Source organism: Nelusetta ayraudi, unplaced genomic scaffold (assembly GCF_046127955.1).
Source record: "Nelusetta ayraudi isolate G7.1 ecotype Tasmania unplaced genomic scaffold, CSIRO-AGI_Nayr_v1 ptg000062l, whole genome shotgun sequence".
NCBI lineage: Eukaryota > Metazoa > Chordata > Actinopteri > Tetraodontiformes > Monacanthidae > Nelusetta > Nelusetta ayraudi.
The window spans coordinates 234,265-303,166 of NW_027466112.1; the positions used below are offsets into that span (position 1 = coordinate 234,265).

Genomic DNA, 68,902 nt, shown 5'->3' on the forward strand with positions numbered 1-68,902 from the left:
CGCTGGATGGCTGTGCTTAGCCAAACACTTTTCAACATAGAAAATTCAGCGAATCATTGTGTCTTATGTTGAGGTGGATTCCCCCTCCCCCCCCCCCATCTGCCCGAGACTCGTTCAGTTGGTCTCTCACGGCGGGAAGTGAAAAAAAAAAAACACAGAAGAAGTGAGATTCTTTTTTTTTGTTTTGTTTTGTTTCTTCTTTAAAACATTACAAGTATGTACAAAAATAACAACCGACAGCCGTCGTGTCACACACCAAGTCTCTCAAATGTACTTGTGTTGCTACATTTAAAAGAAAATACACAACTCTTCCTTTCGCGATCGACAACTTGAAGTCATCGGCACAAAAGTCAACACAAAAGACATCCGTCATTTTTATATTGTGCAGGAGAAAAGTCAGGTTTTAGGTGTAAAAAGTGCAATTCATTCATTCACATCCTAAAGCCTAATCCAAAGGTTGCTGCTTTTTTTTTTTCTTTTTTTTTTTAGCAAGACTTCCTTTTTTTCAATTGGTGAATGTTTTGCAAGGGACAAAGGCTGAGAGTCTGTACCACAGTGGCTGCAGCATTATAAAGTGTTTCCTTCGAGAAACTAGAATATTTAAAATGCAAGAAAAGTAGAGTTTTGCAAAGTCAGTGTGTACGAGCTCATTTAAGAGCGGAGGCCATTGTAGTGGATAGAAAGAGTGCAGCCTCCGAGTTCACCCAAGCCACTTTCACGCACACCATGCGCACAGCATCTCATTCACACAGGACCATTCTGTTGACTCGCGTCTTGCAGACTGAAGCCTGAGCCTCGTATCGATTCAGGACATCACCACCCTCACCCGGGAAGCGACATGTGACCTCGTGCTGCCCTTCGGTCCCTCAAAGAAACACACTGACCCGAACAACGGTTTGTGTTTCTGCACGAGGAGGTCCCAAAGGGCACAAAGAGGTACGACACACACACGCACGCCCGACACACACAAACACACACACACCAAAATAATTTCTTTAAGACTGATTGTTGAGCTTTTTATCCTTAAATACATTTCATCTGATCAGTGTTCAGTACCTCTTTAGGAACATGTGCTGTAAGAAAATTGCAAAATGATTGAGTGAGACTAAAATTCTTGTCAGAAACATGGGAGTGCGTTCGACAATCATCCACTTCATGACTGATCTCAAATGTCTTTTCTTCTCGAATGGAACTATTCTTAATTTTACCTCGGCAGCTAAAACAACCTGGTGTCGCCGCTTCAGCGGCCGAGTTTCGCCGTGTTAAAATTCCACAATTACGTCAGTGCTTGACTACATGTCAGTTAAAAACATTCCCTTTATGAACAATACCTACATACTTGAATACGCAGCATAACGCGAGCCGCTTGTCTCTTTTCCACTCATACCGCAAAGGTAGAAAAAGTAGTTTGCCGACTCCGTCGCTCGCTGAATGAGGAGTTTAGATTCGGATGCACCATGACTGTGTTCTCAAAGTGAGATTAAAAATGTGCCGCGACGTGCCAGAAAACCTCCATCCGTTTAACATTACGCCTCGAGGTCTGAGTCGGCTGCTCCACTTTTTTTGGTTTGCCAAAGTCTGGTTTAGTTGTGGCCATCTGCTTAAGGTGAGGACTGCTGATGGAATTACAAGAAGGAAAAAAAAAAAAAAACAGAAAACAAAAAAAACTAAAGGACAAAAAAAAACAAAAAAGGTTTCGAAGAGCTGCGTGAATTCGCGCTCCACGTGAGTTAAAGGTCGGGGAAGCGGCTGGGATCTTCTTTATAGTCATTGGGAATGGTGAAAATGGACTCATCGAACTCGTCGTAGCGAAACTCCTGAAATGTGACGGTGGCTGTGATTGTAGGAAAGACAGGGATGTCTGCGGAGAAATGAGGAAAATGACATTATAGATCGCTTTGCTTTCAAAAAACACTTTGTCGGCGTGCTTCTTTTGGACGACTTAAGCATGCTCACCGAGTTTGACCGGAAAGCCTGGCGGGAGCTTCATCTGTACAAACTCCCTGAGTTTATTAAAGTGCTTGAAGGGTGCAATCACCTCCAAAACATTCAACAACCTGAAAAAAAAAAAACACACGCACGCACGTACGTACGTATGCACACAATGAGACGAGCTGAGACTGAAGCCGAGCACAAACGATATCACGTCAACCACAGGACAACTCTGTATTTTAAAACACACTTTACTCCTCGGCCCTCCATCAGGAGAGGATTCCGTGTTGTTGAGTTATAAAATAAACAGAATATCCGTTAAACACAAATTCAAAGTTCGCAAGATCTCAAATAAAATCATTTTCACCCCTTCGTAATTTTTTGTGCCGTGGTTACATTCTACAGTGTGGGTGTGAAGGGAAGACGTGGTGCGCGACTCACGATTCAATGCCCAGAGGGAAGTCCTGACTCATGGCTATCGTGGCTTTAAAGTTTTTCTTGCTCTCTTTGCAGACCAGCTCGCGTCCCAGGTGAGGAGCTCTGACGGGAGGGAGACGACAAGCCGTCAGATTGTAATCATCAACAAATGTAATGCATCAACAAAAGCAACAGTTCCATCTAAGCCACTACATGCACATTCAATACGATTGCAGACAACAGAGAAAACTATAATTCCAAAAAAAACCCAACTTAATTGCGGTAATAATGACAAATAAGCTTTGTGTTTGGACACCTACTTTCCATTGTCAGCTGTGATGTATTCTTCCCAGGAAATAGTGTTTGGTGACGGAGGGGTGAGGGACGGCCTCCTCGCCGGCTACAGAGGGCAGAGAAAAGAACAGCTGTAAAACCAACAGGCTGAATTCAATAGCAGGAGAGCTCCAGGCTGAGGTGGGATGACGCACGTGTGGGAAAACCAACCGACCGAGGGTCTGAAGTGACACTGAGGGAGCACGAAACATAGTGAGGGGTCATTCAGTTCAGGGGAAGACACGTGTTTACTGGGACTCGGAGAGGACTTTGACTCGGTTCTTGAGTCTGGGTCCAGTGCTGCTTTTCACTCTGCAGCATATAGTTAGTCCCAGCAAACCATGAAATTCACATTACAGGCCACTAGGGGGCTCTAGTTACCGCCAAACCCACCACTCAACCGCTGAGCTTTGTACGTTCACAGCCTTGATAAAGAGTTTGTGAAAGCAAGAAATCTGAAAAATCTGCAAATATCAGAAAAGCAGCGGTGAACTGTTTGACCTTTACATTTATAAAGTTGAACGTTTGCTTTGTGGAGTGACGCGTTTGTATGTTGTTTCCTCACACAAGACAGACAGATTTCTTTTCAATCCAAACTGGTCAACACTTCCAGCGCAAATAAACTTCCTGCACCCGTGATTCATCAGCGGCAGTTTAATTCAGTCCGACGTCAATGCAATTAGTGGGTAAGTGAACCTGATCTGTATTTGATTGGACTGGGGTGACCTCGGTCCTCATTGTCCCACAGCGGACCTTCTCCCGAAAGCAAACGCAGTTCTACCCACGTTCCAGTCGAAAAATAAATACGGGATCCGGAGCGGCCGACCTCTCCTTTGTGAGCGGCGGCTCAACAAGGCAACTAGGGCAGAATAATGCGGCAAAAATGTTGTGGAGACGCCTCAGTGTGCCAAGAGTCAGTCAGTCAGGTGTTTGCAGTGCGTGTGAAAGCCCCAGACGAGACCTCGTCAGTTTTTCTTCGTTCCCACCGAAAGCTGCAGTCGCTGCTGCTGCTGCTGCTGCTGCTGCTGCTGGGGGTGTTTTTAGCATCTGCACATTGTGAAGCGTCGCTTCTCTCGCACTGTGTGTGTGTGTGTGTGTGTGTGTGTGTGTGTGTGTGTGTGTGTGTGTCCCGCCGTGGTGTTGTTGTGACGAGGACAGAGTACACTGATGGGCTGGTATGCCGCTGTCGGCCCCCCTCCATCATTCCACGGCATCAGAGGTTTTAGCCCTCATCCATGTGATCAGAGAGGTCAAGCCCTGTCTGAAGCCACCCGCCTGCACACCCACCCACTCCCACCGCCGCTCCATCGCTGGGGTAAACACGGTTATGTCACGGCAGCTGCACATTTTGCAGCATTCACACACTTGTGAGTCATTTTTTTCACCCCCCCACCCCCAGTGGGACGGAGGAAGAGGTCGCTTCCCAGGGACTTGGTTTAGAGACGCTCCCATCAGGCTTTATGGGGGTCAATAACTGATTGTGGTAACGGAAACAGGGATAATAAATAATAATCGAGCGAGAGTTATCAGTTATCAGTATGACCCACTGATACAAGCCGGCGTATTATTGACCGCACGTTTATTTATCAAATACTGACCTATGAGCAGCAATTAGCAGTTATTAACGGACGTCGCAGTGCAATACTACTGCCGCGCCCAGCAGCAAAAGTCCTCAAGGGCGCCTCCATAATCAGCCTGCACCAGTTTGATGTGAAGGCAGCCAAACCCAGTGACAAAATGACTGCTGGGGCCCCATCACCTGCCTTTGTTTGACACCAGCAGCTGATTGTGAATCGCCGATCGTCACGTGGCAATGATCAAGCGATCAGGGCGTCCCCCAAACTCAACGTCCCGCTTACTGCCACTTTAGGCGTACCACACACCACACAACCCCCCCCCCCCTTGCCCCCGACCCCATGTTCCCAAAGGGCACCAAAGCACAAAAGAGGATGCGGCGGCGGTGACGAGACAAACCCCCACGGCCGAGACAAACAAACAAAAAAAACACGGTTGTGTAGGTTGTGTCGTATTGAGCACTGTGCGTGTATTGTCTTTACTGTGTGCCTGGCTTTATGTTCAGTCTTTAGACAAGGGCTTACTAAGCAAAGTCTAGAACAGGGGTGGGCTAACTTTTTGACCGGTGGGGCCACAATGGGTTCTAAAATTTGACACATGGGGGTCGGAGCAGCAGCAGGTGGATGGCGGCTTTAGGTGAACCCACCTCATTGGAGGAAAAAAATATCACGGGGTATGTAGAGAAAGTGCTATGATGTCAATTGAAAATGAACATGAGCAAAGTTACAAAACAAAAATCAGTGTCTTAGAAGCCTTGTGGTATTTAGCTCTTCACTGAACCGACTGTTAAAACACTGGAAAAAAAAATTGATGAAATACATTTATTTTATGACTTACTTCTGATTACTATCATTTTTTCAAATCTGGAGGGGACGAATTAATAAGCTTAACGGGCCGCATATCGGCCCCCCGGACCGCAGTTTGCCCGTGCCTGGTCTAGAACATACTGCCGCGGGAGCGTCATCTTTGCGGCTACGCTGCGCGGTTGCGGCTCTTTACCACTAGGTGGCGGTGCTTGGACCAAAAAAAAAAAAAAAAAAAAAACAACAACCCGTGCAGCGTGAACGTGTAAGCAGGCGACAGTGGGGGAGGAGCAGGAGGGGTCGCTGGGGGGCGACTCTGGATCCCGTTTCAGGGCGGAAACACATAAAACATCAAAGGAGCGACAGCGAGGGAGTGTTGGCGGATGGGGGAGGGGAGGAGGGGGGGGGGGGGTGTTCACACAGGAATGTTTTTTTTTCCGATGGAGCATGCAGTCTGGCAGGAGCTCCATGCTGCTTCCGCAGCTAACAGGAAGTGAGGGCTTTGTTTTGTTTTGTTTTGTTTTGTTTTGTTTTGCTGTGAGACACGTGTCCTACCCCGAGATTCCAGCGGGACAGGACGGTTTCTGGACCGGCCGGGTGGTTCCGCTGCGGGACCAAGTAAACAGGATGTTTTATTGACCGTGGTGCTTTCGCGCAGAGTGACGACTCACATGCGTGTTTGTGTCTTTTTCTCGCTCCTCTGCAACACTGGCCAGTTCAGTCCGGCTGTCCAACCTCACTGATGCTCTCTTTCTTTTTTTTCTTTTTTTGCAGCTGTGCGTGACGTCACAAACCTTGCTGCAAGAATGTTTTGCACACAGCAGCAGTCTGTGCCTCTGGCGATGCAGAGGTGCCCTGAAAGAGCCCAGCCAACGAGAATGGGGGGGGGGGGGGGGGACAAAACCCGGATGATCGGCGTGTCCTGCGTGGCTTATTTGGAAAGGCCTAATTTGCCACATCCAACTCATATTTATGCGACAGGCCGGCTGTTACAAGGTCACCCAGAAAACATTGAAGAAATTAAAAAAAAAAAAAAAAAAACTACAGTAAAAATTGGATTCAGGTCAATCCAGGTGTCTACTTCTTGCCTGATAATGATCTCACCCTGTCGTCACCCCAAGGAGACAATTCTGGCTCTGACAGTTTCACTCCACCCCACCCCCACCCCCTTCTCTCCCACTGTCCCACGCACGGCTCACCTCAAAGTTCTGCTCGATGAGATTCCCCCCTTTGCTCAGGCTCTCCATGATGGCTTTGTTCCTCAGGATGTCCTCCTCGCTCAGGTGCTCCCGCCTCTTCCTGGACTCCAGCACCAGGCCGTTGACAGAGTAGAAGTCTGCCAGGAAGTTCCCCACGCGCTCCTGGAGGGAGAGCCCAGACGTCAGTGACTCGGGGATGTCGTTCTTTAATATTTGTAATAGGAGCGTATTTTGATATTTATTGCTTTCTTCCATTGCCAGCGGCCACTGCGTAGCGGCCAGGGGGGAGTCGGCACCCACAGTTGTGTTTGCATGCGCGTATTATTTGTGTATGTATCTGCAAACTGCTGAACTGAATGCACCCTTTAATCATTATCAATTCACACGGCAACAATCACATTTCAATAACAGCCTTCACCCCCATTAAATGTCACTATTTTTTATCTACTGCCCTCATCCTGCACCCCTCCCCTGTGGTTGACCACTCATTCTTCAATCTGCTATTTTGCCTTTCCTCCCTCGGGTGGGTGGTGGTGTCGCCGTCACAAACACGCAATCAAGCAACACACAACACAGAACACAGAAGACGGCAATGCTGTTCAGTGTGAAACACCAAAAGGCTGTCAAACAATGAAGTGTTAAGAACTGCAAGGAAAAGAAAAAAAAAAAAAACCCCTAAGTGAAAGGTGTTCACTTTGCAGTTTCAGGCTATGTATAGTGCATTCCAGGAGGCCTCTGCAGGACGACATTCAATCTGTGAGCACCTGTCGCACAGAGGTCACTTGAGATGCTATACGGATGACCATCTAAAACCTTCCACATGCTGAAATTCCACCGGCAGGTGAAATGTTGTGACCCCAACCTGGCACCGACCGTTTTGTCTTCTCTGAACAGCCATCCCGTCTGCGCCCTGGAGAAGGTGATGGACTTGGTGGAGAGCGTTGCCGAGTAAACGTCGCTACTCATCAGAATGTCCACCTCCTCCTCAGTCTCCATCTCCGACTCCTGGGTGTGAAAGCACACTTGGTGAGTGGCCGCTTGCTTGACGTGGTCGAGCTGACAATGGCGTTTGTTAAAACTGGCTGCACTTTAAAACCACTGATCCAACTCCCTGAAGAGCAAAACCACTGCAAACTATTTTGCTCCATGCGCATGAACCTTTCTTAAACCCTGGTTTAATTTTGAATTGAATTTCTACATTTGTAGGATTTAAATAAAAAATAAATATTGATAATTTACATAAAATTCTTCACGCAAAATTCAACATTTGTTGGTTCAACCTTTCTTGCCACTTGCACTCTGGTACTCTTGTTGGCCTAAAGTGCTACTAACAACTTTTTCTGAATTTCCACATTTGAAAACCTGTATTTGAGACAACCAAATGGCTGCAGGGTGTGTTTGTACATGTCGGACTGCAGGAAAACCACAGTGTCGACAGACCAAGTATTGTTTAGTGAGAATAAACAATAGCAGCTCCTCCAGCTGGTGGAGAGAAGCGGCTGGCAGTAAACCTGACTGTCATGATTAGCAGGAATGAATAAAAGGTAAACAGACTCAGGACGCAACCCTGAAATGTGCGACGCTTGCAACCAGAGACGCCACTTGCACTCGGTCGGCGTTGCTCTCACACACCTCGTGGTGTATCCGCTGGTACACCTTCTGCTCATTGTCCAGCACGACAAAGGACTCGGAGGGGATGGCGTTGCCGTTGAAGATGAAGCTGAGGTCGCCGCGCTGGCACTTCATGTCCGTGAAGTCGATCAGCGTGGTGTCCAATCTGTAAACACAGGAGGACGGTTTTAGCCGGGTGGGCAGGACGAGGACACGGCCAGCGGGAAGACGACACAGATCCTAGAAACCTTAGAGTTTGTGAAATTTATAAGGAAGCCCGACTGACAGCACATGTCATACTCAGGGCACTGTACACAGTAGGCTTCCTTAAATACTGGGCTTCCTTAGAAAATGGCTGCGCAAGATTGCAGCTAACTAGGAGCAAGACCCTGATTGCTCTATGTATGTTCTTTAATATATGAGAACTTAGTCTAAGGGTAGGGAAACCATATTACTTTCATTCTACTGCGAGTATATACTTTTCATAACATGTTTATGGGCAGTATGTTGAGCTTTTACCAATATAAAATCATAAATTAAGCCTCATTTCACACAATTTAATGTGACTAATCTTAATGCATTCCCAGGCAAAAAGAGTCAGACATGTAAGTGGGGTCTGTGTCACACATCCAGGGGCTGAAGCTTCAGAGACAAAGCTGATGGTAATTATCGCTATGGGAGACCAACTGTGTGGACAAGAATTCTTTTTTCTCCCACTGTCAAAGTGAGTAGCTCGGAATGGGATGTGAAGAACTGCTGCTACTGCTGCTGCTGCTGCTGCTGCTGCTGCTGCTGCTGCAGCTGAAGACCGGGCACAAAGCACAAGGTTGCGTGACTGGTCCGGCACACTGTGGCACCAGAATGTAAATGAGCCAGCGCGGCGGCAGCGGCGGCTTGTTCCTTCCATTCCCTGACAGTTTCACTGTGCAACATCGGGGTAATAGGACGGCATTCCGAATGCTGAATGAGGCGGCCCAGAGGTGTTGGAGGAAGCGGTGACAGGCTCCACATCACAGGGAGCTCAGTCAGGGACGGTACGCAAAAAAAAAAAAAAAAAGGGGTTCACACTCGGGATAATTTTAGCGTAGATGAGATCACACCACCGAAATAGAAAAGATGTGTTTGCATAGGAAGAAACCAGAGCCATCTAGTTTGTTCAGCACATAGCAAAGTGTCACAACTGAAATAAATCTGAGGATGTTGTGAGATGAATTACTTGGGCCCAACAAAAAAAAAAACGTAAGCTAATCTATTCAATTGCGTGCACAGGCAAACAGGACAGGATCTTTATAATTCATGATAGGCATTTGAAAACCACATCAAAGAAATCACAAAGCAGTTTAACGAGTATTTATCCTGAATGCATGGTTAGAACTATTTACTTTCCAATCATCCTGTGGATGATCAAACTACGAAAAAGGATTAGGGACAGAATAAAGAAAAAATATTATTATTTTGACTTACTTCACGTTGACATTAATTGCAAAATTTTGATTTGATTCACAAAATCTCGTGTTTTGTTTGTTTTTTTACGTCAACTTTGTTCTCGAAATTTGAAGAAGAAAAAAAAAAAATCGATCTTAAATTTTTTTCGCCTCTTGTTGCCCTAATCCTCTTCCGAATCAAACCCAGGTTACTCCAATGGGGAACATGTCTTCGCTATATGCTTGGCAATGAGTTAAAGGCATCACACACACACACACACACACACACACACACACACACACACACACACACACACACACACACACACACACACACACACACACACACACACACACACACACACACACACACAGTTCTGTAGCTCCTTCTGTGAGGCTTCAGTTCCGATTAAAAAAAAAACCCAGAGGTGAACGTGTGCACAGGCAGACGGGCACAGCCGCTCTGCTTGCTCACGCTGCCAGGCGCTGATTTCACACCCCAGTTAATCGAGCCAGGTGGAGGGGGAGACGGTGGGAGGTGGAGGGAAAGGTAAGATAGTCGCATGTGCCACGTCACAACTTTATCGTTGAGGAAACGTGAGGCAAAGCCTCAACAATAAAAGCAGTTTCCCCACATGAGCCTGCATTTCAGTTGGTTGCTGTTAACACCACTGAGGAAAAAAAGTTTTCGGGACACCCTCAAAGTTTTTACTCAATCTTAATGATTTCATTAAAATATTCTCTATTGAATTTGCCAGGGAGTTTCAAAGGGTTCGGTTGCATCAGAGAAATACAAACAAATGGAAATCCATTGTTTATTATTGTTAATGAGAGAAAATAAGAAAATTTGAAAACTTTTACTCTCGTAGTATGGATGTGTTGCAAGGGACGTCATCATCAGTGCACGTGCAGCGTGTGTGTAAATGTTGGTGAGTGCACTAAAATAAACTGCACTTTGAGACTTTACACCAGTTTCTGGCGCAATACAGTACATAAAAAAAAGTGCATTAGGTGTCTGAAAACTTTTTTTTTCCACCGCTGTGCATTAGGTGGCGTTCTTGCAGCGCAGCCACTGTTAAACTGCCTTTGTCCTCACACACAAAGAGGTCCAGCACTCGCCTGATGTTGAGTCCCTGCTTGAAGATCTTACACGCGTCTGAAGGCAGGATTCTGGAGAGCAAAGGCACTGTGTGAGAAGGTACGAGAAGAGACCTAAAATTAGAAAAGCTCACGTGATGATAATGAACAGAGAGCCCTGAGCGGCGTACACATCTGTAGACGTACAGTTTAATGTTTCCCAAAGGCCCGAGCAACCTGCGCGCAAACTCAAGAGCGATTCTATATACTGTGTCGAGAGGTGTGAACCCCCTGAACCCTGCACACTTCAGGACACACATTTAGCCCTCGGGTAGATTCCCAACGTGACCATCCATCAGCGTTTCCTTTGAAATGCCATTTAACACCGTGGCAGTTTGCACATACACACTGATGCGGAAGCTTTGCATTACTCCTCCTGCTACTCCTGTGGACGCGTTAGGTAAGCTTGTCAATATTTTACAGCGCGAGCGCGCTGAATTTATTTCACTGCTCCCACCAGTGACTGGAGACGTGCTAGCAGTCCAGCGCTAACAAACATACAAACCTTTATTCTGTACCATTTAGAAAAGGTGCAGCTCAACTCACCCCAGCTTTGGAAATCCCAGTGAAGCTCCAGGTAAAAGTCTCCCAGCTGTAAAGACGCAAAAAGAAAGACGTTAGGGAGAAGAACGGAGGGAAATTAAGCATTTATGAATGCAACAAATTCAAGGAATGGCACTCGGCTGACGCAAGTGAACCGCGACCAGCTTACTATCATGAACCCTCAACCTCAACGGCCACCGGTGGAACGGTTGTCATAACCCCCTGCCAGCCAAGGCTGGCATTTGATGATGATGTCAAACCGGTGGGAGGGATTGGCTGCGTCTCGGGGACGGTGACGCAGGGAAAGAACTCATTTCCGGAGGCGTCGCGGCCTCGTTGTGAAGCAGAACCTGCCGGCGCGTCACCCGACTGAGAGTCGGGGGGGGGGAAACTGTCTTCATGCAGGCTCAGAGACGAGGAATGTATAAACTCTGTGAATTAGAATGAGTGACGCGCCTTGCGTGTTGCGTGTACGCGACCGGAAATGAAGGCAGACGTAAAGCAGGTATCATCTGGACACGGGTCCAGCTGCAGCTGCAGGGCGAGACTGGGTGAGGAGAGTTTACCTCCTTCAGGGCTTTGAGCAGCTTGGGCCTCTTGTCCTCCACGCTCTCCCTGGACTGTTGCTTCAGCTTCCTCAGCAGCGCAGTGACTGGAAGACACAGAGCAGCACGGGAGAGTCAGAGAGAGGCTCCAGTCCCGCTCCCTACGCCTTGAACAATGCAAGCGGCAACTGACAGGCACAGGCAGACACAGTGGCAACATTTAGCCCCCTGTTTACAGTCTCCCACCAAAGTGTTGGGTTTTTGTTTGTTTTTTTAGTTTCCTGCTACACCCGAAGCTTTGCCGCCTCAGCTGTGGGCCACTACCAGGGAGAACTGTTAAGACAGGTATACGTACCCTTGGTGACGTCACAAGGGGCTGATTTTGCGCTGAGGCCCATATATTCTGATGGTAAATAAGAGCGGGCCTCTCTCACTTCTGAGAAGCTGACTGTCAGGCTGCAGTCACTTTGTTGTTAGAAAATACATTTAGGAAAATATCCGACATTGAAAACAGAGCTGAGACGTGGCGCTCTCGTGCTGGCAGACCTCCACCGAGCAGCAAAGCCAGATTCCACTCCATCACTCCGAGTTGGCAGCAGAAAGAAAGACTAGCCAACGTTCCTAACGTTTGGAAGGCTGCTCGGTGCCATAAGGAGCAGCAGGCTGATGAGTTCTGCCGTGCGAATACTGATGTACTTTTTATCCAGTGTGGATCTCACAGAATCCACACCCCGCTGAGAAAAATCAACACGTCTGGGCCGTCGGTGGAACTACCAGCAGAGCGAGTGAGACTGGCCGCCTACTGCTCGCGCCGCAGGAAGACGGAAGGAGGAAGGAGGCCTCCTCCAGCTCTGCTTACTATCATGAACCCTCAACCTCACCGCCCACCGGTGGAACGGTTGTCATAACCCCCCCCCCCCTCGACTGGACCTGGACGGCCACAGAAGGGCGCTGGCACCTGAGCAGCACACATCTCTCCTTTTAAAAGACAGAGTTCTGCACAGTCCATCCACCAGGGGACCAGATCGGACGCTTCCCCCCCCCCCCCCCGAAGAAACATGCCTCGCAGGCGCGAGACTGCGCGCTGATGAGCATTGTTATTAACCGACTTAATGACCTGGAAAGCCGGAAAAACTGTGAGGGGACCGTTTTAAATAGGTCAAATCAACAGGTATTCACATTTCCTGGCTGCAAGACATTTTTGTTTGTGTGTTTATTTCATGGACGCAAAGGAAAAGAGCCACACACCCTGTTGGAGCTCTTTGTAGTTTTTTAATACTCAATTATTATTATGGGTCTGATACTAAGAGGGTCTGATACTTATCTACTGCAGTGGGTTTTTTTTTTTTTTTTTTTTTAAACCTTTTGTGGGTCACAGCACATTTATTACATTGAAAAAGTCCCATGGTACACCATCAACCAACAATATTATTAAATGATGCGAAATAATAATGACAATTTAGTCTCTTAATGTATCTGTACTCACTCAGTGTGAAACCTGGGCCTGTTTATTAGAGGTAGAATGTTATATGTTTTTCGGACTAATTAAGTGAACTTGGATATTTTTTCAGGGCATACCTGACATTATCTCACGGTGCACTAGTGTGTCGCCGCGGCACAGTGGTTAAAAAAAAATAAAAGCCACTGGTCTACTACTGCTCCTCTGGAAAAGGACGGTGTCATAATTAAAGGAAAGGCAGGCAGGCAGGCAGGCAGGCAGGCGCACGCACGCACACGCCTCAAACATGACAACACGCAGCCCACTTGGCACAGGCACAAGGACAGGATGAAGGTGTCTTTGTGGCGCGGCCGCTTAATGAGTGGAGACAGGCTGTGGATGGCGCGTCTCCCGATCCTCGTCTCCTCTCAGCAGGAAGAAAAAAGAAAAAAACAGAAAAAGGAAAAAAAAAAAAAAAAAAAAAAAAGGGCCCAATCGGACCATCTGCCTGCAGGGCCACCCAGCTCGTGCAGGCCTGCCGAAAGCAAGCCTCCGCGCTGCTGCTAATTCGCCCACACAGACGCAGATTAAGACCCTTTCCTGACATTAATTAGGAGAGTGAGCTCGGTGACTTCTCCCACCGGTGGCCGTAATGGGAAGCGACAGGTTTCTGCGGATACGTTTGCGTCCAGCCAGAAGTTTTCGCAGCCGGAATTCGTGCGGCTGGCAGCCGTCCCGAAAATGTGGGAGAAGTCAATGAAAATCTTGATGAGTGTATGGTGCAACAGAGGCAGAGAGCTCAAATCTCATCACGGTTCAATATATTAACTTATTGCGGCGCCATCTGTCAGTATCGAGACCGCCGATGGCCAAACCATCTCGAGACAAATGATGCAGCGTGCAGAGCGACTGGTGTGTACTCAGACATGGCAAGCTGCTTTCAGACAGGATACAAATGAGGAAAGAGACCAGTGGTTAAACTTCGGTGAAGTCAATGGCATCAACGGGGAAAATGCGAGTGCACAAAAAAATATATATATATTTATCGAGTGGTTTTGTTGAGGTCATTGTCAGTTTCACCAAATGTCTTCTCAGCACCATTTGATGCTGAGAAGAAGAAAGGCACAACAATGCAGGAACCCTGCAGGCCGCCCTCTTCTTGACTGCAAAGTGACCCTGGCAGCCTTTCAGCCGGTTCCACACACCGACATTTATAGCCACACGAGTTAAAAGCTATGGAGGACTGAAATAACGCACTGAGAAAAAAAAAAAAATATGGAGAAAAAATACAAGTACAACATTTACTTCAGAGCCTCTTTGATTTAAAGGCCAGGTCTTAAAAGTCAACAAAATCTATTGTGAAATACAAATATTTCTCTGGGTTTTTTTTTACCGACGAAGATATGCAACCCGCACATGTTGACCGACATTCCAGGACACTTGTCCTGTGGGGGGAAAAAAGAAAAAAGAAAGTCCGACAAAGCCAGGTTTCCACTTCCCTCGCAGGCTGATGATGACTCAGCTCAACCTCTGTGCAGAGCTCTGCGAGCCTAAAGCCCGGCATGAGCTCAGCGTTTGCGCTGATGAATGTGAAGAGCGAAGGAGCGGTCGCACGTCGCACGTCGCCCCACCACCACCACCACCACCATCACGGCAAGGTTGACAATGGTGCGAGCAAGGACAAGGCCGACTGGGGCCGTTCTGCCGCGTGCGCACTCAGCCGTTTGCCGCCAACGCTGCAATAAAAATCACCACCTGTGCTTTGTCAATAAGAGCCGACCTGCAGCGCCGGTTTAGGCTCTGACCAATCAGCAGGCCCGGTGCGGTCGTAATTAATTGGAGTGACAGTGCAATCTCTTCCATAAAAAGTTTTACGACAAACTGTAAAGATGAACTTCTGAAAAAGGGGCAGAAGTTTTACGGGCTGAAGCAGGAGAAACGACCGACGTTGGTCTGAACCCGCTCCTCCGAGACGCTCCTAAAATGCGACATGATCATGAGGGCGCGAGGAACACGCAATGGCTTTTATTGCACTGCTTTTTATTGGCGGCATTCAAGTCGGCCGGAGCTTCTCCATATCCATATGGACCAAACAGAACTGCTGTGTCACCCAGCAGCGAGAGACGCCGCGGGCCCGCCGACGGTACAGAGCGGAGCTGATGCAGAGTTCATTAGAGGCTTTAGCCGATTCAGACACTTGTAAACAAGGTAAGGTAAGTGGCATTAGAGGGTTATTAAGAGGGTTGCAGTCAATGGAGAGACAACTAAAGCCGCTTCCTCGTCTGATTACCAAGCGGCTGCGCCAAGAGGCTGCGCTCACCTCCTTCATTCACCTAAAACGACACTTGACGAGATGGTCACGATCGTTAAACTTCATTTGAAACGTCGACCGCATCCATCACCATCATCAGCCATGGTGCGCTCAGCGTGGTCCCAGCTGGCCTCACAGGAGGTCTGCAGCCTGACGGAAGACCACAAGACACTTCTGATCTCGATGGACTTTTCAGCAGCTCAAAATATGAGCGGAACAATCAGCGTGCTTTAGTGCAGTGCAAGAGTGGAGAGCTATAGGAAGGGCTGAGTGTGTGGTAGAGGGGGGGGAAAAAAGGCTATCAGTAGGAAGCACAGCACTGTTATCTACTGGCGGAACAGACAGAATCTGACTGGGCTGTTTTTAAAAAGGAAAAAAAAAACAGTTCCTCAAATCACCCTCCAAGTTTGTTTTGTTTCACTATTGAAGGGCTCTTTTCTATTTTCAATCAGTTCATATTGAGTGTTAGCCAACAATTCAGCCTGACTGTAGTTTCGCAGCAATGCAGCATTTTTGTATTTCATATGTCAGAGCTCAGGAAGACGCGGGTATTGAAGATGGATGGATGGAGGTTGCTTGTTTTGGGCTTGTTTTTTTTGTTTTTTTCCGCTGTTGCCTTGAGCTCCTACATACGGAACAAACTGCATTCCATTATGAACAGCGGATCAGCTGTTTGGAGACTACACAGGAAATGAGAGAAATCAAACATAATAAATGTGTGTGACTGTGCGAGCCCGTGATCAACAGTAAGTTGTGTTGGTAAAAGTATATTTTAGAACCAGAGAGGCTTCAGAGGCTGAAGGGACGAGCCTGTGAAGGGAGAAACTTGTGATGAATTGGCTTTTCATTGCGACACAAAACACAGAGAGTCTTGAGGAATGTTCCTTGGTGCTCGGGGACAAAGGAGACGAGCTGGCGGCGTGGCCGCGCTCGGGAGGCAGCGGCGTGGAAGAATGCGCAAGAGCAAACAGTTGGTTTGCATCTGTGGATCGCAACTTCATCTCCATTTCCACACGAAAAAGCCCAAACCAAAGCCCTGCTCACACACAGGACACTGACAGCATAAGTTCAGGAAAACAAATTTTAACTCCTCTTATGACATATGACAAATAAATCTAGGAATCTTGAATCTTATTTCCACTGGCGTCTGTCTGTGTGTGTGTGTGTGTGTGTGTGTGTGTGTGTGTGTGTGTGTGTGTGTGTGTGTGTGTGTGTGTTGCCCGGTAGCCAGTCTGAGACGCTTACTCATCTGTCGGTCTCCGTAGCTAATGGCCTCGGCGAGGGGGCTCCATCCCTGAGCGTTCTTCACCTTCACCGGTGCATTGTGGGCCAGCAGCAAGTGAGCACATTCTGCAAACACACAGACACACACGGTCAGATTGGTGATGGAATTACGACAACGACAAGCAACAAAGAGCGAAGATAATAAGAGTGCAGCTAGGAAGTACACAGAGTGCGAGCAGTGCACGCTGTCGCATGAACAAACCTGAACGGCGAGGCAAGTTGGGCAGCTTTGATCAAGGTGAATTCTCACAGACAAAAATTGTAGACTGACCAGGAGTGGGGCCGACCGTTTCGACGGTGCACTTAGCTAAACTTGGCAAAAAAAATATAATCACAACGCATAATCATATTTAGAATAACTGGCAACGACATCCCAACATTACACGAGCACTTGGCAGTCGGGTTGTCTGCTGAAACATTGGAGAAATTAAATCAGCACAAAAACGCCTCTCAATCTCTAAAATAAATAAAAGTTGTCTAATGCAACCGCTGTGAACTTGAACCTTGGCTTCATGCAAAGCAAACGCAAAATCGACTCGGAGAAATTGGTCGGCAAACATTTAAGCTGATCCACCGGTCACGCGAGTAATTTCACAGCCTTTGATAACTCGTGTGCTACTGACATGTTACTCCTGCGGAAGACAAAGCCGCTTTGAAGTCTTTGGACCCAGGACCTCGCGGCGCTAGCCTAAAACCATTTTTTTGCGCAGCGCTGACACTCACACGCTCAGCAACATCACACTGTCATATGACTAGAAAATTAGGCCTAGGTCATAAACATGGTTCATATGTATAGATAATATACTGCCATGAGTGCACTGCGAACAAAGCTCCTCCAATCTATTCGCAGCCTTGGTGCTGGGATGGAGCGGCTGAGTGGATGAGAGGCTCACACTGGGGAAGCACAGGCGGCCAAACTGCTCGTGGATGCGCCCTCTGACGTAAGCCTCATCTCCCTGCAGGCCAGTGACCCATATATCGACATGCTAAACCCAATGATTGTGTAATATTAATGACAGTGTTTAGCCAGACATGCATTACATAATCACAGAGAGAGGGAGAGAGGGAGAGAGGGAGAGAGAGCTGGGCCGCTGCAACAGACCTGCGATCCTCTGGCACACTCTGCTGCTCCAGGTACAAGGAGGTGCCCTTAAGTGGCCAACCGGTCCCTTAAAATACAGAATCGTCCCGTATTTTGACAATGAAATGGTGCGTCTCGTTTTGACTCGATATGGGTCAGGATTTTTCTCGGATTTCTGAGTCGTCTTGAACCCAAATTTATTATGGACGCAAACTCACCTTCATTTCCATAGAGTTTGCGCTCAAACTAGGTGCAGGCAATACCAATGGACAACCCATTCACAACGACTGTGTACTGGCTTGCACAGCTTGCGTAACATCCAGCTCATTTCTAATGTCTATTGGTCACAAAGCAGTTCAAACTGTATGTGAACCATAAACTTTTTTGAAATCCGATCTTAAAATTATGATTATTTACCGCCACTGGCCTGTGATGGTTATGGCCCCCGAGCACTGCAGAAGGCGTAATTTATTTTTTCTGAATGAAATTGGCAACACTAGGTGCCCTCCAGAACCCGGCAATACTTGAGTGTTTTTCACGTGCTTCTGTGAGAACGCACGACATAGAAAATCGTTTCAAGCACGTGCTTACAAGGGGATGAGTGATCTGAAGGGTGGAGCTGTCATAGTGGAGCGTCAACACTCTGACCAAATACACTTTCGCTCTGAGGCACCATTTCCTGCGATACCGCTGCTGGACTCTGCTTTTCAGATCGCGAAATGCGGCAAAAACCAAAGTGCGCGGTTAACCCGACTTCTTCCACTTGTGCAGCCCCCAAAATAGCTCACTTGTCGCTCTGCGCACTCCGGAAGTGACAAACTCTACGTCCATCTAGCTTCTTTTTTATTATTATTATTTATTTTTAAATCAATGAATAGCGAACGCACGCAAAAGATGGTGAAGACGACGCACACGGAAAAAAAAAAAAGAAAAAGTGCCCGCAGCAGAGCGATAACAACAGGAATATGTACGGCGGCAAATTCCACCGCTAGCTAGCATGCTAATGGCACTGCGTCTGCGAGTCACCGACATTGTGTTCGCGGAGCGTGCGAGTTGTGCATCCTTTGCCCAAGAGTTGTAAACTTTTTTTTTTTTTTTTTTACAATAGCAACACGCTCCTAAAAAAAGTAACGAGTCAATATAAAAACATTTAATTTCTTGCATTTACTACTTAAATGTGCAATTTTGGACACGCTAACAGTCAATAACAGGACACAAAGATGCTGTGACATGTCAGAGACGGTCATACAATATTTCATAGACGCACAATGTCTATGAACACGGGACGAGTCCTGGTGCACACAAAGCTCAAACTGAGAACGGACGAGGGCGGCGCAGAACAAAGACATTTGACTGCGAACGCGTTGCAAACTAACGCTTTGCTGGCCGCAGTAACTTCCGATAGAGCTTGTTGAGAGCGACTGCATGTCATTAAAACCTCCAACAGCACAGCGCTCTCTGATCACGGCTCAGAACTGGCTTTTGTCCCTCATTTCCCGAGAGAAGGAGGGGGAAAATGAAGGAAAAGCAAACTTGTAATTGGGTGCTTGGTCTAATTACTCCGGTTTTAAGATTGGTCCAAACGACTGGCCTTGTACTTAATGTATTCAGACAATCTGACAAAGCGTGAAAGTCAGGCTTGGTAGGAACACAACAAACTGCCAGTCTGGCAAGCCGTCACCAAGGACTCACACGGCTGCTCAGTTAAGATCTCAACTTATTTGCAGAATCTCGTCATTCTATCTCGAGAGCAAATATGTCAAGACGACTATTGCATCTCATCTGTATTGTGGCCTCTGTATCAGCTGCATTTGCCTCACAGTGCGGACCACAGCGTTTAAACTGACATCACCTTTGGACTATTTTACACAGGGCGTCGATTTTATATGGACAGCAAATATGTAACAAACTCCTAAACAGTAACTTTTACAAGGATCTCCTTTTGTCACTTCAGCGTAAAGTCGCCTTTCATCTTTGATTAAACAAATGAGCGATATAATGAAAAACATCTTTTGGTATATCATAAATACACTCTGTATTGATTTGAACACTATGCACTGTTGTCAGTGTATGTGTGACAGGGACAGTGTATAAAAAGCATCTGCAGGCAGTCACATGTTAAGGGCCAACAACAGTGGGACCAAGCAGCTCTCCTTTAATCACTTCTCCCATGAGGGTCGTTAATATCAGAAGGGAACGTCTCGCATCAAAGTAATTGCATTGTTGGGGCGGTGTTCTCTGTCTGGTTCTTGTGCACATACATTCATTTCCCCAGGCAAGTGTACTTGGGCACAGAAAAAAAGATCCCCTTTCACACTCTCTCTCACACACACACACACACACACACACACACACACACACACACACACACACACACACACACACACACACACACACACACACACACACACACACACACACACACACACACACACACACACACACACACACACCCCTGTCCATCCTGCCAGAGCAACCACACCCAAACTATGATCTAATGCCGAAGGCCTGTAGCCTGTCTGGCCTGAGCATCCCTGGAGGACAGGCTAGCAGTGCAGGGGGAAAGTCGGGCGGCACTCATTAGCAAAAAATAAATAAATAAATAAAATCAATTCTGCAGTGTCCTGTCAGCCACTGTACTTCAGCACGCTGCCGTGTGGATTACTGACAGCGAGCAGCAGGGTCTTGGCTGCGGCCTCGTGAATTGAACTTGCAAATGCTGAACGCAGCGGGGACCAACGCTGCGGTGACACGGCGCAGCGCAAACAACAACGCGCGGCACGAGTCACCAGATACTTGCACAGCTCTCCGGGAGCATGCCGCATGCGAGTTGGTATTAATATTTCAATAGCATGTGCCGGTATCTCCTTGTGAAATTAAAATCGAAGAGTCTCCCCACAAAGGGGGCGGTGCATGAATGATTCATGTACGTGCTTTTAGTTCTGTCGATCCATTTCAGCCACAGGAAGGAAAAAAAAAAAATCATGCGAAGGCTGTCCGAAGCACCGACTTGAAGTCTATCATCAGACATCAAAATGAAAGTAAAGGGAGGCGCACTGGGCGAAATGTTGCAGGGGCCTGAAAATGAAATCTCTCATCTCAGCAAATTATGATCTCTGCCAGCTTGAACACATTAGTCTTTAAGCCAGCAGTGATACATAGGTTCATCAGAGCAAGAGGCTTTAGATAGAGAATATCCATCTAATCCCCACTGATAAAAATGTTCAGACATTCTCTTTGTGCCCATTAGCTTAAAGGAACAGAAGCTGTTTTCTCTCTTGTCCATTTCTTTCCTCCCTTCAAAATGCAGAGCCCATAAACACAACCGCCTCTTTCATGTGTGAGCATCTTGCCTACTGGGATGTGTTGGGTGATCTGTGACAAATGTAAGCTGGTGCTTAGCTCAGCTAGAGTACAATAAAGTAAAGCAAAAAAAAAAAAAAAAAAAAAACACACGCACAATAAAAAACACAACGTACTGTAGTTATGGATCCAGAGACACACAGAGACCGAAATAAACTGTGCGGACTCGCTGAGGTAAATATGACTCACCTTTGTGCCCCATCATGACAGCAAGATGCAGCGGCGTGTTTCCTGCAGAGAGCAAAAAAAACAGAATTTATCAGCCGCCCCTGATAATAAACAAAGGATCAGGGTCTGCGAGGGCACTGCGCTTTGTAAACAGCTGTGTTCAGGAAGATTGGAGCGTCGACTGCACGCTGGGAGGAAGAACGTGCTGAATTCCAAAAGACAATGGTACGATGTCGTTTGTATTGCTCCTCTTGTGTCAATGAATTTATAAGCTCATCTTTGATTCCACAAACCTCACCAAAATAGGCAACGCTTTAATATTAACGCAACATCGTCCACACACTGCCACCCTGGGAAGATTTATCAACCAATTCAACATTCTGTCATAAAACTGGGTGTAACTGGTAGAAGTTCCAAGGCTGTTGTGTCACAATATAAATGGGGGGTGGGGTGGGGGGAGGGATAAACGGGGTAAAGGGGTAAACGGCTGCGTGAGTCAGCCTATCGACCAACACTGACTGAACACAAGGCCACATTGCCCTCTTGCACACAGCCCATTCTGAAGAGTTGAAAATACACTTTGTTCAGTGGACAGCATTTCTTTCTGTTTAATAAATGCACAAATACTAAAAGGGTGAGGTAAAATAAAGTAAGAGAATGTGTGTGTTTAAATCCCCATAGTTGTATCATTGTAGTCTAAACGCTCGGGGGGGAAGCCAACTTTTAACTGGGAATTTTATTTTTAGCAGTGAATAAAATTCAACATCTTTTTCTTTGGGTTGATCAGAGCATTCAAACTACAGTATGTTAAAACACACACACACACACACACACACACACACACACACACACACACACACACACACACACACACACACACACACACACACACAGAAGGTTTAACAAACTTGCAAAATTATTGGACTAGACGATCTTCAGGTGAAGTTAGTCTGTGTTCAGTGAAACACACAAGAAATAAACAGCTTCAAGCTCCAATCGACCAGACGAGGGAGAATGCCCCCTCTGGCACCTGGCTGTTCTGCGACATGGCAGAGCTTTGATGTACAGACAAACCACATTCCGGTAACTTAGCACAAGCGCACGCCATTCTTATTGTCATTCCTCAGCATGTGATCTGGAGCGCAGCACTGTTTCCCTGAAATTAAGGTTGTAAAAGTGAAGAGACAGGGCCCAATAGCTGGTTTGAAGTCGGCTTGGAAATGCCTTGGTTTTACAGCTCGCAATACTTTCCATCACGGCTGCAGCATGAACAGGAAGACCAGGAAGACCATAACACAGCACTATTAATATTTAATTATTTACTATTTTAACTTAACATTCACGTTCACAAGGAATGTTCTAGATATAGGCTTGGGCAAACTATGGCCCGAGGGCCATATGCTGCCCATTAAGCTTTCCGATCCGGCCCTCCAAACTTGTCGAAATTATATGAATAGAAAGTGTTTTAAGAGGCATTTCAATAAAAAGCTAAATACTGTGGGTCTTCAAAGACATTTTGTTGTAACACTCGTGTTTACTTTCAATAGTCATTAAAGCACATGTGTTCTACATATCCTCTGATATATATATATATATATTTTTTTTTTTTTCCTTCAATAAGGTGGGGTCAACAAAATACTCCATCCATCAGATCCTGCTCTGGCCCCGCTGTCAAATCTTTAGAACCCATTGTGGCCCACCAGTCAAAAAGTTGGCCCACTCCTGTTCGAGATGTTGTTTTACCAATAAAAACAGATCGCGCTCAATGGAAATATTTGATGCCAACCGGGCCATTTCAACGACAGCACATTTTAGAGACCTGAACACATGAGTTTTACACATGAAAGACCATGAGAAGTCCCTGGCCCTTAGTAGAAGGTCCAGTGGAGATGTGTGATGACAGTGCTCCAGGCCTGGGTAAGGGAGGAGCCTCAACTTCAGGGTCTGCTGCTGCTGCCAACCAACTGATGGCCTATTAGCAAACTATTAACCTGTGCTGGATCTTCACATTAATCTTATCGTCAGCGTGAAAACCCCCCAATGAGAAGCGGCTGCTCGACTCACCGTGGACATCTTTCTGGGCGATATTTTGCGTCCGTATGAGCGAAGACAGGCGTCGGACGTCTCCCTTGAACACGCACTCGTGTACCGGAAAGTCCAGCCCGGTTCGGACGATGGGATTCCTGTTGTTGTCATCGATCACTTCCGCCGTCGTCGTCGTCGTCGTGCTCGTGGCCGTGGTCGTCGCGGGCGCGGTGTTGCTGTTGGCGTTCACCTGCGACTGCTGCTGCGTCGACGGGGACTTGATTAGCCTGTGGTTGCTGAAGATCTTACTCGCCCGGCTCTTGTTCGCCTTGGGGACCGCGAACGTCCCGGTAGCCGCCTCCTCGTCCGGCTCCAGTAAATCCTCGTCCTGTCTCGGCCGGTGGTCCTTCCGCAGGGAGCGTATCTTCTCTCCGGTCATTTTCTAGCGCGTTGACGGAAGCAGGGGAGAGGCTGCCGTCGCCGACGATGACCCTCCGGGCGAACTGAGGCGGTTCGCCAGTTGGAAGTCTTCACACCAACACCGTGAACTGCACAACATGAAAACACTTTGTCCGCTAGTCGCGCCGAAACGACTGTTTGTTTGTTTTGTTTTTTTCTACAACGAATGACTAGAAGCTCACCCCTGTGTAATTATAACAATGAGGAAAACACACCTTGCCGTGTCCCGTCGTCAAAAAAAAAGTGTCGTTTGTTGCCGTCCAGCGTAAGCGGCTCCACTTGACTCGTACGGTAGATTCAGTCGATGTCTTCCGCCCAGAGATATCGCGAGAGTTTGGCAGGGTTATTATCGGTCGCCCGATTTCCACAACGCACACGACGGAATCTATTTACTGTTTTTTTTTTTTTTTTTTTTTTTTTTTTTAATTAAATTAGTGCTTTTGAAGCCCCATAGTTTCCCAGCGAGCATATTAACGTCGTTTACTCATTACAAAAGATTGTTTTATTCAAAGTATGAAGCATTGGTTAACTGTAGCTCAAATTCCACCACACTGAAAAGAAGCACTTGTAATTGGTTACTTTTTGTTCGCGACTTTCTTTTCGATCAGTTTTGTCAACTTTATCAACTTTTATTGTAAGAATGTCTCTGACTTTACTGTTAAACATCCGTACACCCATCTGCCTAATCGAATTCATCTTGGCTCATCAAACGTTGGATGTAGTTTTGAATCAAAATCTGAGCGGCCGGCTGTTACCAATGACAATGTAGCTTTTGCTCACAAGAAAAATTCAGAAAATGAAAAAGGAAAGGAGCAAACAAAAAAACAAAAGCAACCAAAAATGTTTAGTTGTGGCGAAGCGGTGTTATGAATGAATGCAGACAGCGCTCGTTCTCCCCCTGTAGGCTGAGAGTGGGAAAACACCTCAACGTTTCATTTATGAGATCGACTTTAAAAAAAAAAAAAAACAAAAGAAGAAGAAGAAGAAAAGAAAATAAAAGAAACTGCCGCTTGTAGTGAATGATTCAACTGATACAAATGCCGTGATTAAAAGTGACTATTGCCACTCAAAAAAGTACATTACAACTGCACGCTGTAAGCTGCTCCAACGGAATACTTCTGTCCTGCTGGGCTTCCCCCATTGGGCCGCCGACACGAAGTCTGACGCAATACAGGACACGCCATTCAAAACACACTATGGACGCAAACAGCGTAGGCAGCGCGGCCCTCCGGCTCCGCCAATCAGCGCCGCCTGTCGCTTGTTGACGGCCGACCATTGGCTCACGTGGCCGAGCGCAACGCGCACCTCGCGTTAAATGGCCTTTTCATCGCGCCGCGCCTCGGTAACAGACGGAGGAACGGCGCATACACACACACACGCGCACACCCGGTCTGTTGTTCACGGTTCGCGGCAGGGACAAAAACAAAACAAAAAAAAAAAAAACCCGCAGTGTCATGGAGCGGAACCACACAAAAAACGGGGTGGCCGACGTGTTCGACGGCTTCAGCACGGCGTTCAAGTCGTTCGCCACTGACGCCATCCACGTCGGCCAGGAGCCGGAGCAGTGGAAGTCCATGGCCGTGGTGCCGCCGATATCCCTCTCCACCACGTTCAAGCAGACCGGCCCGGGACAGCATGCCGTAAGTAAAGCCCGAGCCCGAGCCCGAGCCGCGGTCGTTTAAGGCAGTAAAGGGGGGAGGGGGAGGGGGGGTTAAGGGGGATCGAGATGGCTTTACACGTGCGGGAAGCGAACCAGCAGGCAGTGGCATTGTAACTCAATGAGCACGTTGTTGATTATCATCATCATCATCATCGTTATCATTATTATTATTATTATTATTATTATCATTATTATTATTATTATTATAATGTCCTTGATTGGTCTGCTTCCGGAGCCACATAGGACAAAGCAACAACATGCATTCACCAGAGGCTAAAGGCCACAGCGAACGGGTGTATCACAGTTAATAACACAATCACATGTGATAACCCGTGGGCAGATATGAAAGATGGCAACTAACTGTACTCGTGCTGTTAGAAAACACCCCGAGCAGTATGTCAATGTCCGTGTTACTGCTAAACACACACGATGCCAACCAAACATCTTCTTCTTCTTGTGTGTGTGTGTGTGTGTGTGTGTGTGTGTGTGTGTGTGTGTGTGTGTACACACGCTTGTAGACAGAAGTGTTGCCGGTGTCGTCAAACGCTGCATGTACGTCTATATAGATGTGTGCGTAAAACTCAGGGGAAATTCCAGTTTGACTGCTCGAAGTTACAGCTGTGAGTTCAGCTCAGGAAGCAGCAGCTTCAGACATGTGTTAAGAGCCAGCTTACCCCCCTCCCCCTGTCTCATTATGCTCCCTGTGGTTACACTGCTACCAGCCTTACCTTATCTGCCCGTCAGCGTCCCTCAGAAGTCAATGATTATGTTCCTAGGTTTGTCATGAAGTGGTTGGAGAGAGATCAGAAGTCTGGCCCTGCTATGCCTTTTCTGTTACTCTCTCTTACACCCAGGCGGGACCAGCAAAGCTCTTTTTTTTTTTTTCCTTTTTACCTTTTTACCTTTGCTTAAAAGGTTTCATTTTAAGGCGCACAGTACAATTGCACAGTCTCCTAAAGTACCAAATTCCAAAGGTGAAAATCGAGACGACGGAGAAAACATTCAAGTTCAACGACACTTCCCGCAGCTGTTGCACCATAAAGTTGAACTTTTGCCATGAAAATGTGAATGTGTGGCTTCACCACCGCCTGCTTACATCCACCAAACGGCACATGGTTCGGTTCACAGAGACGCTCTTGTGCAAACATTCCGTTCAAGGCCACTTGAAGAACAACAAGCCACACAGAGACATTCTCCAATGTTGCTCAATGCGATAAAGCTCTTGTATTTTTTTTTTTTTTTTTTTTTTTTTGTACTTCAGTTTAGAAGATGTTTCATTATAAAATAATGTCCATGTGTAAAGCAAGAACATTCAGTCAGATATTTCAATCGTCAGTTCATTTTATCCCACTGTCTTGGTGCCAAACGTGTTCATTCACCGGTTTCCTCAGGTCCCTCTTCTTTACATAATGATAAAGAAGATGTTTGGCCACCTGTTAGCCACTTAAACAAGCATTTGGATTCAGCAAACACTGACTCATAAAAGTCATATCAGTATCTTGCTTGACGGACTGTCACGCAGCTAACGGGCAAATCATGATTGAACTGTTTATTACTGTTTAATTATCATTTTCCAGGGCTTTGAATACAGCCGCAGTGGAAACCCGACAAGGAACTGTCTGGAGAAAGCCGTCGCTGCTCTGGATGGAGCAAAGTACAGTACGTTTGGACGAGGCGGGGGGGGGAGCTGCAGCGGAAATGTTGTTCTGAGGCTGGATGTGCATCAACTGCAGCGTTTCTCTCTCTGCCCTCGACCGTCCGCCTGCAGGTCTCGCCCTGGCGTCGGGTCTGGCCGCCACGGTGACCATCACTCACATGCTGAAGGCGGGTGACGGGATTGTCTGCATGGACGATGTGTACGGAGGTGAGGCAGCCCCCTCTGACTGGGTAAATGAAGAAGATTCAAACCACAAGCTTTGATTTTTTTTTTTTTTTTCCTGCTTCTTCTCAAATTGCAAGGCACAAACCGCTACTTCCAAAGAATTGCCGCCGAGGTCGGCCTGGATGTGTCTCTCGCCGACTGCACAAAGCCGGAGAAGTTGAAGTCCGCCCTGAAGCCCAACACCAAGGTGAGTCGAGCGAGGTTAAGCAACAATTGGCACCTGCCAATCGACTTGGCAGTTTCCTCTCTACGCCTGCTGTTGGCTCAGCCCGAGCAGAGAGGTGACTGGGTTAAACGAGGCCAAATGGTCGTTGCCACGGGATTACGCAATGAAGGCAGCGGGCAAACGGTTGCAGATGTTTGCCCGTTCTTTCGCAGCGAATGAATGGCTCATAACCGTGGTGGTCTGACGAAGGAGGGAGAAGAAAAAGGCTATTTTTAAAAAGTCACAAGACTTTTCCCAGCAGATTTAAATGGTCGAGTTCAGCTCAGCAAAATGATTTCCACAAAAGTAGGTAAAAAAAAGGAAAGGTAAAAAAAAAAAAAATCTTGCAAGTCTTCCAATGCATTTTGCCCCGAGCTTAAACAAGTAATAGGAAGACGCCAAAGTCTGGGTGTCACATGAGATGGATAGTTAGTATGTAGACCAGCTGTTGGCTGGGAACTTGTCCCCCACCCACCTCCCCCAATGCTACGCTAACGTGACGCTGGTGTCCGCCTGTGCAGCTGGTGTGGATCGAGACTCCCACGAATCCCACCATGAAGGTCGTGGACATCAAGGCCTGCTCGGACATTTGCCACGATCACGACAAAAACATCGTGGTGGTCGTCGACAACACCTTCATGTCGGCATACTTCCAGGTAAGAATTGTCCTAGCGTGCGCTTCCCGCCCGTGACCTGGAACCCACTTGCTTTTCCTGAACACTTTTTTTTTTCTCTTTTGTAACTCAGCGCCCTCTGGCTTTAGGAGCGGATGTATGCATGTATTCTGCCACCAAATACATGAACGGTATGTTGTGCGTGTTTTTTTTTGTTGTTGTTTTTTTATCCCACTTCACATGGTTACATTTCATCAGAGTTCCACAGGAGGGGGAGGAACGTACAGGACCGTGTCTTTTGAGTTCAACCTACAGAAGTATGATTTTATCACCAATATCAAAATGCTAATCTGCAACTTTTGTTGCGGCGAGACTCTGATGAGGCTTCAAACATGAATGAGATCTAGCTGTCGGATGTCCCTCCTTTCATCTTTGTCATAAGATCGCACATTAAAATGACCACATTTAAATTTTTATTCCCAACGCAAGATTTTTTTTATTTTATTTTTTAATTCCTTTAGGGTTTTGAGGGTTCTAAAACTGGAAATGGTGTTTTTAACGTTCACAATTTGATTTATTTAAACATCTAAAACTCCACTGCTGTCATTTAAATGTGGCAGGTCACAGCGACGTCGTCATGGGACTGATCTCCGTGAATCGGGACGATCTGCACGACAGGCTGAGGTTTCTTCAAAACGGTGAGCGAGGAGTACAAGAAATCCCCAAAGCTGTGCTTGCTAAGCAAATAAGAAAACATAATGGTTGACATAGAGGTGGCAGCTCAGTCAGAATGAAAAAATAAATAAATAAATAAATAAAGGCCAATTCATCCTGTCAAGCAGTAGTTTCAACCTCTTCTGTCAGGCCCCTGTTTGTTAAACTGCTGTTTTTTTTCAACGTGACCCACATTCACGCACACAACTGACCAAAATGGGCTCCTGGGGTCAAAGTTCAGGACCAGTTTAAACCTCATTAGCAGGTGTTAATTTCATTGTGTTGTGAAATCTATTGTGTCCCTTTTGTTGTGCTCTTTTTCTTCTTTTCTTCCCTCCCTGCCCCCGAACTCATACGAGCGTCTCTTCACTCAGCACTCGGCGGCGTGCCATCTCCCTTTGACTGCTACCTGTGCAACCGCGGACTGAAGACGTTGCACCTGCGGATGGAGCAACATTTCAAAAATGCCATGGCTGCTGCCAAGTATCTGGAGGCGGATCCCAGAGTGGAGCGTGTCATTTTCCCAGGTGACTGTACAACTGATGTCTGTCATTATTCCGCCCGCACAAAAATAATGACACAATCACACAAGGTGCAGCCAGGTAAAGGGGCCAGAAAACGCCACGGCCTTTACAGCAGTGTGAACCCGGCACACCTTCTTTGTTATTAGTGGCCTGTAACAAATGAACGATCACTCTCCCGATATGTTTTTTTTTTTTTTTTTTTTTTTCATTGTTTATCGCTACACGTTTGCAATCGCCATACGCGTAAGGAGTTAACGGTTGACGGGTGCACATGTTCTTTTCACTTCCCGTTTCTGTGTTAATGTTGTTGACACTGTCGTTCAAGTCGAAACATGTCTATTAGCAAGGCTAGCTCAACGAATGAGGCGAATCTTAACGTTAGCCATGATAGAGGTGGCTTCACGTGGTTCATGCACGTCTCACTTGCCCTCACTTGATGTCAAACGAACAATCTAATTCTGTGCAGTGCACTATAGGAGTATGTAGCATTAGACTTATTTATTTTGTTTATGAAAATACTGATGTGGATTTTTAAAGCTGCACCTTGAATCTTTGTAGTGGTTAGCTCCACGTTCCACACTGTTTGGTTCCCATACTACACCAATTCAAAAGTTTTTCTCTCTCTTTTTTTTCCCTTCACATTATTACAAAGTAACATTGGCTCAGTGATTTTTCTAACTATATGATTAACTCTCTACGTGCAGTGATTTCTAACGCAGAGAACTAAAAATGTTAGCCTGGCGTCCCTGCGTGCCAACGCCCTTGTTTTCCTTCTCCGCACAGGCCTGCCCTCTCACCCCCAGCACGAGCTCATGAAGAGACAGTGCACCGGGTGTCCAGGAATGATCACCTTCTACATCAAGGGCAACCTGGAGCACGCCTCCGCCTTCCTCAGTAATCTCAAAGTATGCACGTGGCGCATTTTAAAAGATCTGCGCACATCAAAAACATGTGGGCGTGGGTTGTCGACTTGTTTTTGACGTGCCCACATTGTCGACATGCACGCTCCACTGTGTCTGACTTGTGATGTGTCTCCCTGTAGCTTTTCGCAGTTGCTGAGAGCCTCGGCGGCTATGAAAGTTTAGCAGAGCACCCGTAAGTATTGTGACAGCCAGCACAACACGTTGCAGAAAATGTCATTTTGAATTTTTAACCGATAAAACTACAAAACTCATACTTTTACTTTTTTTTTTTTACCTCAGTAACTACTAAAACTACATCTAGCTGAAACGGCCACAAGGGGGCAGTAGAGTTCTAAATTCTGTATCATATTGACGCTTATGTAGAAGATTGTGTTGCATAAGATCTGCCGTGTTCTTTCATATTTAGGGCAATCATGACTCATGCGTCCGTGCCGGAGAAGGAAAGGAAGGTCCTGGGAATCAGCGACACTCTGATCAGACTGTCTGTGGGCCTTGAGGATGAGGCAGACATCATTGAAGACCTGTACCAAGCGCTGAATGCTGCGGTGAATCACTGATTAGTTATTTTCTAATTTTCTGACACTGTTGCCGATAAAACTGTTTACCGTCCTGACACTTTGCAGAGACACTACCAATACCTAATTTGACCAATGACCAATGATCGTCCGTCATTGTCAATAAAGTGAATGGAAAACATCTTTAGCGTCACCATCAGTGATAGAAAACATTGAGTTAGGGAGCTCTATGGGAATATTACAGCACCTTCAAACTCTTCTGTCCCCAATGCCAACCTACCCGCTCACCACGGCCTCTTCCCAGAGTTCAGATAATGCATCTAAATCCCTCTGCTGCCCATTTGTAACAGATGGAAATTAAATGGGGAAGGAAAAGCCGATGAAGCTTTTAATTGGACCGCATGTCAGTTAATTGTTCCTTCAAGTGTCCGCAGGTTACGGTTGGTGTATAGTCGGCTACTTACTTTTAACTTCAAAGTGTTTCATTGAATTTCATTTTCCAAAATCAGCATCCTGGTCACATGATCGTGTTTGTGTTCTATAGTTTTCTGAATTTGGACTGAAGGTGCCTTGATGTCTTATTTTAACATTTCCTTGTTTGTCCTGTTTTCACAGCATCCGAAGATCAAGTGAAACTTATCCTGGGATGTGTTTTCGGCTGAAGTCGAATCGGTTGAGACCAGGAGAAAGACGAGAGAACCTGGAACCTCGTCTGCTGATCAGCACATGGGGCCTTCGTGCAACGTGCACACAGCAGAGATTCAGCTATCAGGGAAAAACGACACATTGATCTTTTGCAGGGTTTTCTTTGTTTTACGTATCTACAGTATGTGCATTTGTTTTAATTAATTTCTGTTCAGAAAGCATTTTTAAACGCTTTCTGAACTTGTTTAAGTCAAGGGAAAACACATGGACGTAATCTTTACAGGTAATCTTGTTGCAAAACATGGTCTTGGAGTTCTGATGCACGAATATGAGATTTATACTTCAGAATGAAATTGAAAATTTTTCTTTGATTTGATTAATTCAAAGTGGCAAATATGACTGGAAAATCCCTCTGATGAAAACATTTAACTCGACAAGTGCTTCCTTCTGCTGTCAAAATAAATAAATAAATCAAACCTGTCAAAAAGCAAAGTAGGCCTGTGGTTACAGATGGACAATAAAACAAATTCCACTTTTTTTGTCTAGACCTTGTATTGTATTGTTTTTTTTTTTTTTTTTACTTCCAGCATGAAGCTACAACTCAGGAAAGAGTGAATAAAGGACCTTTGTGTAAGCGTAGTAACATCTAATGGTGGGATGGCAAAAAGCAAGGAAAGATTGTATTTTTTGATGTCCCGCTTCATCTCACATCTAGTCTTATACCAGCTGTGATGTCAAGACAAAAACCACAAAGCCCTTGACAGAGAACTGTTGTCTGGTCTACTGTAGAAGCAGGGCAAGACCGTCTATTTCCCAGTGTAAAGACAAATTCCTATTAATGGCACATTAAAGTAATCATTACTTTTTAGTTACTTTTTCAAAAATAAAAACCTATCAACAGTTGCATTCTATGCAAATTCATCTCAATATTCAATAGTCCTCATACTGGGCTTTAAATAAAAACAAACTATTACAATGTTTTGATCAGCAAAACAAGAATAGTTATCATAAACCAGAATGATATAAAAAAAATAGATTCAACATTTAGTCACAATGGTGATTAACAAATGCTAATATAACTAAGATTAGTATACTTAATTGAACTAAATCCTGTTGATCTACAGGCGGCCACTATTTGACACTGCGTGCAAGTGCACAGCGAGCAAATAAATGGCATAACTCTTCGACGAGATGTTTAAAATCAGTCGGGTTTTTTTTGTTTGTTTGTTTTTTTTTTTTTTTTTCATTTTTCCGCCTCTTTCCATCCGGGTTTTTATTTTCGATGAGCTGAGGCTGCCCTCTAGCGGCGCGTACATGTACTGCACCCACTATTTCCCTGTCGAATAACAAGCGACGCAGGAACGTTAAACCTCGATCGGACGTGGACGGGAAGTTAATGACGCCGGAATATCGCAGGAAACGTCAAAGCCAGCCTTCGCCTTGAGGCTCATTGTGCATCAACTGAAGGGATCCAACCAAACGCGGTAGCTCAATTCTTCGGGATTGTACCCGGACGTGAGGGATCTGTGGCGCAGGATGCGGTCCCGGCTGTCCGACCGTCATCACAAGGTAAAAAAAAAAAAAAAAAACGCATCCAGATTTTGTGCCTTCGGACGGCGAGCAAGTGAGTCAAACGAGCTTTCTGTTCCCCCCCCCCTGCTTCCCTGCAGCTGACACGTAAAACCTGTCGCGTGAAAAGCGGAACAACTGGCGTTGAGCGCGAACGGCTGTGAGGATGATGATGAAGATGATGATGATGATGCTGGTGCTGGTGCTGGTGCTCGTGGTGAAGACGCCGCTGCTGAGGCTGTGGAGATGAGTGGTATTAATAGGAGGGCTTGAGTGTCAAGGCTTTCACTGACGAGACCGGGGGGCTGTCGGGTGGAGAGTCGGCGGACCGGGCCACTGGGGGGCGAGGGGGGTCTTTCTGATTCAGACTCGGACTTTGTCGGTTGAGAAAAAGCCACCGGTCAGCCGGCAGAAGACATGGATGTACTGGCGGTCCTGAATCTGGGCGAATTCGCCCAGATCTTCTCCAAGATGGGAATGTTTCCTGTGTTTGATCTCGCCTATTACATCGTGTCCATCCTCTACCTGAAGTATGAGCCAGGTGAGAAAAAAACAACAACAACACAACGACGCACAAGCTAACTATAACAACCCTTGTGCCTGGCTTGAAGTTTGAGCCGAGTGCTTTCCCACTTTGGGAGTTTTTGTCATTAAAGCAAATATTTGTTATGGGTGACAGGTCCACACCTTGACTTGCTAATGACTAAACCCGTTTTATTTATATCAGTAGAAACATTTGAATAAAATAAATAAATAAAAATAAATAAAAATGTTTATTTAAAAATGAATTTTGCATATTTGAACTGAGACAGGTTTTTGTTTGCTAGATTTGCATTCGTTATAAAAAAAAAAAAAAAAAATCGCCACGAGGGCTTTCTCAGAGTTTTACTCCCTCTCCATATAAAGCAAAAACCTGACCTGTTACATAAAATCCAGCAAGAGCTGCTCGGCTGCTGCTGGGGAACGTTAAAGCCTGACCTCATTCAGAGCGGATTAATCCTCTCAGTTTTACAAACGTTTGCAATATTTTTCCGGGATTTCAACTCCATTGAGTTGTAGGGAACGGACGAGGGTGAAACCTGAGAGAAGGTCTGTGCATACCAGCCCCTCGGGCAATAAATAGAGGACCCAGAAATAGAAGGTGTATGAAGGTCTGTGAGGGTCCTTTGCTGCACAAGTCATTTATTTACAACAAAAGTTTAGCATAAATTTAGTCTAAGGTTTTTTGTTGGGTTTTTTTGTTTTTTTTACTCAACAATATGGTCCTGTGTTTCACTGTGCCTATGTCAGTTGAAGTCTCTTTATGGGCGGGATCTTTACAAAGTTTAAAATGAGATTTATTTTGTCACAGCCCAGACTATGACTGTAAGCTGAAGCCCCCAGGCCACATGTTTCCATTGTGAGGTTGGGTCTACAGTGCACGATCGCTGAGCGCATGAATGATTCCAGGCAGTCGGCGGCGGTGGTGGCGGTGGACAAGTGCAGGGGTCAAAGGTTAAGGCGGACCTGACAGTTGCAAGGCAGGAGGAGAACATATTTATAGCGGCGCATTTCTGTGGATCGGGTTGCCCTCACTCACCCACCCACCCACCCAGCTGTCTCTCTGTTCAACGCAAGCACGTCTCATCGCAGGAGTTGGAAGCGCTTCAATCTCCGCTCCGTGAAATTTTACAACGGTCAAAGAGTTGTGCTTTTTTTTTACATTGAATGTAAATGAATGAACGAATCTCAACTTTAACCTTACGCCCTGAGGCCCTTTGAACAAGCTTCCAACAAAAGCAAAGTCAGGGGAGTGTGTAAGAAAAGACATGAGTCAGGCTACTTGAAATGGATTGAAGAGGAAGACATGGGTCTGAGGATGACTGGTGGGGTAAAAAAAACCCAACAACAACAACAACAAAAACAAACAAACCCAGAGACGCGAGACGATCAGAACAAAACTAAGCGAGACTAAACACAAAAAAATGACTTGATTCATGATTAATTTGTTGCAGCTTCTGAATAACTCCAAGGCTTAATTGGGAGCATGATAAACGGTCTGCTGCTAAGACTCGCGATAAAAAGGATGTCCTATCAGGGTGTGGGGCGACAGAGTGGGCCGGGCGTGGACACAGGCACAGCACAAGGGTCCCACTGATAAAGGCTGCGGAGAGTCGCCACTGACTGTTACACGGTGTCTGAACACACAGGGTTTATGCATATGAACCTTTAGCTTGCTTTAAGCGATTCAAAACAAATGGGCAAACTACGGCCCGGGGGCCATATGCGGCCCGTTAAGCTTTTAAATCTGGCCCACCGAAACTTAAAGAAATGATATTAATAGGAAGTAAGTCATGAAATAGCTGTATTCCATCCATTTTTTTCAGTGTTTTAAGAGTCATTTTTAATAAAGAGCTAAATACCGCGGGGCTTCAAAGACACTGGTTGCGTTGTAACGCTTTTGTTCATTTTCAGTTGACGTTAAAACACACGTTTTCTACGTATCCCATGACATATTGTTTTCCTCCTATGTACACTCCATCCATCTAGTCCTGCGCCGGTAAAATTTTAGAACCCATCGTGGCCCAACAGTCAAAAGAGTTTGCCCACCCCTGCACTAGAGGGTTTGATGTGTCAACAGTTATGAAACACGTGCTGAAATCAGAGGAAGTGGCGTAAAATCAGCAGTAGTTTTCCCACCACACAGCCCTCTGATTCCCTCTGAATGTCTCGGCTATTGATGAACGGTGATTCAGTGGCTTTGCTGAATGAATGGCTTCCGTTCAGTTTCATAGACGCTCACCATCAATGTGTGTTGTGACGATGATTTCCATTCTGCACTCCCCGTGGCTCCTCCCCTGGCTCCTCCCCCACTGTGCCTCGTAGGCTCTGTGGAGGTCTCTCGCCGCAGCCCCGTGGCCTCGTGGCTCTGCGCCATGCTCTACTGCTTTGGGAGCTACATCTTGGCAGACGTCATGCTGGGAGGCTGCCCCATCGACTATTTCCAACACAACAGCCACATCCTGCTGGCCTCAGCTGTATGGTGAGAGAAGAGATGGGATGAGACGTGAACACTACGTCTGCCGCCGTAGATGCATGTACCTTTTCATTAAAGTAGTGAAACTTTCAAAGGTGTACGAGGGTTCACGTCAGTTCCACGTCAATAGCTAGCCAGATTATATGCCAAAGATATCATTATGCAGCAGTGTAGTGTACAGTACTGTCGTACTGACTTCAGTTTCTTAAAGATATTTTCTTTTTGCTTTGTTACAGACATGAAAGGAAGGGGAAAAAAATGTCATTAAACTGTGCTTCGAGTACCCTTTCTTACCACTAGACAGTGCAAAAAACATAAAAAGGGCTCTTTAAAAAAAAAGCATACGTTGAATAAAAACGACAACAACAACAATTGTTGTCCATGCGGCCAAATCAATATGGCAGCCTTGAATAAGTGATAAGTGATAAGTAAAGTTTTTTAAAATGTTAAGAAACACTACTAAGGGTACACATGGTGCACTTCAGTAGGATCGACATGGATTTCAGTGTCATTCATAATTGTTTCTCGCAGGCAAAAATAATAGAGAAACAAGAGTGAAAGTCTAGAAATCCTAATGTTTTGCGCTTCCCTTCACAGGTACCTGATCTTTTACTGCCCCCTCAACCTCTTCTACAAGTGTGTGGCCTTCCTGCCGGTCAAGCTGGTGCTGGTCGCCCTGAAGGAGGTGGTCCGCACGCGCAAGATCGCTGCCGGCGTTCACCACGCTCACCACGCCTACCACCACGGCTTCTTCATCATGATCATCATGGGATACGTCAAAGGTGCGCAGAGGGTTGTGGAGGCGTCCAGCGAGGTCCGGCGTCCCGACTCAGCGTTTGTCATGAGACACTGCCACAGCTGATCTCATCACCTGCTCGCTTCAAGTCGCTGAAGTGAGGCGAAACTAGACCTGGCGTTGCAGTGTGTGCGTTTGACGGAACTCAACACAGGTCAAGGGTGTAAAGTAGTTTCGAAAAAGTAAAAAAAAGAAAAAAAAGAAAAAAAGAAAAAAAGAAGCTCTTCCTGGACATCAAAACCGTTATAGTTTATAGCTTTTAACTTGCAACGTCCACCACTGCGGGATGATTTTACGCTGACAGAAGAACAACTGTGCAGCAGGGCGGCCGTGCAGGCAGCAGTGCTGGGACCGAGCCAACAGCTGAATTCAGTGGACAGAGATTTTTTGTCCTCATTTTTTTTTTTTCTCTCTCTTCTTCCGCTGTCTATTTATATCTTCCCAGGATCTGGAGTAGCTCTTATGTCCAACTTTGAGCAGCTGCTGCGGGGCATCTGGAGGCCCGACACCAACGAGATCCTCAACATGTCTTTGTAAGTCTTAGCGCAACGCCGCTGATGTTGAAGCGTTCTCCTCTGTTCAGCCTGAGGGGCCTGGAGGTGGATCGCACCCACAGTTAACAGACAAAATAGCCCCTCGCTTCACAGTCTGGACCCAGAACACCACGACATGACGTTTGGCATTTATATGAACATGACATTTCCTTGAAACACTAAGTACTTCATGAATTCACCGGTTGTGTCCGATTTGAATCTCTTATCTGATCATTCCATCCCCCTTGTGAGTCACGTGTTGCGTGTTCTCTGCCTCCTGCAGCCCTACCAAAGCCAGCCTGTACGGCGCCATCCTCTTCACTCTGCAGGAGGCCCAGTGGCTGCCCGTGGCCAAGAGCACCCTCATCCTCGCCTTCACTCTCTTCATGGCCACCAGCAAGGTGCGACACACACGGGTTGCATTAAATCACCGTCACTTTTACAGCGATCAGAATTACGTCACTGACAAGAAACCGCCTGCAGAGGGCTCACTGAGTTGAGTGAGCCAGGAACGAGAGCAGTGATTTGACTGACGGGGAGTTCACGGAACCCTAACTAGTATCATTGGCAAAACGCGTTGAGCCTTAAGTGTGTAATATTTGGAGATTTATTGAGAAGAATCAGCGACATCAAGTGGTTGCATTTTAGATTGCGCCGCCCTTTCACTTAATACTCTCACTTAATAGTTTCCCTCTCCTGAGCGTTCCTGTGAACTACGGTGGCCTGTGCACCCAAACCTGGATACCTCGTCCACCCTCTTCTTCGTTGGTTTATTTTAAGGATGCAACTTTTCACCTTAGATACGAAACGAGCTGTCAAGTGGGCTGGATTGTCCACACCTGCTTCTTTAGAAATATGACGGTGCAAGATGGCAGCTAACTGGACTTGCTCTATGTATGTTCTTACATACTTATAATAACCGTTGTAAGGGGAGGAAAATCAAATGACTTTTATTGTACTGTGAGTGTGCGCTTTTGTTTATGTATTTATGGGTTAGGGTTTTGGGCCAAATCTTACACACTGGACCTCAATGCTCGAGTCATAATGTATTCCCAGGAAAAAGGCTATTTGTGTTGAATGAAAGAGGTTGCATTTCAAACAATCTTTCCAGCTATTATCATTTGTACTGTTTCAAAGTTGCCAAAATCCCACTTACCGCCTCGAGGGAACACATTTGACGACTCCTCCTCTTCCTCCGCTCAGGTTGTGATGACAGCCAGACACTCCCACGGCTCGCCCTTCGCCCTCATCGAATCCTGGGTCTGCTACGTGCTTTTTGGCTCCGCCCTCGCTGGATCGGAGGAAGACCACCACCACCCTCCCGCCGTCCCAGCTACGCCTGTCAAAACCAAGGAGGAGCTGGGCGAAGGCGCTCGCAGGAGGAAGGTGAAGAAAGCTGAGTAGTGCCGTCACTCGGCTCCAGCAAATCGGCGTCCGACTCTCCACCATGACGGGGTTTCCCTCATTCCTGTTCCAGGGAAAGAGGGCTTTTTCACGTTGTTATCAAAAGAAACCCTTTCTATCAGAGGTGCTTTCTGTATTTTTCCACAGGACAATAAGGACTCTGTGTGTATACAGACCAAAAAAAACAAACAAACATAGCAAATATTTTATCAACCCAACCTGGAAATTCAACTATTTGTTTTTCGCTCGTGGGCGTCTGTGTTCAACACTGTGCGACGACACAGTAAAATCCACACAGGTCATCTCTTGTCGTGCTATCGGATGTCAGAGGGTTTTTTTTTTTTTCAGTCAACAAAACCTTATTTATGTTAAGAAAGAACCAGAAGAAATAAAGTATTAGACAAGACAACCTCTCTGCTTTTTACAGTGAGAAGGAAACAAAGTTGACGACTTTAAATAAAAGCAGGAGAAACATTGTGTTTGCTGTGCTTTCTTTTGAGTTGCTGTTCATGGAGGTGCAAATAAATGAGTTATACAGTTTAGGTTGCATGTTTGAACATACTCACTGCCGTAAAGCACCATCCATCCATCGGTATATCCATTGATCCTGTGACGCCACAAGAAATTCCTGGGGAGAAAACGGCATCTGTTTCAAGTCATTGTTTTCTTTAATGAATCAAATAAACAATAATGAAACACAGAACAATAGAACATACATCGATTTTAAGTTTAGGGGACATACAGTATGCTGTATACGTCAGAGCTTTCATTTCTACACGTTTCTGCTAAGCAGCCTTGCTGCAGAAATATTTCTTTATAAAAAAAAAAAAATCCCAGGAAGGGAACTAAACAAAAGCAAACTGTGTTTCAGAAAAAGAAGTGAAGGGTGGTCTCCACTTTGGGGAGGTTCCTAGGCAGGTGAGGCCTTTGCTTCACTGCAGTCTTCTCTGACCGTCTGTGATGTAAGTGAGTGGCTGTTTCGGAGGTTCCAGAAGTGCTCCCTGGGTCAGCCTGAGGTCTCATCCTGACTTCCCCTTGTTGTACAGGCAATAAAGTATCGCTGATGAACTTTGCAGGAGGTTGTTACAGCCGACCTTTCACCTCAACATTCTTCAGAGCAGCAGAGAGGACTGCCGAGGTTTTTGTGTCACTGCTGGAGCTCAAAGGCCTCTTCAGCCTCATCCGTGTGCGGCCCAACAGTATAGTGATCCGCTTTGTTGAGATTAGTTTTAAACTTTAAAGTGATATTTAACTCATATCACAGCAGTAATACTATAAAAAAAAAAATGGCTGAATGTTGTATGAGGACATATTTAGGAACAAAGGGAACATTATTATATTTTAAAATTATAAAAAAAAAAAAAAAATGTTATTAAGTGACTGTATTTTGTACAGCTGCGTAACAGATGGATACAATTTTAATTGAAGGGAGATAATTTGTGCAATATTTTTATAAGAGCTCCTTAGTTTTGAGATCATTTACAATAATGTCCCCTCAATTATTTCAATGTGGAGAATTTTCTTTTTGAGTGAAACCAGCACAACAGAGAGGAGACTGTGTTTATTTTTCCAGACGAGGCCCGCTGTGAGACTTCCACGCTCCTTTGGGCAAGGCAGCGAGCGGGCAGGAAGCGGCGAGACATATCAAAGTGATGTGGATCGGAGACCTCAGAACCTGTCAGGAATGCAACAAACATCTGCTCATCTCATCACACGCACGCACACAGAGACTGAAATGTAGTGATCTAAGAAGGTGAATCCAAAAATGTGCTTGTGTTGTAAAGCAACGATTGCATTTTTTTTATGCTCTTGTGCGCCTCAGTCTGGCAACAGATGTGTCTGAAGAGAGTCACGATGAAGTTGTAACACTGACTTTTTTTTCATTCAACCAACAGAAACACGATTTAAAGCAATGTTGTTTCGAGTTAAATATCAATGAACACAATTATTTGGTAAAAGTTATATGAAGTTGCAAGGAAAACAAGTGGCACCGTCCTCACTGCTCACTAGAATCATCTAAATATATAAACAACAAGAAAAGCTACCCAGAGTCTGGTGAATGAATCAGGGGCATTTTGTGTTTCCAAATGGACCCTGTGGCCACGGACACCGAGCCTGTGCGAATATAAGGCACAGGAGCTTCAGTTGGGGAGGGGGATTTTAGAGGTCCACAAACAAAAAGCGGGGGGTTGGGGGGGGTGGGGTGTTGCGGGTGGGATAAAAGAGCCCTGGAAGCAGGACGGTTGCAGGAGTGCTGCTGGGGTTTGAGTCGCAAGCAGAGGACAGGCAGGAGACAAAGTCACCGGAGCAGCGAATTCAAATGCAGTCAAATTCAGCCATGCTGTGGCTTGTGGTGCTGACCTGTGTGCTCTACAGAGGACATGTTGCAGCTGGACAGAGAGGTGAGAAAAATCATCAGTTCATTTCTTCACCGCCAGATGCCTTAGGTTTTGTTTTGTGACTTAAAAAAAAGAATGATCCGAAGAAAATGAAATGAAAATGAAAAATATTTGCACGAGGATTGCCAATGAAAAGAAAAAAAAAATACCAAAATGAGTTGGTTAATTTACTTTGATATAATCACAGTGACCTGTGCAAAAAAACTATCAAAGAAGCAAAATGCCTTGTTCTCAAACATCTTAAAATCAAGGACTGTTAATAAATGGTTATCAATTTTGAGTATTCTTGATTAATACCTTATACAACTGCATTGTTTTGGTTTTTATAAAGATTATAAAGATAAATTATCCATGGGGCTCAGTCCCCCGAAAAAAGAAGAATCACTCGCTTTCTTATGGTGGCTCCCCCGACCAAAAAAAACCTCAGAACAAAACCAAAAAAACACAAACAGTTCAACAATTTGCCCTCCAACGGCCGCGTGGCTGATTTATTTCCAGCATCTCTTCATTGTGCGGTGGAATCTCCTCGGTAAACAGAGAGGCTGCTAATGAGAACACCACGTTTGCTGCGCTTCCTGCTCTGGAGAGTTCTGCCCTCCTGCAGCTCTGCAGGGTGCAACGGGAGGTGGTGAAGAGGGCCACTGGGCCTCTTGGGGTCACTCACTCGGAGCAACACACCTGGGAACCACCAGGGTAGCAAGCTTTGCGAAAGCGACGCAATTGGAAAGTGTCAGATCAACAGTTTTGCCAAAGTCACGTGCAAAGATTTTCATTTCTACATGCAACCTGCCCCAACCTACCGAGGTCCTGCTCACTTCTGATTTCATACTCTTCAGCTATTTTTTCTCTATGTGGGTCAGTTTAGTGTTTTATTTTTCCATCGCTGACACGTTTAAGAGTTGAATGTTTGTTTGTGAACTGAACCCCAAAACAGAAGGCTGGTTCTGGCATCTCAGAAGTTACGCAGTGCTCCGTTAAAGGAAGTTACAATGTATGATGACACCACCCACAGAGTGGAGTTCCTGTGGGCTTTTTTTTTCTTCTTTTTTTCTTTTCTTATAAAGCATCTTCCATGGAATCCACCATTCCATATCTGGAAAATTACTTCTGCTCCTGCAATAGCAACATCTCTAAAGCGGGGGTGGGGGGGTATCTGAGGGAGTCCTGCTGCGGTGGCTGAGGAAGCCCAGCCATTGGACGGGGCTGTGGATCGTGGTTGTAAGCGAAGCGAGGTCAGGCCCAGTTACTGTGTGTGCTGGGTTCTGAGATTGTCTTTGGCAGAAATGTAAAGCCAACGCGAGTCAACGAGGGGAAAAGACGTTGGAAAAAATGACTCGCGTACATGGAGCAACAACAACACAAATACACACCGCACTCATGCTCGCATGCAGGCACATGCGCGCGCGCACACACACACACACACACACACATATTCTCATGAAAGCTTCTGATGAGATAAAAGCGTCTTCTAATGGAATGTGTAAATGTATTTTTTGTGACACGCTGTGCTTCTGTAAACCAGTGGAGATGTTTGAAGACTTCAACACATCTTTTCTCTTGGCAGATGGAGAAATTATCAATCAGATTAAAATGACAAACCTGGCCCTGGCAGACATCAAGGAGCTGCTAAAACAGCAGGTGAGCATCATTTTTGGTGGCCGTCATCGAGAGAAGATGAATCTACTTTTAAAAGCGCAAGAGTGAAGTGAGTTGTCTTTCGACCGATGGTGTTTTGCAGATAAAGGAGATCGAGTTCTTGAAGAACACCGTGATGGAGTGTGAAGCCTGTGGTGAGTGTGACGGCCGTGGCAGATGGACACTCACCCCGCCTGGAGAAAGTTGACGGGTTGATTCCCTCTGTCTTCAGGTATGGGGGGGATCGAGCTCCGCCCCTCCTGCGTGCCCAACCCCTGCCACCCGGGGGTGGAGTGTTTGGAGACGCCTCAGGGAGTGCAGTGTGGTCCGTGTCCTGAGGGCATGCAGGGCAACGGTAGCCACTGCACGGATGTGGACGAGGTGAACAAAGACAAAGAGTATTGACGACAAAAGAAGAAGAGTAGTTCCCGTGCAAAAATATATAGCGTACAAACTGCGGCAATAACATTTCATTTAGATGACCACCGACCATCTCCATCAAGTCTGACTATTCTTTTCTGTGCACAGTGCTCTGTGAAGCCGTGCCACATGGGTGTACGCTGCGTCAACACTTCCCCGGGCTTCCGCTGCGGGTCCTGTCCTGCCGGGTTCAGTGGACCTCAAGTCCAGGGCATTGGCATCGCCTACGCTACTGCCAACAAGCAGGTCAGTCCCAGTGAACACACTGCGACTGCCTCCGTTACTTTCCATTTCTGTCTTTCCTTTACATGTACTGTTACTTTTTATGTGAACTTACATTTAAAGGCCAGTCTACGACAGTTTCTCAGTGTTATGAATGTAGGTCTGTCTTACCTTATTAGTGCTCATTGCAAACAAAGATGGTGTTAATTCCTGTTTTATGATGTCCCAGTTAATTTCACATCTTTTTAAATGATGGAACGTCCCAAAAAACAAAACAAAACAAAAGAAAATCGAGGAACCTGAGCAGATCCACATTTATCGCTTTAAATTCCATTATGCACTGGGCCCTTGCATGTCTTTGGTGTAGGTAGTAGGCGTGATGAAGGGAATTCTATTGAATTAAAATGAGTTAAAGCTTCTTTTTTTTTTTTTTTTTAAATAAAGCATCCTTAAAAGAACTCAAGAATGAATAACTTTATAAAGATTATTTGGAAAATTGATCCTATCTTTTGTCTCTTCTGTCAAGGTGTGCAAAGATATTGATGAATGCGAGGGCATCAACAACGGCGGCTGCGTGGCCAACTCTGTCTGCATGAACACCCCTGTGAGTATAAAGACTTTTCTAACTAAAAAAAAAGAGACCCATGAATAACGTAAGTCATGCTCAGACAGGAAATTGTCTCCCACAAAAACGCCGTCACTTTATGGATTTTACCTTAAGCCTTGTGATATACACACCCTGGGGGCTGTGGAAGTTTAAAAGTTATAGGGGCAATAAGAGATTTTCGTTACTGTTAGATATAAGGAACTAAAACTTTGGTACAACAAGATCTAATGATGGATGGAGTCAACAAAACAACAAAAATCACTGCCACTTTTGTGGCAACTGTTTGGAGCATTGCCAGTGTGAAAACCATGATGTGTTGTCCTTGGTCCTACTGTGACGCCAGGGCTCCTTCAGATGCGGTCCCTGCAAGACGGGCTACGTTGGGGATCAGCGGCGTGGCTGCAAGCCGGAGAGAGCCTGTGGGAACGGTCAGCCCAACCCCTGCCATGCCAGCGCAGAGTGCATCGTCCACCGAGAGGGCAAAATAGAGTGTCAGGTGACCAAAATTCCCCCAGAGAGCAAAAATGTATTAGTTACCAGTGCAGCTGTGGACCGTTTGGCTAGGTTCCTAAAGCAGCTATTCCAGCTTTGTGTTGTGTGCAGTTTAGAAAATGTAGTTCATCACACCACTTGAGCTCGGGGTTATCCTAACCCTGCACCAACTCTTCTTTGCTTATCTCACTGACATACAACACGGCCTTTGAATATGTATGTAGAACACATGTACGTCTCCACATCCTGGCAGTGTGGAGTTGGGTGGGCTGGCAACGGCTACCTCTGTGGGCCAGACATTGACATTGATGGTTTCCCCGATGACAAACTGGAGTGTCCCGAGAAGAACTGCAACAAGGTAAGTCCTGATTCTCCTCATTATAAAGCTCTTGACACGACACACGACAACATTTGCTACACATAATCCTAGAATTGACTTAGCCATCTGAATGCAGTGCCCCAGTCACAGTTTACTTCCCGGAGCAGTTCTTGTTTCACAGCACACTACAAGTGAATAGTAGACACCAATCCTTGGTGACGGTGTGTTCGGAACTCATAGGATCACAATTCTGTTTGTGTTTTACTCCCCAGGATAACTGTCTCACCGTGCCGAACTCTGGCCAAGAAGATGCCGATGGCGATGGAATCGGTGATGCCTGTGATGACGACGCAGATGGAGACGGAATCCTCAACATGCAGGTTTGTGCAAAACACATTGCCACACACACGCACATTTCCTTGGCTTGTGTAGCGCTTTACACTGAAATCAATATACAACAGGACAACTGCGTGCTGGTGCCCAACGTGGACCAGAGGAACATCGATGAGGACGACTTTGGCGACGCTTGCGACAACTGCCGGGGCGTCAAAAACAACGACCAGAAAGACACGGACGTGGACAAGTTTGGAGATGAGTGTGATGAAGACATTGATGGGGATGGTTGGTATTAACTTGGTCCTTGTAGGCGAGTCTTGCCACTACGGCGGCCATCTTGGGGGCATCAATGAAATGCCCAATGGGACCAGAGCCCAATCTGAATGAGTGGGGGAACATTTATACCTGAGAATTGTGTATGAAACATAAACATGAGTGATCGGCAGTGTAGTCAAGATACAAATTGGGTCATGGGTGGTACGATCTTTTTCGACAGGCAGTCGGAATGTAGAAGTACCTTCTATATTGTATCTGTCTTCTTTTGCACAACACTTCGTAACAGAGTGGCTGTGGCGCAGTTCTCCACATGCAATGCCTGAGGAAAGAATGATAAAAAATTAACTTTCTAGATAATATTCAGAAGAGGCATTATCCACTGACGCATGCATATGCTTTAGGAATACTCAATCCCAAGGACAACTGCAAGAGAGTTCCCAATGCGGACCAGATAGATCGCGATGGTGACGGTGTCGGAGACGCCTGTGACAGCTGTCCTTACATTCCAAACCCCGAGCAGGTCAGCCACTGTTTTGTTGTTCAGCCATATTTCAAAATCTGTCAGTTTTATGACGGTGAACACTCATCTTTCTCAGACTGATATGGACAATGACTTGATTGGGGACCCTTGCGACACCAACAAAGACAGGTACAAACTTCAATGGAGACCTCAGCGCACCCTTTTGTCTTCATAGTGGTGTAAGATGATTGTACTTTGTATGGACTGATGTTTGCACCAGTGACTGTCTCTCTTGTCCAGTGATGGTGATGGTCACCAGGACTCACGGGACAACTGTCCAGCTGTGATCAATAGTTCCCAGTTGGACACTGATAAGGATGGCAAAGGTGATGAGTGCGATGATGATGATGACAACGACGGCATCCCGGACCTGCTGCCTCCTGGTCCTGATAACTGCCGTCTGATCCCCAACCCTCTGCAGGAGGACTCCAATGGTGGGTGTTCTTCTTAATTTTCTATGATTTAGTGGCTGTGATGACAGTGGATTTCTTATTATTATTCTTAAGGTGACGGAGTGGGGAATGTCTGTGAGAAGGACTTCGACAACGACACCATTGTCGACACCATCGATGTTTGTCCAGAAAACGCCGAAGTCACGCTCACCGACTTCAGGGAGTACCAGACTGTGGTTTTAGATCCGGAGGGAGATGCCCAGATTGATCCCAACTGGGTGGTGCTGAACCAGGTGGGGCGATTTGTTTTGTCTCTGTGTCTAAAGTGTTGACCATCTTGTTAATTTAAAACTTTTTTGATTTTTTTTTTATCTTCTTTATCAAGGGAAAAGAGATTGTCCAGACTATGAACAGTGATCCTGGGTTGGCGGTTGGTAAGAGTGACGCTGTTTAATATTTGGTGACCATACAGTAGATGTTTAATGGTATATTTATTTACCCTGCAAATCATATGGGAAGATTTATGAATGTATTCATTTCCTGTGTTGTCGTCCATTAATATGCTGCACTAATCCCTAAATGTATTGTAGTAAGTAGTAATTTCAACATTTTTTCAAAGGAGATAATGTTTTAAACAGCCTAACTCTCCTGACTCTTTTCCAACCTGAGGTTTCTGTGTAATAACCAAAACTAAAATTCTAAACAATAAAAAACAAACAAATGCTGTGTTCGCCAGGGTATACGGCTTTCAGCGGAGTGGACTTTGAAGGCACGTTCCACGTGAACACAGTAACAGACGACGACTATGCTGGATTTATCTTTGGATACCAGGACAGCTCCAGCTTCTACGCAGTGATGTGGAAGCAGGTGGAACAGATCTACTGGCAGGCAAACCCGTTCAGAGCCGTGGCAGAACCGGGAATCCAACTCAAGGTGGTCTAATCTGTCAAGTCTTTAAGTGCTGAGTTGTAGGTGATTAGACTTCTGTTTTAATTGCTCAAGGACATTTCACCTTTAATCCAATAGGCTACTTCAGATCTAAAAATGGTTTGGGTGTGTAGTGGTGCAACATTGACATTGTAAATGGCCATTTTCCAACCACTGTACCACCATGTCATCCAAAAAATGGCTTTATTGCCAGTAAAGTCATATTACTAAACTGGGAAAGCGAGGTGGAACCATGTGTGATGCTGTCAAGGCTGAAGGTCTGAAGTCCAGGTGTGCAGACCTGCCTCATGAGCACAGATGTGCTGAAACCACTTAGACATTACACTGATTGTCACTTTCACTGTCCGAGGTGCTGAACAGATTTTTTTGTACTTGACTTGAGAGGTTGTTTTTTTTTTTCTTCAGTCCTCAGCAAGGTGGTCCCATTGAAATACTTTAGAAATTGTTGCGAGAGGACATAGATGGCTCCTTACACACCTCTCTAAAACCATCCTCAAGATTATCAAGGAGTGACCTTTACCCTTTGGATGCAGTCAAGTCCTGTCCCAAAGAGTTTGTTTTCCTGCGCTGTGCCATGCAATTGTGAAGTTCCTGTTTGGTTTCTCCCACGCGTAGGTGACAACACTTGGCACTGCACTGTGCTACATACGTAGCATTGCTGATCTTGGAGTTCTGTCCCTGGGATGAAGTCCTGTCTGAGAGTGTAGCTGGGTTTGAAATGTACAAGTGTGTTACAGTTGAAGAAAATCCTGCTGACTTTTTCCTTTAGTTGTTTTGTGCCTCACTGGTAGATGTCTTTGCTTGGTTGACCGATGAAGATCCAATTTGCATAGCGCCGTGTACGTTTTCCCCCAGCAATGATTTGGTGAGCTAAATGAAGAAACGTTTAGTCAAGGCACTGTTGTCCTTTTGGCTGTTTTGACAAAGGCTGTCAAGTCCAACACTGGTCCAGGTGAAAACCTGAGGAACGCCTTGTGGCACACCGGCGACACTAGTGACCAGGTCAAACTCTTGTGGAAGGACGCTCGCAACGTGGGATGGAAGGACAAGACCTCTTACCGCTGGTTCCTCCAACACAGGCCTGCTGATGGCTACATCAGGTACCGACTAACTCCCAGGACTCTAAAACTCAGGGTCTAAATCCTGGGCTGTTTTTAGAGGGAAAGGGGGGGGCGTTTAATTTTGTTGAGCCCAGAAGTCCCAGGGGGACCCAGAGGATACTGTTGTTAATACACTATGTCTGAACTTTGGCTTAAAAAACAATTTTTAGCCAAAGTTACCAAAAGCTAACCTCCTCCCTGTCTACACCCAAATGTCTAGTATGACTATAAAAGATTTTTTTTTTTCGTGTGGTGAGCTTCAGTAGTCATAAACTCTTTCCTCTGGATAAAAACAGGTCATGTGCCAAACCATACAGTCTGTGTGCAAAGTATGTCCTGAGTTTCAGGGTATTTAATAGACTGTACAGTGCGACTCTTTAAATCCATGTATATTCTATGTACTGTCCTCAACCATTTCTTGCTCTCTGCTCTCCTTCAGAGTTCGATTCTACGAGGGTCCTCAGATGGTGGCGGACACGGGTGTCATCATAGATACCACGATGAGAGGAGGTCGACTTGGAGTCTTCTGCTTCTCTCAGGAAAACATCATCTGGGCCAACTTGCGGTACCGCTGCAATGGTGAGTTTTTTGAATTTTTGATTGGGTTTAAGTCGTTTTGACTTAAACACGTCTTCAACACAGGTTCCCTCTTAGTAAAATAATAATTACAAGCGCTGTAAGAGCTAAAAGGAGCATTCTTGTTCTGTGCCACTATTTTATTTTATTTTGTTTTGCTTTATTAACTGAAATGATTATTTCCATTCCTGTGCCCTTTTTTCTCCAGACACTCTTCCTGAAGACTTTGGCACCTACAGAGCCCAGCAGGTCCAGCTGGTAGCCTGACGGTACAAAAAAAAAAAAAAAAAAAAAGTCCAGCAATATTGGAAACATTTTCCAGAATACACAATTGGTGGCAGGAAAAATTGAATACTTTGCAAAACAAAAAGGACCACCCATGTGTTTAAAATTTGTTCAGACTATAAAACCAGATTTTGCTTGCTTCTTTAAAAATATAATAACACTGGTGTCTACAATTGTTAATGACAATATTTACAATGTTTAAGAAAGAAAAGTTGCTAATGAATTTAAGTACATTTTCTGTGTGAATATTCTAACAAGCACGCTGGATTCATGACAAAAATAATCACTGGAATAGATGTAGTGCTGATTTTAAGTCAATAGTAGAGCTCTGTGAACGATATGCATCCATGACAACATCCTACAATATCTACATGTGAAATAAAAGGTCCAACATTTTGTTTTAAGTAACAGACGTGACTTTCTCTTCTTTTTCAAACTCGACAGCTTTTAGTGGAAATCAACATTCTGAACATATCACAGGCATGCACATATCCAAAATAATCTTTTAAACTTTGCATTTGGAAATACATGTTACAAAATTGAAACAATAGCAAAGACAATATACAACAGGGTTGAAACACCATGCACGTACACGGCAACACGCTGCCATGTTGTAAAATGACATCGGAGAGGTTTTCAATCAGCGTTTTCTGCAAATCAAGACTATGAGCAGAGAGAACTCTGTCTTCCACATTCAATTTAATTGACATTTTTGTTTCATCTTATAAACGAATGGTCACATAAGGAGCATCACATGGCAACAAATAAATAGCTACAGACCTTTAAACTACAACTTACAGGACAACAGTGATATAATGCTATTCTCACCATAAGCTTTAAGTGGAACTTAAACTGTGTTGGTTTTTTTTTTCCTTCTTTTCCAGAGAGTTATAATCATTAGAAAACCTAGTGTTATTAAAGGGAGACTTTATTCACACCCAAAACACCCAGGGAGCTTTGAAAGTCAGAGCAGCATCTCCTCCCTTTCATCCCTTAATGTCCCAGACTCCTGTGTGAACTTCACCTGCCTGTTTCTTCAGATTTTTGGATAAGATTGAGCCTGTGGCCTCAAAACCCAAGCATCTCGTAAGCACGACTAGCCGTGATTCTGACAATAAAAACACAATAGCTAGATTAGGCTTTGGGACAGGTTGACTTTTTGATATCCTAACTCGAACGGAAGGTGCGTTAGCTGCCTTTCTTCAACTTCAACCTTTGTCCATGATTATGGGTTACATTGCAGATAAATATGGGACAAATGAAAATGCATCCATTATCACTGTCACACATTTGTGTGTCCTAGAAGCTCGTCTGTCAAGAGAGAGTTTCAATTTTTATGTTGGAATCACATTCCTAATGTCCAAAACGTGTGTCAAACAGTTAGAGTTACTTCCTTCGTGTTTGTCTCAGTAGTGTAATACGTGCCCTTCTAAGGCCAAATCTTGAGTAACTGCAAGGACCAGGTGTCAAGCTCAATACCACACTAACACGAGGGGAGAGAATGACTGACAATACATTCGGAGTGCCGTTCCTTCCCACAAAACGAGAACACAAGCTGCACTGGAAAAAGCCCTTTCTGGTTTTGCATCCCCTAAATTCTTGACGGATTAATAATTTAAAAATAAAAGAAGAAACAGCAGAAACACGGCAAAGGAAAACATAGAAGTCATCTTCTCAGGCAGGTGAAACTATCCCAGGGCTTTACATCAGGAGAGCAACAGTCAGCGTTCACATCTGGCAAAACAGTTCAGTTTTTTCCAGGAAGTCTCAAATAAAGTGCGAAGCAACCAGACGACGAAATGTTGAACGAAACGGAAACAAAACACGTTGATTTTAGCAACGGATGAAAGAAGAGCGACGATTTCTCAGTCCTGACACGAGGCGACGACAAACAGCCTCAAGAATCAGCTCCGTGCCGATCGTGTCATGCCGCGTGACGCATAAAAAAAGACAAACAAAGGTAAAAAAAAACTACAAGAAACACTCCAGATGTCAATCAAAAAAAATAAATAAATAAATAAAACCAGCTGCTATTCCGAATAAGAAAAACCTGCAGTTTGTGCAGACGGGGACGTGTGGGTGGGAGTTTGGATCGACGGGGACCCTTTTTTCCATGCGACAATCAACTTTCAAACAGTTGCACGCGTTGTGAGATGCTACAGTGAAGGTGAGGGGGGCGGGGTTGGGGAAGAGAGCGCAAGGGAGGAGCGAGCAAACAGTCTGAGGAGGAGGAGGAGGAGGAGGAGGAGAGAGCGACGAGGCGAGTATCTCCGAGGGTCCGCTGTACGGGAGGGAAATACATTCTCTTATCGTTGGCCGAGCAGTAATATATATATATATATATATATATATATATGTATGTATAGAGGTCAAAGGTCACAGTCACTGGACAGGAACGCGAGCTAACCCAGCATGCATCCTCCCTTTTAGCCTTTAGGCTTTTGCGATACTTGTTATGTTACACGAGTCAAAACCCGCAGGGCGGTAAAAAGGCCTTCGCGTCGCAGTTGTGACCGTCGCGGTTTGTGTTTTTTTTTTTTTTAAGTCATGCAGCTATAGAGCGCGTATGTACAAGGCCAGCGTGAAGTCTTCAGCGTGACGACGGACAGGAAGTGATGCAAGGGCAGATTTGTTTTTTTTTTGTTTTTTGTTTGTTTCATTGACTTAAAAGGAAAAAAAAAAATACAACTTCAAGCGTCCTTCGCAGTGGTTTCAAACTACTGGCTGCTCGAAGCAACTACAATGAAAATGTTTCAGTCGTCTGTTTGATTTTTTTTTTGGGGGGGGGGGGGGGGGGATTCTTGGAAAAGTTTTTTTTCTTTCCTCCCCAGAGCAACTGTGGCACCGAGACACACGGAAGAGGATTCGGGCCACAAGAAAATAAAACAATTAAAATAGATTTTTTTTTTCTTTTCTTTTTTTTTTTTTTTTTTCAAGTTTCCAATTTGAGAATGAAGTTGAAATTTCGCGATTAAAGTTGAAATTTAGAGTTGACGTAAAAAAGGAATGAAATTTTGTGAATAAAATAGAAGTTTTGCAATTAAGGTCAACGTGAAGTCAGTCAAATTAGATCAGAATTAAGTCGAAAGGCTCTGCATGCAAGTCTAGTAGACTACTTCCATTTTCGCCAGTTTCTTGATTACTATGGGACCATGTGGGATATATTTGTTTTCGGCACTTTATTTGTGTGTGGGTAGCTGGGTTAATCCACCATCCATCCATTCTCCTCGCCAATTTCCAATTTTATCAATATCAACTTTACTTAACTTTCGACTTTAATCATAAAATTTTTCTCCTTCAACCTTTTTCACGAAATTTCAACTTAAAACTCGAAATGAAAACTCAAATAAAAATCTCCTTCCTGTAATTTTTTTTTTCTTTTCTTGTGGCCCTAATCCTCTTTCATAGAGACAAGACGCAAGAGTTCAGTTCTGTGGGGGGAAAAAGACGTAAAAAAAAAAAAAAAAAGAATAAAAAGAAAAAAAGTTGAGAAGACATGTTTACCCAAAGAGGAAGGACCGTCTCAAAGTTGGATTTTATGCTTTCCTTTCAACATTCAACCTACAGAGAATCAAATCAACCCCGTGTACTTCTCCCCCCCCCTCCCCCCATCATTGATTGTCAAAGCGGCTCTGCAACACTCAACGTCGCCTTAACTCCTTCCCTTTTTGTAAAATAGCAACCTCATGAATTCAAAACACACATGCTGCTTCGTTGCCAAAAACGGCAGCGACGACGATATGAAATTCTCACGGCAATGTTAAGGAGATTTGTCTCAAAGGACCGGCTGCTCCGGACTATCAGAGGCATCTGCAGCTAAAGTGAGGAAAAAAAGATAACAGGCCAAAACATCAACGCCTACCAAACTTTTCATTATTTCACCTGAACTGCCGTGGAAATAAAACATGACGGGTGGATTTTTTTTTTCCTGCGGGGGGGTGTTTTTGTTTCGTTTGCATAGGAATCAATGATGAAGGCAAAGACGATCTGACACGGGGTGGGGGGTGGGGGCAGGGGGGGGATAGGTAGGTAGACAGTAGACTGCAACTGGTGGGAGGGGAGGGCGTGGCCAAGGAAAAGCACATATGCACATGAACAGTTACAGCACATCCAACGCAACCCGGCAGACCTGCACACACCTCTCAGGGAAACTCTGACAAAAGGCCGAAGCGGATCACGTCCCAAAAGACATGGAAGTGACGAGCTTTGAAATTGGAAAAATACTCATTAGAACGTTTTCTACAGGTAAAGAGTGTGATGACTGCAGCTACAGAACGTGCACAATTTTAAAACCACCGTGTTGTAAACATTTTTTTTTTTTTAACCCCCCCCCCCCCCCCCCCTCCCCAAGTCCACAAAGACGTAAACAATTTTAGGACCCTCCACCGTGTCTGAGGCTGTTTTATGGTGTTCAGCACTAAATGGAGCTGCACACGGAGCAGAGACGTAAATCCATTTGACCCCTTTACACACTTGCTCTGGTTAACTGAGCGGATTAAACAGACTTCTACAGTAAAAAATGTACCTCAATAGATTCAGTCTGACGCCACGAGTTTTCATCTTATGAAAACAGCGTTGATTCTTTTTTTTTTTTCTTTTTTTTTGTTAAGGCTTGATTCAGTCAAATGACCACAAACTAACCATTTACAATTTGACACCTGCAGGCGGGGGCGTGAGCGCTTTTGTTAGAGCTTCCCTGTAAAGGAGCAAAAGCCTCCCCATAATTGTGCTCCATCTCAAAACCTCAACCCCATTCTTGGAAAAATGTTTTCCTATTTTTTTTTGTAGCCTAACTTAAAAAACAAAACAAAAACCCAAACATTAACAACTTGGCTTTAAACTGTACCGATACAAAATACAGTACATTGATTTTTCTACCCTTACACAACATAAACACAAATATTTCACTGACCAATAGTTAAGTTCCTCTCAAATACAAGAAAATATTACAGTAAATTCCGAAAATACCTTGTCACATTAGACACTTAAGTAAAACAGTAGAGTACTCATGTAAGGCAAAATCAGGTGAATTCACAGTGACGACTTAAAAATATATTTAAGATTTTGAGTGTTTTAAAAGCGGACGGCCTCCCTCACTGGAAAGAAGCTCGGCCTGGGCGCGTTTTGGCTTTTCACTGACAGAAAATAAATTTGGAAGTGTTTCTCTTGCTCTCTAGCTTAATAGAAATACCTGATATATATATATATATATATATTTTTTTTTTCTCCCCCCAGCAAAGGTTCACATAAGTGGAGTAAAACCAACCCATTTCCAAGAATACGCAATGGATTCGGAGACATTTTGGAATAGACTGCTGGGCTGCACAACGGCGACGTTACACCTTGTCCTGCTTGAGAGAATGGCACATCAAACACCAAAGAGCATCTATGGGGAGGTTTTGCACGCATTCATCAAGCAGCTAAACACACACACACACACACACACACGCGCGCGCGCGCACGCTCACACTCACACAGACGCACACACAACTATATATATATATGTGTATATACTATAGCTATATAAATATGTTAGTAATCAATAAATAGACATAAATTACATCAGTGCAAATTTACACTATGCCTACACGGAGCAGTTTGGCATCAAATTGAAATTATGAAAAGGAATACAAAATCTGACGGCGACCTCAACAAAATAAAATCGTAGGAAACGTCAAAAACATAACATACAGTACCGGATGAAAAGGACATTTGGTTGTCAAAAAATAAAGCTTTGAGCGTGAAGAAGAAAGCTGTTCCAGCACGATGGGAGAAACCCCTTCTGCCGACTGCGAGGTGCGGAGCAACGCAGCTGTGCTATTTACTTTTGCGTCAATCTTTCGTTTTCGTCTTCGTCACGTGGTTTAACCCAATGTCCGAGCAGCTTCCTGCCACCAGTAATTAAAACAAAACAAACGTGAAAGTGGATATGAAATTAAATTAAAAAAACAAAACAAAAAAAACTAAAATAAATTGTCAAATGTGCATTATTTTTTTTTTTTTTTTGGAATACCTGTGGCATGTAATGGTACACTGTAAACACAGCAGGCTAGCAAAAGCGCCGAGCGACCAATCTCATCCGAAATAAGAGCGATGCCATTCCCCAGGAAGCCACCGGGTGTCTTTTTCCCTCAAAGAAATCTTTTGGTGGCACACATCGTTACGAAGGGCTTCACGGAGTCGATGGGAGTCGAGGTCGGACAGCTGGACGGCCATGCAACAAGGGAGGGGCCTCATCCTGCCCTTTGCTTCTCTCCATTCACAAGTTAATGCGTAATTATTATTATTATTTATTTTTCTTTACTCCCCCGGATTTGTTCTCTAGGACCTGGGCCCGCTGCCGGCCGGGCCTTACAGCCTGTCCATCCTGAACGTGTCCTCGGTGGCGGGGTCGGCCAGCACCATGTCTGGGTCGTTGAGCATGTGCAGTCCGTCCAGGGTCAGCGGGTCGATCTTCAGCTCGTCCAGGGGAAACTGAGAGTCTGCGTCAAAGCTGACGTCGCCGACGCCGGCCAGCGAGTTGGTCAGCTCTTTGGAGAGGCTCGGCGGAGACTCCCCTGTGACTGAGACACGCGACAAGAGACACCAGGGCTGACATCTGACGGCTTCCAAATCACGCTGTGCACTTTCAAAGGCTTCGCTGCACGGTACAAAGCACTTGGCTGCGACCGCCAGCGCAGTGGTCTAGTGGTAGAGTGTCCGCCCTGAGACTGGTAGGTTGTGGGTGCGATCCCTGGCCGGGTCGTACCAAAGACTGTAAAAAAAAATGGGATCCATCGCCTCTCTGCTTGGCACTCAGTATTCGGGGTTGGAATTGAGGGGGGTGGGGGGGGGTTAGATCACCCAATTATTCCCGGGCGCGGCACCGCTGCAGCCCACTGCTCCCTTAAGGGGTTGATGGGTCAAATGTGGAGGAAAAATTCTACATCCTACCTTAACTGATTGAGTGATTCTGTAACTTTTAACTTAACTTAACACGCACACGTTCAGGTGCCCAGTCTAATGTCATGCAGGGGAGAGCAGCGGTCCGGATGCAACCACGTTTGCAACCTTATATTGACTAAGAAACACTGGGCCAAAGCAATAAAAACTAACCAAACAGAAGTAGAGGTAAAAAATATGCAGTTTCCATAAGATTTCCATTGAACGTGTGACTGCGGGGCCTTGAAGCTGCACCATGCCCTTTAAAGGTTAAGTGTGTGATATCTGGAGATTTTGAAGAAGAAATCAAGTGGTTACATTTTAGACTACAGCGTCTCTCACTCTCTTCCCGCCCTTCTGAGTTTGCCAGTGGACTTACAGTGGCCTGCTGCCCCCAAACGTTGATACCTCGTCAAACTTCTTCAAGTAGTTTTCAAGGTAATTGCATTGAAAATGATGTCGATTTTTTCTTAGGACACCCTGTATTTATGGGCAGTAAGTTTGCGACCCTTTAGGCAGAGTCAAGTGGGAGATGCAGTGTGACAGCGAGTGCCGCTACCTGTCAGGATGATGTTGGGGATGTTGCTGTGATTGCTGTAGCCCAGTTGCTGCGAGTCCTGCAGGCCACTGCCAGTCAGGCCCATCATGGCTGCCTGCGTGTAGTTGAGGGTGGAGCACTGGTTGTAAAGGCTGTTGGAGCTGATGGGGTTCTCGATCATGTTGAACTGCTCCAGCTGTGGACAAAAAAACAAGCAAAACAAAACCCAGGCGTAACACAGAGTAAGTTCCACCACAACTGAAGAAGAATCACTTCCACGCCCTGCTGTCTGTCTGTCTGTCGTCGCATATTATCACCTGGTGGGACAGGGCGTTGGTCTGCCGCAGCGCCAACTGCTGATCATAAAAGGAGTCGCCAAATATGCTGCCCACCACGGGAATGTGCTGGAAGAAGGGAGGCAAGACAAGAAACCGTGGCTCATCTGAGGCAGCTCAAAGATCAAATAGGAAAGTTGAGCGGGCAAGAGTTCTGATGGAGCTGCGTGGTGACGCACTGAAAAACACGTTCACACAGCAGTGGGGCAGCGCAGAGAGCAAAGCAGATGGTTTGCATGAGTGGAGCTGGAGCACGTCAGCAACGAGGAACACCTGGTAACCTACAGTTGGTAAAAAAAAAAAATCTTCATTCTTCTTTATTGCACGGTAAAGCTTTATGAATTCACTTTACGTTTGTTTAGATTATTTTTTTTTTCTTCTTTTAAAGCGTCGAACCCAGTAAAAGTAAGCTTTACCCTAATGCTAATGCTAACATTGTCCAAAACTAAATTGACCCTAAAAGTAGAAACTGTAGCCAGTCTTCACCATGCCATGATCTAGTTTAAAGAAAAATGAAATAAAATAGAAAAGGACGAGAAAGAGAGGCTGCGTTGAGACTGCAGGCAAATCAGATTCAAATGAGATTCCTTATCAAATTAGATTTTTTTGTGTTGACTGTCCACACTGTTTTTATCAAGTGTCCAAATGGGGAAAAAAAACCCAAAACCAATTGTTGCGTTTGGAGCTGGTCAGACTGAGACACATCTGTCCAAATGCGATTTGAAACGACCTCCCAAAGGTGGGTTCAATCTGTTTCGCCAAAAATTGGATTTCATGTGATTTGTGACTGGCAGTCTGAACGCGGCTAGAGAAACACATGGTTTTGGCCCAGTTATATCTGTTATATTGTTGTTTGCTCAGTGGAATCTCAGTGTTCACTACATAGAAAACTTCTGGGGATGTGCTGGGAGGCAGTTTGTTGTTGTGTGCATGCAGAGCAAAACTGCAACAGCAGGGAAATAACAGTGCATACTGCAATAAATATTAATAAAATAACAAATGTGAGTATATATTAAGAACCATTGCGGTGCAATTGTATTCCTGCACATTATTGACTTGTCAGGTAAATATAGTGAAGCAAAGCTGTGCTTTATCGGCTGGAGGACAAACTCTGTGGTACCGACATCAGGCCCAGGTCTCCATGGAGAAGCTATTGCTTTCTTGTCACGCATACAGAGTCAGTGGACAGTGACAGTGCTGATGAGGAAATGAGTGATGCCGCTGTGATGACATTATGAGCAGTTCGGAGCTGATAGAGAGAGACGGAAAAAGCAGCCTAACTCATCTACAATTAGCTTTCCCCGAGGTACGACGCCCTTCTCAAACTAGCTCAGAGGGTGGGCCCTTACTTGAGGCGAGCCGCCGGGGGAGAAGCCTTGATTGGAGACTGGGGAGGTTGGAGACTGAGTGGCTGGTGAGCCAGTCTGATTGCGGTACTGTTGGAGGGGAAGAATGTTAGCTAGCGCTAAGTTTTATGCCTGTCATACACAAGTCTTTACAGCAAGATGGAAGAGGAAATTAATTTTGGATTGGGTCGTTTTCTTTTCCCCCGTACATGATTACCCAAAAGCCACCTGGTGAAGAGCAGAACAACTTTTTTTCCCAGGAAGTTTTTCTACAGTTCTGCAATAACAATTTCACAGCAGAATGTATTTCAATTGCAGTTAATGTAGCATCATAAAGACGCCTAAAACCAAAGCACGCCTGTGTATTGACAGAGGCTGAAAATCTAATCTTTACCTTTCAGCACTGCATGTACATGTAGCACAGCGCTTTGACCCACAACAAGCTGTGAAAATGTTTAGTACAAAATGTGGAGTAGCACCCGTCAGTGTTAAAAAGCCTCTAAAGTAAACCTGCTTGCATATTCACCACTCAATGATTCTGTCTGCTTTGAAAAGGTAACCATAAAAAAAAGAAAACAAACTGTGTTCGTGTAAAAGAGTCCGGTTAACTGGAAACAAATCAAAACAGGGGTTGGTGGACGAGTAAGGATTGCATCATTTCATCTACTCGGCTCTAAATCTCTGCAGCCACTTTGTACTCTCTTACCGAGTTGACACTGATATTGGCAGTGCCCTGGCTGTCCGGGGAGGGGGTGCTGGCACTTGCTGTCCCCGGGGAGGGAAGAGTTGGCAAGGTGATGAGCTGAATGCCCTGCGACAGGGCCTGCTGCTGCTTCTGGAGGTCAATCAGCAGCTGTGCCTGGACCTGAGCCGTCAGCTGGTTGAACAGGGGGTACTGGGCGAGCTGCTGCTCCAGTGTCAGTGATTCTGCTGGCATGGTCTGAGGACAGAGAGCACACGCATCCTTTAGCTAATCCCCACAAAAATAGACAAGGAGGTTTGCATGTCATACAACTGCGGCGTGGATGTAACGGAAATGATTTTATAGACGAGACAATAAGCCGAACCGTAGAAAAAAAGTCATTTAATTAGCTGCGCAAGTGATGTTCATGATTAGCTGTTTAACCACTGGCTGCTACAAATAATCACACAATTAATACGATTAAATGAGTAAAAAACATTTTACTCAAATGAAAGGCTTTAGCTGTTATTACAACTCTACTACAACACACTTGGCAACAAAAGACAATTTTTTTTTCTTCAAAATTTAATTAATCTACTAAACATGCCCACATACGCACAAACACACAACTTTAACCATTATGCAAGGTCTCTGTTAATGCCATAGACAAAAAAAAGCAAAATAAAATACTAATGTGATTTGAAATGCCATGCGATGACACAGTTGAGTTCTAGTCGAAGGAACCACTCCTATTTCTACTTAAATTCCTGTTTCACTCTCAACAGTGACAACGGGCCAATGAGTGTCAATAATCTGTCAACGGCCGCAGCTCCACGTCGGCTGCGGTCACAGGGCCGAGTCTCACCTGCGCGATGCTCACAGGTGATGAGAGGGTGGGGGAGAGCTGCTGCGGGGACTGCTGCAGCTGGAGCTCCGAGGTCAGGGTGAGAGGCACCACAGGTGGTTGCCGTCGCTGTGCCGTCACTGTCATGGTGGCCTGAGAGGAGGTGGGGATCCCTGGAAAAGGAGAGCGCAACAGGTGAAGATGGTCTGGTCATGAAGGAGCTGCTCACTCAAATAAAAGACAAGGGCAGCAAACATTGTGTAAGAAGGAAAACACTGGCAGAAACTGCACGTGGAGCAGAACTGACTGCAGGACAAAAAAGCTTCCCTCAAAATTGGAAGAAGGAGCCGGTGAGCTTTCTTGCGTCCCAATAGGCTTCATTAGAGTTGTGATGCAACGTAAATCCAAGTTAAAGGGTGATGCACGGGAAGCGTAATGTGACATTTAACGTCACGTGAGCTGGAGGTACAGTTAAAAATGTGTATTTTAAAGTGCAGTTAAGATAAAATGTAATTTGATAAATATGATTGATAGGAAATTAAATGATTGGTGAATGTGTATTTACAAACTGCCGAGAGTTGTTAGGGTAAAATGGTGATTGAATGGTGCTTTAAAATGTCTTTAAGCTATTTTGGGTGTTTTAAATGACAATATTTATATTATGTTCTGGATTGCTCGAATAGATGAAAAGTTTTGTAATTTCTTTGATATGTTCTAGATTAAATTCTAGTAAGTTAAAAGTTAAGTAATTTTTGCTTAGTTTCATGATTAGTCTTTATGTTTAATTGTATTTGGGTTTCTGAAGGTGCTGTTTGTATTCAAGGTTTTTCACCTTCACTGGCCTGGGCAACTTTCAAAATAAAAGAAAGCAAAAGAAAGAAAGCGACCGTTTCAAGTGGGGGAACTGCATTTCAAACCTCAAAAGGAGGAAACACTCGACAAACATTACCGTGGCTGGCAGCGCTGATGCCGAGGTGGGTGAGGTTGGTGGTCAGGCTGCCCGTGCTGTTGGACGAGCTGAGCAGGGGGAAGGCCACGGTGTCGTCGGGGTCCAGCGGGGTGGACAGCGGAGGAGGGAACTGGATGTTGGTCAGATCGGGAAGTGAGCCACCGGTGTTGTGTGCAGCTGGAAGCACCGACGGGTTCAGCTCCTGGTCTGGTGACGGGAAAATACTGAGAGGCAACAATTTGTATATCAGACGCTGCACTCAGTAATGTGTCGGGTCAAACTTATGACAAATGAGAGCGATGGTTCGAAACATGATTGCGTGGCCTCACAAGCAACAAACAAACTCACTTTATTCCTGGGACGTCACATGTGTTGGCATTGGATAAATCCTCCTGTGAAGGAGGCAAAGCCGTGAGCTGCGATTCTGATAACAAGTGTAACTCATTTCTTCTTTCCACGGGTACCTTCTTGTCATCCCACAGCTGCTCCTGCACGTCTTTGTCTGCGTTCGACTCCGAGCTCTCCGTCCCCGGCACTGTTAGCAGCGGTGCTGATTAGTGATACAGCAAAAACACAGTTGCTCTCTAAAATACATACCAATTTCAAATCAGCGCAAGAAATGAGTCATCGATATCCCGGCCAGCCGAGTGGAATACAGCGCTGTGCACTAGTTTCCTGAGAGTCTAAAAATAGCAGAGTAACTAGCAGACAGGCAGACAGACGGGCGGAGCGGATGTTGGCCAATCTCGGTTCCATCGTATCAAAGCCTTGCATGAAAATATATAATCCATGCATAATAAGTGAATAACGGATCCCTCTACATCCTCTTGTTCTGAGTCAGCGCTAAAGAGGAAAGTAACTTTCTCAGAAATCACACATTTGCATTATTGGTATTTATCTCAGGTTTCGGAAAAGCTCCGAATCCACTTCTTGGTAACTGACACTCATTCTGGTCTGCTGCCTGTATTTGGACATCACCTAAATAAACAGGAACAGCTTTCCAACCACATATTCCATTACCTCTCTTGGGCTGCAGCTCTTGCGATCCCCCAGCAAACATCTCCTGTGGCTTTGGATTCATGGCGCTCTGGTGTAAAGCCGAGTCCGAGTTTGTCCTACATGTGCCAAAAAGATGAGAAGTCAGTAACATCAATGGCCAGCACTGAAAGGAACAATGCTAGACATTATTTTCAGATGATTATTTGTCATAGAACTTGAATGTAGCCACCTCACAACAAACAAACTAAAAACACCTATTCCAGTTAAATCATATTTATCATGCTGTTCACAGCCTCCTGCAAAATCCCTCACTTTTACCAGTCTGATTCAAGTGATGCTTTGTTGTGAATTCCACATATTTGGAAGGGACTAAAAACAGGGGCAAGGCAAACGCAAACAATGCACAACTGAACAACTTTTGTGACGTCCTAAAGGGCTGATTCCCTTTCTAAAAATTATGGAATAGGAGGTACAGAAAGGCCTTTTTATCATTATTGGGCAGATTGAAGAGACATATTGGAACCCAATGGGTAAAGTGGATAAAGACATTTTGTATCAATCAATGTGACGAATAATACAACCACGACAGCCAGGTCCACTATTTTTTATCGTGTCCCAAGCTTCCTTCATACAATATGTGGCCAACACAGTAGCAGGGCCATCAGTCTCGCATGTGAAACGGAGGTCCATCTGACTCAGTGTGCCACTTGTCATTTTGCTGAAAGTACACCAGGAGGTAGCTTACCTTCTCCAGCTTGTGTCAGGTGGTGGGGAGAGGTAAACTGAGCTGTAGGGACAGCTGTCAATGTGTATTCCGTTAAGGCTAACACTGCAAAGGTAATCATAATGCAAAATCCCCATTCAATAACTTTCCCCCCCCCAATATACTGTATGTGACTTCTCCCCCACATTAAATGCTGTTGCAGACAGTCGAGCATTGTTCCAAGCTCTATATTACTTGTTCTGACACTGAGGAAAACCACGTAATGTCACTGTGGAGCTACTGTAAACATGATGTTTTGTATCGTTTTTAATTCCTGCCAACCAGTTAGCGGTTTACAGCTCATATGTGTACATGTCACTTTTTCTTTCTTTTTTTTCCCCTTTTTTTTAAGTATAAGATGAATCAGAAGAAGAATCAGATATGGAGGCGGCAATATAGGTAAGATCCAAGATTGCTCCTCTATATTTTACATAATTAAAGCTGCTGCAAGACACCGTGTCTACAATAGCAATCAGTTGTTAACTGGGCTTACAAAAGCATTGCTATATGGATAATAATATAGTATATTTGCTTTCTAGGTACCACGGTTGAGGTAACTATGGTTACAACAGGGAATGCGTGTCTTCAAAAGTTTCTTGAGGCCATCTTCACAGTAATATTCAAACCATCCTCAACAGCACTTTTATTATTATTATCATTATTATTATAATAATAATTATTATTATTATTATTTCAAATAAAAAGGGATATCTGGCGTCCATGTTTGTCAACAGAGAGAGGCCGGCGGTGAGGAGAGGTGATCCGATTCCGGTCACGGTAAACCCGTTCCACCAGCCCATGGTGCCTTGTTGTCCGACTGGTGTCCAGCACAGAGTTCTACGGTTTAATACACCACAAGAATGAGGAGAGCAAAACAGTTGAGGAAAACGGCCCAACTTTGCCTTTAACAAAATGCTCTAGGATTAATGGTGCAAATGTGTTTAATTCAAAATGAGTCAAGCCATGGGCCCCCTATAGGATGCTCGAGTTGGCAAATGTATTTTAAGATGGAAAGCCATGACAAGCAATGATACAGTATTAGGTTTTCTGAACTGAGTGGCAGTGCAGGGTAGAACTTTTCCAGATCGGCTATGAAGATAACAATGGCCGGACAATGCAGCTCTGAGCAGCCGGTCTCTGACATTTCTTAAACATTTCACCACCTTCATAGCATTAACTCGGCCTGCTGGCCTTCTTCAAAGAAAATGAAATATTCCCTCCAGATAAACAGTCTGTTCCTTTTGCGATTCCCATAATGTCACCAACAGCTGAGAAAGATACACTGGTCGAGAACAAACCATTGATTCACCAGGCTCAGGGCTCACCTGAAAAGGCAGGTCAATGTTGCCATTTCCAATCTGATTGACATTGGGCAGTGAGCCTCCATAGTACTGTCCACGATTCTGCCCTAGTTGCAAATACTGGGTCTTCTGTAACTGCAGCTGTGCAAAGTAAAATTGCATGAAAGCATGAGTGAATGGCCGACCTGATTCACAAAAGTCATGATGTTTCGAGTGACTGATGCCTGCCAGTCTACAGTGGTGACATGGGGGATGGATGAATCCAGTGACTGACAGGTAAAACATGATGGGGACGGGCAGATTGGCTGTTTGACAAACAACTAGGAGGCACACAACGTCGTTCACGGCGGAGAAAAACCCCATCGGTTGAGGTGAATGACGTCTGACTGACAGCTGGTGTGAATACAGACTTTCCATGTAACACACCCGGTAATTACATTAGCAATGTGTCTCATACAAACACAAAATAAAATCAGTCACAAAATAATTCAAGCTACCAATTAACAAAAAAAGAAGACTCAACAGAACGCTGCAATGAAAAAAAAGAAAAAAGAAAAAAAATCATTCTACATTGAAAACAAACTGAGTCAGGACTGAAAGCGAGTAGAAGAAATGCAACAGATTAATGTGTGAATGGTGAGACAGTAAGATCTGGCAAGACACCACAAAACTGACTAATTCATTCAATTTCCCTACATGATGACAGTACATCCCATATTTACACTGGAGCAGCATCAGCACGTGATCGTCATTCCCAGCAACAGAGCCAGCAATTAGTTTTTTACATTTCCGGGAGACAAACGGTGCCATGTTCCGTGAACAGGGCTGAGATGATAAGGGAGGAACTGGACTCGAGAAAAAAACAACAAATTAATTAAAGCCCTGCATCACCCACCCGCCCCCAATTTGAATTTGAACCTAGACATTTCACTCACTATTGATTAAAACAAAGATGATTGGCTATTCTTTTATACTTGTTGATGCAGGATAAAGGACACGAAATGCCCTTTCATTACTTTAAAAGAAAGAGCCATTTTCATCATTCACTACTGTTCATAGTGACAGTAATAATACCAGTTAGACAATTGCTCCCCGTGCCTGTCAAAATCCATTTTTTACAGTGGAAACAAAACAACAACAACAACAATAATACGGAATTATTGGCACTTAAGCATGAAAAAAATACTTCAATCCCCCCTTTATTGTCAACGACATCATTATTTGCCAGGCATGGGGGAAATAAGGAAAATCGACTGATTTTGAAGCGGTTTCTGACTGTGTTGTTATAAAGCTTAGACTAAGGTGGTGAAACATTTCCTCAATTAGGGCAACCCGGCCATACAAGCTGGACGGGGATGTTCTTAATGAAGCAAAATGCGGCGAAGGGTGGGGGGTTTGTTTTGTTTTTTTAAATGTCTCCATAAAGAAAATTATAAGCTTACAAGTAGCTAAGACGCTACCTAGCAACTGTGACGGGGGCGTTCAGTTTGGTGCTGGATGTAGAGCAGGGGGTGGGGGAAACAGCTGCTAAACATCTCACTGGCTTGCAAATACGAACTCAACCCTTAAAAAAAAAAAATGATAATAATAATAATAATAACATAATTCCACATCAGCTAGCTTACGGGCTTCTTACGGTTGCCGTCTCTGGCATGGTGGCGCGGTGCCGTTTCGCCTCGTATGTCACATTTGTTAGCGGGTGCTCGCAGCAGCGGTGACAGAGCACAGGTGCACATAATTAACCGCACCAAGCGCCGCGGATAAAAAAAAAAAAATCAAAAAAAAAAAAAAAAAAACCGCAACACAAGGCTAAAAAAAAAACCCCGCTAGCTCGAGTCCCAGCAAAGCGACCGGACTCGGGCGTCTCGCAGCGATACGGCGAGAGTGTGTCGGTGCAAAATCCCCGAACGCAAACCCGAGGACGTTTATGTGAACTGAAGCTAGCGTCCCTGCATTTTCAAGTGTTCCGCTGGATCCGTCGCTAGCTTCCGAAGGAGCGGGACAACGAGGTGTCAACAGCCGGGGTGTGCAGCCTCCTTACCCGGGCAGCTCTGGTGACGTTCAGGTCTTTCATCACCTCTTCAAACGCCGCGGTCTCCTCCGCCTGCTTTTGATTATGCAGGGCGATTTTTTCGCTAAATTTGCGAGGATTGTTTGAGGACGCCATCTTTCCCCCCCGTCTTCTCAATGGAATGTTACGTTACACACTACGCGGAGGCCTCCTGGTGTCGTAATCACGTAAGGTCAGCGGCACGACACCGGCGGCGTCCAAGAACGCCGAAGGTCGGGGCTGGAGGGGTTTCAAATATTAGTCCATTCACACTTTCCTTGTATAGTTCTTGGGCTCACTGCTTATGAATACGGAGTTTGCACGCCCAGTGCGCCACATTTGACATTTTAAATTTATTATTCATTCAGTGCAATTTATGTTTTGAGTTGCATGGAGTGACTGGAAAAGTATTTTCACGATCACAAGCACAAAAAGAAAGCCCACTTATCAGCAAGTAAGCACAAAGCACCACTAAATACTTATAATACTAAATAGTAGTCCAGAACCTGGACCTGTTCATCGTCGCATGACTTTACATATGTTTGTATGGTAAAGATGTGAGCTTCAATGGAACATGAGGAAACAGGGATTCATGTTAATGTTGTTTGCAAAGGCCTTCATATCAACAGATGCAATTTTTTTTTTTTTTTTTTCTTAAGTAGGTCGGTAAACTGAGTGCTTAATAGTGCTTTAAATTGTCAATGATTTATCCATCCATCTTCCTCCTGCACTCAGGGCTACAGGGATCTGCTGCAGCCTATCCCGGCTGTCATGGGGCGAAGGCAGGTTACAACCTGGACAAGTCGGCAGCCAGGTCATCACAGGGCCACATTGAAAGACAGACAAACAAACAAACACACACACGCACACGGAGAATTTAAGAGTTCCCAAATCGCCTTGCATGCATGTTTTTGGAATGTGGGAGGAAGTCGGAGAGAAGCACCTGGAGAGAAGCCACGCAGGCACCAGGTCCCATGATCCAGTCCATGACTTCCTTGTTGTGGGGCAATAGTGCTAACCACTGCACCTGTCCAAGATTAAAAATGAATGTTAAAATAAAAATGAAAAAATGCAATCGCACAAAAAGAATACCATGGATTTCTCAAACAAACTGAACTTCTCAAGAGGTTTAGTCTTTGGATTAGGATATCCCTTTATTAGAGAAAAAGTGTTATACACCTTTAGTTAAGAATTCAGATCAAGCAACAAGAACACATCTCCCTGGAGCACAGCAGGTTATATTGCACGTTGACAAGATGTGAGATGTGCTTGTGGAGCAAGGTGCAACAGACTGAAAAAACACACTAAGGCAAACAGATACAGTCTCTATATCAAACAGACATTTTCTTTGAGGTTTAAGCTTTAAAACAGGAAGGAGCCTGTCAATCCGAACAGCAGAAAAATCAAAAAAAAGATGATTGTTACCGTTCAAAAAGTGCAAAGATCCAATCAACATAAGAACACGATTATGAGGCAATGAAGAGTTGAATTGTATTTTCAGTTGAACTTGGAAGATTTAGGTTATTGTTCACAAAGTAAATGCACTTTACACACTTTCAGCTGCATTGTGCTGTTGACAAATTGAGTGAAGGTGACAGGAACCCGTCACATAAGTTGTGCATGCGTACAACACAGACGGCAGTACAACAGTATCATTTCAAAGGACTTAAATTAATTATGTAGCTGCCATAAATAATATAGGCTGTATGTTATGTCATATGAGAAATGTTTCCGCAGAAAAACTCTTCACACGTATTCAGTCATGTGCGATTAATTCATCCATATGAGTGGTTAATTGGTAAATTTAAAAATTGAGTGTACTTTTCCTTATCTGAGATTAGTACTCCAAAATATAGATGCCAGTATATTAAATATTGAAAGACAAAAAGTCAGCAGCTAAAACATTCACAATTATACAATCAAAATGTCAATAATATAAAAGTTTAGTCTGGTAACACTTTGCAAATGTTTCTACAATTTGATTGAATTAAAAGAGCACATAATTAACAGATATTTTATTTTGTGCTGTCTGTAAATGAAGCCCTAAATTGGGAAAACCATTATACTTTTTCCAATTGTTCCGCAGAAGTGCCAGGAGAACATTTACAATGAGCTTCTTTGGAGATAGTGTATCAATCAATAACAGGTAACACAAGAGGTCAAAAAGCATTAAAAAAAAAAAAAAAAAGAAAAAAAACTTAAACTCACGTCGAGATCAAGTTTTGCGCACTGACAAACTGAATCAGTAAATCACAAATGCCTCGCATCAGTGTTAGCCATGTGTTTTCATGTTAACAGAAGAAACATTCACATCAACAAAGGTTCCCTGTCAGGATCACGCATCGCTTAACACCTGACGTGTGACAGAAGAAACACAGTTTTGCAACATACAAAAACTTGCACGCAAACACACACACGCACACCTCAGTCAATGGATAACTGACGTTGAGTCAACGGTCGACAGGAAGAGCGCGCGAGGCGCAAGTGAAGTCTTCACAGTAGCGGTCTGAGGTTTGGCGGCGTGCAGTGTTGCGGAACGACGACGGGCGTGCACGAGATGCCGGCGAAGGACTCGGGAAAGTGCAGGTCCCGCTCCCACTCGTCCGTCTCCGTGTTGTACACCTGCACGATGCTCGTCACGTTGTTCAGGTGCCAGTTGTAGCCGCCCACGATGTAGATCTTGCCGTCCAGCAGGCAGCAGCCGGCCTCCGACTGGCCTGCTGTCATGGGGGCGACCGTGGTCCACTGGTCGCTCTCCGGGCTGTAATACTCCACGGCCAGCACGTCGAAGCAGCGGTCCACGTGGTCCATGCGGCCGCCCAGAGCGTAGATCCGATCCCGGCCGCCGCCGCCGCAGCTGACCATGGCGTGCAGCACTCTGGGCTCGTTCATAGGGGCCTTGAAGTCCCACTGGTCTGACGCCGGGTCGTAGCAGTGGAGGCTTTTCTTGTCGTCCAACGAGACGCCGTATCCCCCCGACACGTACAGGTTGTCCCCGC

The 68,902-nt window shown here is 45.1% G+C and overlaps 6 protein-coding genes across 9 annotated transcripts in view; 3 read left to right on the forward strand and 3 right to left on the reverse strand.

The window, feature by feature from the left end:
* Positions 1-1,002: 1,002 nt before the first annotated feature.
* LOC142897944 (ankyrin repeat domain-containing protein 13C) lies at positions 1,003-24,001 on the reverse strand. Its single transcript, XM_076040601.1, has 13 exons — positions 23,229-24,001; positions 21,186-21,227; positions 16,514-16,618; positions 11,541-11,626; positions 10,978-11,023; positions 10,414-10,480; positions 7,892-8,036; positions 7,133-7,264; positions 6,260-6,421; positions 2,670-2,749; positions 2,374-2,472; positions 1,957-2,057; positions 1,003-1,861 (listed from the first exon to the last, which is right to left on the reverse strand). Exons 1-13 carry the CDS (start codon positions 23,626-23,628, stop codon positions 1,731-1,733), a joined length of 1,596 nt encoding a protein of 531 aa, XP_075896716.1. The 5' UTR covers positions 23,629-24,001; the 3' UTR covers positions 1,003-1,730.
* A 1,057-nt stretch (positions 24,002-25,058) lies between these two features.
* cth (cystathionase (cystathionine gamma-lyase)) lies at positions 25,059-32,234 on the forward strand. Its single transcript, XM_076040624.1, has 12 exons — positions 25,059-25,288; positions 26,886-26,967; positions 27,077-27,172; positions 27,268-27,377; positions 27,917-28,051; positions 28,143-28,200; positions 28,630-28,707; positions 29,098-29,250; positions 30,031-30,152; positions 30,290-30,342; positions 30,577-30,715; positions 31,301-32,234. Exons 1-12 carry the CDS (start codon positions 25,103-25,105, stop codon positions 31,316-31,318), a joined length of 1,230 nt encoding a protein of 409 aa, XP_075896739.1. The 5' UTR covers positions 25,059-25,102; the 3' UTR covers positions 31,319-32,234.
* Positions 32,235-33,118: 884 nt separating this feature from the next.
* Positions 33,119-39,125, forward strand: tmem38a (transmembrane protein 38A). Its single transcript, XM_076040676.1, has 6 exons — positions 33,119-33,440; positions 35,765-35,921; positions 36,513-36,697; positions 37,157-37,244; positions 37,528-37,645; positions 38,448-39,125. Exons 1-6 carry the CDS (start codon positions 33,317-33,319, stop codon positions 38,646-38,648), a joined length of 873 nt encoding a protein of 290 aa, XP_075896791.1. The 5' UTR covers positions 33,119-33,316; the 3' UTR covers positions 38,649-39,125.
* Positions 39,126-40,879: 1,754 nt separating this feature from the next.
* On the forward strand, positions 40,880-49,583 carry comp (cartilage oligomeric matrix protein). Its single transcript, XM_076040677.1, has 19 exons — positions 40,880-41,050; positions 42,612-42,685; positions 42,786-42,837; positions 42,915-43,063; positions 43,211-43,348; positions 43,851-43,928; positions 44,275-44,427; positions 44,677-44,781; positions 45,015-45,122; positions 45,204-45,363; positions 45,756-45,874; positions 45,951-46,003; positions 46,115-46,308; positions 46,381-46,559; positions 46,652-46,700; positions 47,003-47,199; positions 48,142-48,314; positions 48,754-48,893; positions 49,099-49,583. The coding sequence occupies exons 1-19, from the start codon at positions 40,969-40,971 to the stop codon at positions 49,155-49,157; spliced, it is 2,262 nt and encodes a 753-aa protein (XP_075896792.1). The 5' UTR covers positions 40,880-40,968; the 3' UTR covers positions 49,158-49,583.
* A 3,926-nt stretch (positions 49,584-53,509) lies between these two features.
* Positions 53,510-66,074, reverse strand: crtc1b (CREB regulated transcription coactivator 1b). 3 transcript variants are annotated; one of them, XM_076040680.1, is made up of 14 exons: positions 65,895-66,072; positions 63,878-63,994; positions 63,262-63,389; positions 62,535-62,594; positions 61,811-61,905; positions 61,255-61,325; positions 61,139-61,182; positions 60,791-61,014; positions 59,863-60,014; positions 59,022-59,255; positions 58,319-58,405; positions 56,952-57,038; positions 56,656-56,830; positions 53,510-55,738 (listed from the first exon to the last, which is right to left on the reverse strand). In XM_076040680.1, exons 1-14 carry the CDS (start codon positions 66,018-66,020, stop codon positions 55,527-55,529), a joined length of 1,812 nt encoding a protein of 603 aa, XP_075896795.1. In that variant the 5' UTR covers positions 66,021-66,072; the 3' UTR covers positions 53,510-55,526. The 3 variants fall into 3 exon arrangements, with proteins under 3 accessions (XP_075896795.1, XP_075896794.1, XP_075896796.1); XM_076040679.1 differs by having other exon boundaries at positions 61,255-61,340; XM_076040681.1 differs by lacking the exon at positions 63,878-63,994 and having other exon boundaries at positions 61,255-61,340; positions 65,895-66,074.
* Positions 66,075-67,031: 957 nt separating this feature from the next.
* klhl26 (kelch-like family member 26) overlaps positions 67,032-68,902 on the reverse strand; it is a 4,943-nt gene continuing 3,072 nt past the window's right edge. For both annotated transcript variants that reach the window (XM_076040656.1, XM_076040655.1), the window contains one exon: positions 67,032-68,902. This exon is cut by the window's right edge and continues 1,106 nt beyond it. In XM_076040656.1, coding sequence (XP_075896771.1) covers positions 68,397-68,902 — 506 coding nt within the window. In that variant the 3' untranslated portion in view covers positions 67,032-68,396.

Coding starts and splice junctions, on each gene's coding strand:
- LOC142897944 (XM_076040601.1), bottom strand. CDS start 23,628: ATGACCGGAGAGAAGATACGCTCCCTGCGGAAGGACCACCGGCCGAGA. Junction 10,481..10,977: donor CTGGGATTTCCAAAGCTGGG/GTGAGTTGAGCT, acceptor CTTCTCACACAG/TGCCTTTGCTCTCCAGAATC. Junction 8,037..10,413: donor AAGCAGGGACTCAACATCAG/GCGAGTGCTGGA, acceptor CTGTGTTTACAG/ATTGGACACCACGCTGATCG.
- cth (XM_076040624.1), top strand. CDS start 25,103: ATGGAGCGGAACCACACAAAAAACGGGGTGGCCGACGTGTTCGACGGC. Junction 26,968..27,076: donor TCTGGATGGAGCAAAGTACA/GTACGTTTGGAC, acceptor GTCCGCCTGCAG/GTCTCGCCCTGGCGTCGGGT. Junction 29,251..30,030: donor GGAGCGTGTCATTTTCCCAG/GTGACTGTACAA, acceptor TTCTCCGCACAG/GCCTGCCCTCTCACCCCCAG.
- tmem38a (XM_076040676.1), top strand. CDS start 33,317: ATGGATGTACTGGCGGTCCTGAATCTGGGCGAATTCGCCCAGATCTTC. Junction 36,698..37,156: donor CATCATGGGATACGTCAAAG/GTGCGCAGAGGG, acceptor ATATCTTCCCAG/GATCTGGAGTAGCTCTTATG. Junction 37,646..38,447: donor TCTTCATGGCCACCAGCAAG/GTGCGACACACA, acceptor TCCTCCGCTCAG/GTTGTGATGACAGCCAGACA.
- comp (XM_076040677.1), top strand. CDS start 40,969: ATGCAGTCAAATTCAGCCATGCTGTGGCTTGTGGTGCTGACCTGTGTG. Junction 42,686..42,785: donor AGGAGCTGCTAAAACAGCAG/GTGAGCATCATT, acceptor GGTGTTTTGCAG/ATAAAGGAGATCGAGTTCTT. Junction 44,782..45,014: donor CCGAGAAGAACTGCAACAAG/GTAAGTCCTGAT, acceptor TTTACTCCCCAG/GATAACTGTCTCACCGTGCC.
- crtc1b (XM_076040679.1), bottom strand. CDS start 66,020: ATGGCGTCCTCAAACAATCCTCGCAAATTTAGCGAAAAAATCGCCCTG. Junction 61,015..61,138: donor TGTGACGTCCCAGGAATAAA/GTGAGTTTGTTT, acceptor GTTGCCTCTCAG/TATTTTCCCGTCACCAGACC. Junction 57,039..58,318: donor CCCCCGGCGGCTCGCCTCAA/GTAAGGGCCCAC, acceptor CCCTTCTTCCAG/CACATTCCCGTGGTGGGCAG.